At 48.2% G+C, this 72,089-nt stretch overlaps 1 protein-coding gene across 1 annotated transcript; it reads left to right on the top strand.

The window, feature by feature from the left end:
* Positions 1–2,435: 2,435 nt before the first annotated feature.
* FSIP2 (fibrous sheath interacting protein 2) lies at positions 2,436–54,810 on the top strand. Its single transcript, XM_036319551.1, has 15 exons — positions 2,436–2,516; positions 3,731–3,889; positions 4,435–4,574; positions 5,505–5,646; positions 7,832–7,942; positions 9,490–9,616; positions 18,473–18,624; positions 22,894–23,299; positions 23,393–29,373; positions 29,434–31,849; positions 34,112–43,521; positions 46,025–46,411; positions 48,766–48,863; positions 51,142–51,188; positions 54,674–54,810. The coding sequence occupies exons 1-15, from the start codon at positions 2,436–2,438 to the stop codon at positions 54,808–54,810; spliced, it is 19,794 nt and encodes a 6,597-aa protein (XP_036175444.1).
* The last annotated feature ends 17,279 nt before the right edge of the window (positions 54,811–72,089 follow it).

Genomic DNA, 72,089 nt, shown 5'->3' on the forward strand with positions numbered 1-72,089 from the left:
CTTCCTCAGCCGCCACACCTCCCGCCTGAGACACAGAAACGGAAGCCTGGCCAATCTACGCAGGAATCGGAGGCCCGAGAGCTGGGACAGAGGGGACACTAGCACCATGCAGGCGCCCCACCACCAGAGCCAGGGACAGGCAGAGAGCCCCCTGTGGGTTTCAGAGATCCGGCCTGCAGGCTCGATCTCACACCACCCGCCTTCAGAATGACAGGACAAAGGATGATGCTGGTTTAGGCGGCTTGCTCTGAGCTACTGCGTTAGGCAGTGCTGGAACTAATACCATGTTTGTGGAAACTTTCTGTATTCTTTTTAAATGTATTTTATGTTATTGTTGACACTATTACAGATATCTCTCATTTTCTCCCTTTTTGGCCCCCACCACCTAACCTACCCCCACCAGGCCTTCACCACTGGGCATCTAGGGCAGGTGTGTCTTAGGAAGGGAATGGCAGGAGGATGACACCCCCCAGAGTTGTCTACATCCTCATTGCCAAGACCTGTGACTGTTCTGTCCCATCGCACTGGACAGTCAAGGCTGCTGATGGCATGGAGGCTGCCAATCACCTGACCTCGGAACCAGGACATCTTCTGGGCCCTGGCGACGAGCCCAGCATCATCCAAAGACTCTTCATGGCAGGAGAGGGAAGCAGAGGTCTGAGGCGGAGGGCGGTCTGAGGGTGCGATGTGCTGGATCTGAGGTGGGAGCAAAGGGAAGCTTCTAGAAGCCAGAAGGAACAAGGATGTAGACTGTGCCCTACAGACTCCAGAAAGAGGCAGACTTGCTGGCACCTTGATTTCATCACCGTGGACTCATTTCAGACCGCTGACCTCACCTATGCCACGGTCACACCTCGGTGCTATGTAAGCCACTAAGATTGGGGCCAGGTGTTCCGGCAGCAATGAGAAACCAACACGGGACCGAGTCACAGAGGCTGCTATGTGCTGTGTGTTCAGTCTTCCTGGGAGGAATCAGGAATCTAATGCGGGTAGAGAAACGGCAGCAAAGACGAACTTGATAAGAGATGATGGATTGTTGGGAATAAAGGTTTGTTCTGAGGCTGTGGAAATCAGACCAAAAAAAACCAGAGATAAGCTGATGGCCTGGGGAGTGCTGTAGAGATGGGTGAGAGAGGACCAATAATTTCAGTGATGAAATCAGTAGGACTGAGATCACATGACTGTGGGGAGGAGTGGAGGGAAAGTACCGAGGAGCACTTTGCAGCTGTGAAGGGTGGATACTGATATCCCCACAGAGATGGGAAATGCAGGAAGAATGGGCCCTTTGTGTTGTCTGTTGAGGTGGAGAGTGTGGGTTGAGATTTGAGGACACCGAGTTTCAGAGGGTTGTGGCCCATCCATGTGGGGAGCGAGGGTGGACTCTATCCCCAGGTTAGATTTCCAACTTAGGTGTCCTAAGCGTGTGAGCAGCATCACAACAAAGCAGGACACTGCCTCTGGGGGCTCCACACCATAGTGACTACGATTCGTCTTTAATCTTTGAATAGAAAAGGGTGATTATCCGCAAGGCTGTGACCAAGATTCAATGTGGTGCTTAGCCCAGTGTCTGGAGTTAGTAGTATATTCTCAAGAAATGGTGGGTATCATTACTAAATGGCCCAGGAATCACAGGGAACAGCAAGGCTATGGAATCCAAGAGGCTAAATCCAAATTCCTGAATCAGGAACAGCCGCTATCCTCAATGTCCTTACTGCCTACATAGCTCCTAGGAGAAAAGGGTCGTATTTCAGTCCCTGCCCAACTCAATGACTGGCCAAGGGAGTCAGGCCTTGTGTAAGTTCTGGCCGAGTGGCTGAGAGGAGAAAGAAAGGGGGCCGAGAGCGGGGAGTAGAAGAGAGAAGAGAGCTAGAAGGAAAAGAGGGAAACTACCGGGAGGAGGGGGGCGGAAGGCAACATTCCCACAAGGGAGCCCAAGTATGTTATGAAGATCTGCATGGGGGGCTGGGGGAGCCCGGGGTGGGGTGTGCTCATCGTCTGTGGGGCGCAGGGGGCAGCCAGGCCTCTAGCCTTGGCACAGGCAGTACAATCACTCCTGGGGTTTTTGTTTTGTTTTGTTTTGTTTGTTTTCTGGACTCACAGCTCTTTGGAGGCCAGAAGAAACTAGCCAGCTATGCACCAGCAAAGCCATGTATGTCGTGATTCGGGGTTTGTTTGGGCTGTTGGTTTGGTGTTGGTTTCAGAGAGAAAGGCTATTTCGACTGTGGGACCCTTAGACCAGGCTCTGGAACTGACCAATTTCCCCAACTCTGGGAGCTCAGGCCTCAAGCTAGAGGGCGCCAACCCCTGAGGGTTCTGCCCGTCAGGGCCCCCACATTCTCACTTGGAACTCTGCCACAGTGAGGTCTTGGAGACGGGGGTCCTGCCACTCCTGGTCCCATCGGGACAAGGGACGGGAGGCGAAGGGTCGGGCGACGATGGAGCTGTACTTCAGCTCCTGCTCCAAGGCGGCCAGGGCTACCTCCACCAGGACGGCTGCCAGCAGCCTGGGTGACGAGGTGAGGGCAGGGCCAGGGTCCTGGTCTTTGGTGGACAGGGCAGGGAGAACCCCCCACAGGCCCCACGTGGTAACCAGGCACTTGGGGCGCCCTGGGGGGCTCAGTGTCAGCTGCCACTGGCTGGTGGGGGACCGCAGGTCCTCTATGCTGTCTGCAGGGGGCGCCCTTCAACCCTGGCTGTGTGGCTCTTCACTTCCTTTGTTTACAGCCGAGGTAGACAGTTCTCACCCAAGGAAATACAGCCCAACAATACAGTGTTGTTCACTCAGAATGTGTTAAACAACCAGCTCTCTCAGTGTTCTTACTGCAAAATGAAAAATAAAAAGAAACCCAAAAAAGTCTGGGAGACGTTAGCTATGTATCGTCCCCTTGATTGTGGTGATGGATCAGAGGTGCTTGCCTATGGCCAATCCCATAGGGATTATACACATTACGTGCGTGCAGGTCTTAAATGCCTACTGCACCTCAAGAAAGCGGGTAGACGGTAAGAGACACCGTCCTAACATGATGAAGTGAATCTAAGAACATCCACAGCCTGGATCTTCCTCGTGAAGGGAGCCTGGCTCTTTGCCTTGTAATCAGGAAAAGGGTAGTGACTCCCACTCCCAGCTCTCCTCCCGGGCGTCGGCCCAGCCTTTGCAGAAATACAAAATCTAACAGACAGAGACAGGAAAGCAAGGAGGAAACCTTTTATAGAGAGTAGAGTTGTTTCAACAAAAACTTCCATGGAATCTAAAAGAAATTATTAAAATTTGTAAATGAGTATGGCAAAGTTCAAGAATAAAAGGATAAAATAGCAAAATCAGGTCGTTCCTATTTTTAACAACTGGTGTTTAATTGCCATTATTATACACAAAATGTAAAACGCCCAGGGAAAAATCTAGCAGAAGATGCTCACTCTCTCTGCGATGTAAACTGTGAGTCATTAATGACAGAAAACAATGAAGATGTAACTATATGGAAGGGAAAAGGAAGAGATGGGGGTCCATGTAAGTGGAGCATCCCTTGTTTCTGACAAAGAGGCCAAAGCAATTAAGTTTCATCTGCCTGGTGTTGGTTTCAGAAAGAAATGATATTTCAACTCTGGGCCTCTCAGACCAGGCCTAGGACTGATTTCCCCAACTCTGGGTGCTCAGCCTCAAGCCAGAGGGGCCAGCCCGCTCAGGGCTCTGCCCTCTGGGGCCCCCACATTCCGACTTGGAACTCTGCAACAGTGGGGTCTTGGAGACGGGGGCCCTGGCCATTTCAGGTCCCGTCAGGACCAGGGACTAGGAGGGGAGGTGCCAGCTACGATGGAGCTGTACCTCAACTTCTGCTCCAAGAAGGCCAAGGCTGACTCTATCAAGACGGCCACCAGTAGCCTGGGGGAGGAGGTGAGGGGCCAGGCCAGGTTCTGGTCTTTGGTGGGCGGGGCAGGGAGAGCCCCCACAGGCCCCACTGGTAACCAGTGCCCTGGTGGTGCTCAGCGTTAGTGTGAGCGGCGGGCGAGGCCCCAGGTCCCCTGGCTGCCCTTCCCCCTGACTGTGAGCCTCCTGGCTTCTTTGGTAACAGCAGGAGCAGGGAGGTCTCACCCCCGGAAATAGAGCCTAAAGGAAAGACGAACACTCCCCAACTGGCCCTGACAGGGAGGCTACGAGCCCGCTCCCCAGGCATCGAGCGAGCGGCTGGAAAGGGATGATCTTTGTCTCCCCTTCTCAGGGAGAAACGCTTCCTTTGGTTCAGTTTCCCGCGTCTGTAATGGACGCAAAATACACTTGGATGGCGTTCAACAGAATTAGCTCTTCAGAAAGTACAGGGGGGTTACTGAACACTAAATAGAAAAAGGCGTATCAATGGGACGTCCTATTTCTGGTAAACTTTACACTGTATATGCACAGAGATAAGCGTATGTGCATGATGCACACTTTTATTTTAATAGAAAATGCTTACAAGGCAAGTCAATCAACTACAAGACAACAACCAGCTACCTGGACGTCCTGAAGTTACCCAGTTCCAAAACTGGATGCTAATGGACCGCGTCCCATCTTTCAGGGACCAGGAGCGACTCATACGGCACAGGTAGGGCTCGAGGGGAGGCCCGGTGTGTGTGTGCGCCCTGCACGCCAATAAGCAGGGAAAATACTAGAAAGAACTGGAGCTGGGCATGTTTTAACACAGTCGACACGATTTAACGCCACTATTGCCCTCAGTATAGAGAGGCAGGGAGACCAAGCGGCACAGAAATCGGGAACGTGGATGCCCAGGGAAGGAAGCGCAATTTCCAGCAGAAACCCTAGGGCTTCTGGGAATCCAAGAGGTAGTCCACACTGAGGGCAGGAGAAAGACTCCGACTCAGAGTCCTTGCTGCAGCTGGAGGGAAAGACCTCTTAGCACACTTAGCCGCTAGCAGCAGCTTTTTATGACTCATCTTTAAGGGTCGACGGCACGAAGCTGAGGAAGTTAGTGCAAAGTCAAAAATGGAGGTGGATTAAACTGTCCTTAATGCTGATGTGGAGATGCACTGTCCCCAAAAGAGACGGTGTGAGCACTCAGGTCCCTCCTCGTGTCCCACCGTTGCTGTTCTGCGGCCCGTTTGTGGGTTCCTCCCTCCTCCTGTCTCCTCCTCCGTGAAGGTGAGGGGTTGGGCGGCACAGCCTGACTTTCATGTCCGCTGGATTTATTTTGTGGTGGTTCTGTAAGCATATGACATACCCGAGACCGGACTCCAGATGTTCAAGGCTTTGTAAGTCCCTGGGGACCTGGGATACAACTTTTTCTTAGGAAACACTGGTCTTTTTTCTCTGTTTGAAATCAAGTTCTCGGTTATTTCAATCTTCTTTGCAAACGCAGCCCCTTCGAGCCGCTGAGTTGGGAATAACATGGTGCCCCATGGTTTCACCGTGTCTGCTCCCCCTCTAACCATGGTCCTGTCCGCAGCAGACACTGGTGCCCACGTGGGGGGGGGGGGGGGGTAGGGATGGGAGCCGCTCACCCGCGCCTGCGCTGCAGGTACCTGGACATGATCAACCGGGAGCTGGAGTACCGGGAGCGCCGGGCAGAGGAGCAGCGCCGGCTCTGGATGGACCGGGAGGACCGGCGGCACTGGGACCACATGCGCAGGAAACTGGGGCTGCGCAGGAAGATCGAGGAGGTGAGACGCGGGTGTGGGGTTTCATTCACAAGTGACTTAGCTGTCAGCCTCCTGATGCCATGCCAGGCCTGGGTCCCGTGCCCACACGCATCCTCTCCTGGCTCCCCCAGGCAGCAGCTGCACCCACTGGCAGCTCACATCGCAGCTCCATGGGCCTCCACAGGCCTGTCTGACCCAAGAGCCATGACTGTGAACGTCACAGACATCATTTATTTCTATGTATTTATCATATATATATATATATATATACACACACACGAGAGGCCTGGTGCACAAAAATTTGTGCACTTGGGGGGATCCCTCAGCCCGGCCTGTGCCCTCTCGCAGTCTGGGACCCCTCGGAGGATGTGCACCTGCTGGGTTAGGCCCACTCCCCGGGGGATTGGGCCCAAGCTGGCAGTCAGACATCCCTCTGGCAGCCCGAGAGCCCTCGGGAGATGTCCACTTGCCAGCAGGGAGCAGGCCTAAGCTGCAGTCAGACATCCTTAGCGCTGCTGAGGAGGCGGGAGAGGCCCCCGCCACCACCGCTGTGCTGGCAGCCATCAGGCTGGCTCGTAGCTGAGAGAGCTCCCCCTGTGGGAGCGCACTGACCACTAGGGGATAGCTCCTGCATTGAGCATCTGCCCCCTGGTGGTCAATGTGTGTCATAGTGACCAGTCTTTCTCAGTTGTTCTGCTGTTAGGGTCAATTTGCATATTACCCTTTTATTATATAGGATAGATGTCTGGTGCACGGGTGGGGGCCAGCTGGTTTGCCCTGAAGGGTGTCCCGGATCAGGGTGGGGGTCCCGCTGGGATGCCTGGCCAGCCTGGGTGAGGGGCTGATGGCTGTTTGCAGGCTGGTCAAGCCCGCCAGTGGGGACCCTCACCCCATGGGGGTTTGGCCAGCCTGGGTGAAGGGCTAATGGCTGTTTTCAGGCTGCCCAAAATCCCTTCAGGGTGGGGGTCCCCACTGGGGTGCCTGGCCAGCCTGGGTGAGGGGCTGATGGCTATTTGCAGGCTGGTCACACCCCCTTCAGGGTTGGGGTCCCCACTGGGGTGCCTGGCCAGCCTGGGTGAGGGGCTGATGGATGTTTGCAGGCTGGTCAAGGCCTCCCCCCAGTGGGGACCCTCACCCCATGGAGGTTTGGCCAGCCTGGGTGAGGGGCCGATGGCTGTTTTCAGGCTGGCCACACCCCCTTTAGGGTGAGGGGTCCCCACTGGGGTGCCTGGCCAGTCTGGGTGAGGGGCTGAGGGCCGTTTTCAGGCTGGTCAAGCCCCCCCAGCGACGGAAGCTCCCAGCCTCTCCTTTTTTTCTTTTTTTTTTATTCTGAGATTTATTTACCTCCTATAATTGAAACTTTGTAGCCTTGAGAGGAGCTCAGAGCTGGCCAGGATGGGCAGGAGGGAAGCTTGGCTTCCTCCATCGCCAGGGGCAACCTAAGCCCCCTGCTCGCTCCAGCTCTGTGGCCACGGCCGGCTGAAAGCAGGTATCTGGGGGTTATTTACCTTCTATGATTGAAACTTTGTTGCTTTGAGTGGAGCTCAGAGCCACTGCGGCAGGCGGGAAGCTGGGCTTCCTCCATCATTGGGGTAACCAAGCCTCCTGCTTGCTCCAGCTCCATGGCTGCCGGCCGCTATCTTGGTTGGGTTAATTTGCATATAGTCGCTCTGATTGGCTGGTGGGCATGGCTTAAGGCATAGCAAAGGTAAGGTCAATTTGCATGTTTGTCTTTTATTAGTGTAAATTATTATTGTAAGTATTACAGATTTTTTAAAATATATTTTTATTGACTTCAGAGAGGAAGGGAGGGAGAGAGATGACACATCAATGATGAGAGAGAATCATGGGTCGGCTGCCTCCTGCACGCCCCACATTGGGAATGGAGCCCGCAACCCGGGCATATGCCCTGACCGGGAATCGAACCTTGACCTCCTGGTTCCTAGGTCAATGCTCAACTGGCTGGGCAACTAGACACTAACTGGTCTGGAGACCTCAGTGTGAGGAGGGAGCTTTGGGGGGAAAATGCCAACTTCTCCGCCTGCCTTCCCCTGGGGCCGGAGGAAGGAGCCCCCTTTGGGACCAGTGCCCACGCTCACTGCTCAGGGCCTGCTTTCGGGGTCCTGACTTGGTCGCATCTGCCGGGTGTTGGTGGACAAGAGACAAAGGCTTGGGGTGCACACTAACAGCAACTCTGCGCCTCCAGGAATGGAAGACAAAGGAGATGCTGCTGCTCACGAGAATCGTAGAAGACGTGAAGCGAGAAGCACGAATAGAGGAGCAGCGGCGGCGGAACCGGGAGGAGAACGACAGGAAGGTAGACATGGCATCCCCTCTGCCACATCGGGGGTACAGGCAAGGGCTAGTGTGGGCTCCCCTCTGCGGGGTACAGGTGGGGCTAGTGTGGGCTCCCCTCTGCGGGGTACAGGAAGGTAGCTGTGGCCTCCCTCTGCGGGGTACAGGTGGGGGCTAGTGTGGGCTCCCCTCTGCGGGGTACAGGAAGGTAGCTGTGATCTCCCTCTGCAGGGTACAGGCGGGGGCTAGTGTGGGCTCTGAGGGACACGTGCACTGCAGTGTGTCGCCCCGAATGGGGTCGGCGGCAGCTCCGAGCGATGAACACGGTTCCCACCTTGGGCCACACTGGGTTCTGACTACAGTACAGAAAGCACCACCCCAGGGTTTGACAGTCCCACACCATGAACCACACTTGAAATTCCTACAGGAAACAAGTGATGGGACTGATTTTTTCTTAGAATCAAAATTTCTTGGGAAAAGTTCTCCATTTTCACCCATCAGTTAATTTCAGAGTAAATGCTTTTAATTTTAAATCAGATATAATATTTTAAGATTTTGAGTCTCAATCTGTTTTAAAAAAGAGCGAGAAAGGATTGGCAATCCCAGCACCACGCCATGAACTACTGGCACACGCCCTCCCAGAGGCACACCTCGCACATAGTATTTCTGGGAGCGTCTGGGATTGACTTATTTCCTTGTCTTATGGCTCATTTTTCCCTGATGCTTTGTATGCTTAGCTGCCTTTGAGTGGATGCTCGATATACCATGAACTTGACCTTTGGGGTGCTGAATCTTTTTCTTATAAATACTATTAATTGTTGTTGTTTTTCTTGGATGGAGATGATTTATTTAGAAACCCTTTGATCAGTGTGGTCTTGCTTTATAAAATGTGTTAGATGGAGCCAGACCGTGTCTAACCTGAGACTAGTTATCCCCCATCCTGCTTCCCCACCCAGCGCACCGTGAGTGCAAGTTCCCAGAGTAGCTGCGGGGCAGGCGTGACAGGCGGCCCGGAGCGCGCTGCTCCCGACCCTTCGGGGTGGTCCTGGCCGTGGTCCGGGGCCGCTGGCCACGTGCAGGTGCAGCTCCACTCTCTGCTAGGGAACCGTCTGAGGAGGGCGGGGGCTCGCTCTGGGCAGCTACCCCCTTTCTGGCACCTCCAGGGCCACTCTTAGCCTGGAGGTTCACAAAAGGAAGTCGCATGTCATGGTTCTATCATGTTTCCCTCTGGTAGGCCTGAGTGACTGTGGGTGAGTCCCTCGGAAACCCCCCCGATGGAAGGTGATTAAAACGCCCTCAGCTTCCCGGATGCTAGGCAGTCAGAGCCCCTTCCGACCGGACTCTGGACCAGGTCCCCGAACACCTACGGGGAGTGAACTGTGTGTGCCCATCGCGTCTGAGCACAAGTGGAAGAGCACCCGGCTCCCCTCCTGGCAGCGCCCCAACAACCTGACTGGCCACCCGCCAGGAGGAAGCTTGTGTCCAGGACGCCCTCGCACCGTTCGTGTTTGTTCTGCGTTTCTCAATGGCCAGGTGATGCTAACCGATGCATTTTCTTTAACGTTTCAGAAACAAGTTCTTTTAGAGAAGAAAATGGCTTATCACTTACAAAAAATGCAACAAAATGGCCTCAGAAGAGAAGACACAGGGAAGAATACACCAGATTACAGAGGACAGGAGGGCGCGTGCTCTGAATGTAAGCACTCGCGGCAGAGGTGCTTCTGTGGAGAGCATGTTGCTGTGTGCAGAGATGGAAGTGCTTCTGTAAAACGGGGCTTGCTCTCCTTGCTTTGTACCAGGCGCAGCTCTAGACGTTCCCCTATTCCGTTCAAGGTGAAGAGTAGACATGTATGTAAAAACACACCAAAATAACCTTACAACGTGGTTCAGTAGACGAGGCTGCCTACGCTGCAATTCTAACCAATTTCTCTAGATGTAAAGTCCTGTCTTCTTTGCTGCTACAGTGGTTCTCAACCTTCCTAATGCCACGACCCTTTAATACAGTTCCTCATGTTGTGGTGACCCCCAACCATAAAATTATTTTTGTTGCTACTTCATAACTGTAATGTTGCTACTGTTATGAATCGTAATGTAAATATCTGATATGCAGGATGGTCTTAGGCGACCCCTGTGAAAGGGTTGTTCGACCCCCAAAGGGGTAGCGACCCACAGGTTGAGAACCGCGGCTAACCGCTAAAAAAGTTGCGTGAAAGATAATGGCCAGGATATGCTAACCGAGTTTTCTGCAATGTTGCCGGCCAGGAAGAATAGCAGTCAGTTCCAGGACAAAGCAAGGGAAGGAGGGGGGCTGAGGACTTAGAGAGGGAAGGGGAGTGAGGAAATTGGAAAGGAAAAAGGACATGAAGAAAGTTTAAGGAAGGAACATCAGGCCACGACTTGGCCAGGCCCGATCTCTACTGGATTCCTTCCATATATAACGTTATAAAACTATTGAGGACTTTATCGCATCAATTTAATTCATAACATGAATATTTCATGGCCAGAACACAAAGATGTAGACTCATTTTAATGATCTGTGACTCTATAGTAACGGGAACACACGGTCACCCCCCATGCAGCCATCAGCACAGCATCCCAGCCAACCAGCCTCTGCCCCCTGGTCCTCTGTCCAGGTGAGAGCCTACCTGTGTCACCCCCATAAATCCCTAACTGGTCCCCACCAGCTCTCCATGTAACCCACTTCAAACCCATTTTTAAACAATGACCTAATGATGTTTTAAACTCTCCTGATTGTTTCTGTTCCTGGCCCCACAACTTAAGGAGCCCAGGACCTCTCAAATGGACCTCTGCCTTCGTAGGCAGCCGGTCATCTCATTGATCGCCGTCTAGAGTCCTCACCAAGTCTAATGTTTTACTGTATTTCCTGTGTCTCCTTGAAGGCAGCTGCGATCTAGTCGCTAACATGTCCAGGCTCTTGAGCCAGATGCGAGAGTCCAGGCCCCGCTTTACCGCGTCCCTACCATGCAAATAGCTGGGAAGGTCACTTCCCTCCTCTGAGCCTCAGTGCCATCATTTGGAGACAAAGCGCATACTCCTGTTTAAAAGTTCTGGCCCACAGTAAGCACTCAAGTCAGTTCATTGTCCAATCAAATGAGATGAAAGGCCGCTCCTAAAACACACATCACCTTCCATATTCCCAGGCCTCCCCTTCCCGGTCTCCTCAGCCTGGTCTGCATGCTCACTGACCAGCTCTCCAAACCCAGCTGTAAAGTCAGCTCCAGAAAGCCGTCCTGAATAGACCCAGCTGGAGCGTCCCTCTCCTTGGAGTCCCTGTAGTACCTTGGGTCATTCTTTTTCCTTTTTGATGCATTCAAGCCGCATTGTTATTTTATTTTTTAATTCATCCTAGAAAGAGGAAGGAGGGGAGAGAAGGAGGGGGGAGGGAGTAAGGGAAAGAGAAACATCGATGTAAGAAAGATCAATTGGGTGCTTCCCGTACAATGCCCGACTGGGAATCGAACCCACAACCTGGGCATGTGCCCTGACCGGGAATCCAACCCACCATCTTTTGGTGCACAGAACGATGGTCCAACCAACCAAGCCACATGAGGCAGGGCTGCTTTGTGCCATTCTTGACCCACGTGTTACTGACTCCCAGCCACCCTCACCAGCCCTCATATTGCAACCTCGGTGTTTCTCGGGCACCTAGCACTCTGCGCATGTATGTACGTATAGACTACATATATGTTTGCTGAATGAGCTAATTCGATCGATTCAGCTCATTGGGATAATGACAGCAATGCCCCACTTCAGAAATCACTTCAGTAACTATACATATTCCTTTCTCATCAACTGGGAACTTTCTCACTTAGTAAGAAAAGGAGTTTCAAGTGGGCATTTTAAACCCTTGTTACCTCAAATCCCCCTTTTGTGAAGAAGTAGGTTAGAGGTGAATATATGCTATGGAGGCAACAGAGGACAGAACATGTTTCTCAGATGACATGAAAGCATAGCTCGGTAGTAATGTCATCCCCCACCAAGCACACGGCTCCAGGGGCACAGAGAGAGGCCAGGAAGGGCCTATTGAGGGGATCTGTTCTGGTGGGGACAGATGGCTCTGCTGTCATCTCTCTAACGAACCCCCTGAGTGCACCATGAGGACCCTCCCCTTACATGGTGAGGACCAGGAGCTAGTAGAATCTTCTCTGTCACAAACAAGGGGTAAGTATGGATGTGGCTGCCTACGCTGGGCTATGGGCACGTCTCAGGACTGCAGTGGCCATGCTGGGCTGCTGGTGCGCTCCCCACAGAGAGGAAACTACACTGTCCACTCGAGCTAGGGTAGCCTCTCCTCTCGTCCAGGAGAAAACACTGGCTCCCATTTATTTATTTTTTCTTTTTTTATTTAAACTAAAAAAAATAATAATTCATGCATATCTCCCTCCCCCCACCCCTGCCTCTGGCAACCACCAACCTGTTCTCTGTATCTATGAACTTGGCTTACTTACTTTTAGATTGCACACAGAAGAGAGATGATCTGATATTTGCCTTTCTCTGTCTGTCTTATCTTACATAGTGTAATGCCCTCAAGGTCCATCCATGTGGTTGCAAGTAGCAAGAGTTCATTCTTTTTTATGGCTAAATAATAGTCCATATTTTATATATATCACATCTTCTTTTTTATTATATATATATATATACATATATATATATATATGTGTGTGTGTGTGTGTGTGTGTGTGTGTGTGTATTATTGTTGAAATTATTATAGATGTTTCCCATTTACCTGCCTCCACCCGCCCCGTACCCAACCCCCAGGTCTTCACCACCCTATTGTCTGGGTCCATGGGCTCTGTCCCTCATTTGATCAGAAGGGATACTCTTTCAAGAGCTGTTGTCTGTCTTCCATTCCACATCTCCCAAGCTCCTCATTGCCTCCCCACTGGCCCACTGGAAATTAGCATAGAATTTAATTCCTCAGGCCAGGAAAAGGGGGTCTATCTTGGGTAATTCTGTCATCACCATTATTAAAAATAAGTGTTTTCTTACATTTCTTTAAGCTTATATTCCAATGAGGAAAAAGAAGGCTTCTGAAGACATAAAGACAATTTACACTGTTGGCGACCAAAAACCACATAAAGGAGGCTATGGTAATTGATTAGTGAGATAAGAAATACTAAAGAGTAATTTGGGAAAAGGCTGGCTTTAGACGCCCCTTTTGCTTCAATGCAGATACATCCTCTATTCTCTGTTGTCCAATGACTGGTTGAGAGGATTTCTTACCAGAATTTGATCTCTAATTACTGATTTAGTGTTTCAAACTTAACACGATAGCATCATTTTAGAAAAATTCAGTGAAGGTTCAGCGCCATTAAACAAACGGTACAGGAAACCTAACAAATTGAAAAATAATTTTATAATACTCAAAACGATTTTAGGAAACTCTGAAGTGAGTCATAAATTAAGTACGTGAACTGCAAAGCCACTGTGAAGTTATTTATCTCATATCGTACTATGTCACGTGTCTGTCAGAGCTCACCCAAACCCAGCAGGAGGCAGCAACATCCTCCAAATCAGCTGTTGCCAACCTTTGGGGCCTCACGGACCACCAGTTGGTGGCCACTGCTCCAAATGATACATGATCAAAAGCACAAGACTATTCAAAATGGAACACTGATCTCCTCCCACAATTAAATTTCTGGGGGAAAGTAACATGTGACAGTTAAGTCCCTGTGTGCTTATCAGTTAGCATCTAAAGAATAAAATCCAAACTCTTTCCTCCCTGAGCCTGTAATTCGATGAGTCTCATCAGGATTCAGAAACCTGGGAAGAGACAGGGCTGCCTTGGGGGCAGCCTAGTGTCACTCAGAACCACTGAAGTCGAGGTCATACATCTTGAAGCCCCATGGATCCCATTTTTATTTTTTTAAATATATTTTTAATTGATTTCAGAGAGGAAGGAAGAGGGAGAGAGAGAGAGAGAAACATCAACGATGAGAGAGAATCATTGATGGGCTACCTCCTGCACACCCCCTCCTGGGGATTGAGCCCGCAACCCTGGCATGTGCTCTTGACCTGAATCGAACCTGGGACCCTTCAGTCCACAGGTAGACGCTCTATCCACTGAGCCAACCCAGCTAGGGCAGATCCCACTTTTAAATTCCAAAGACTTTTGTATAAAACACCAAAGGGGTCTTACAACACACACAATGATGACACCACTGGCCCCACGTCTACTAAAATGTAGACCCTGAATCTAAATTCTCAATGTCTAAAGCAATTATCTCACCCACAGTGATCTTCTCAAACTCAGGGGTTTAATGCAGCCCAGGCTGGTCTTACTGATATTTATAAAAACAAACTCAGTGGTATTGAACGAAAAGATGCTAGATGTAAAATCTTGTTTTCAGCCTCACCAGGCTGCCAGTCTAGCTGGGACAACTGTCAGGGGATCGGACCTATAAATTTAAGTCTAGTTGGGAGGAATTTTCCACGAAAAGATGAATTCTGAAAGTGCAGTGGTTCCTATCGGGCACGGGGGAGAGAAATAGGAACATCAATGAGAGGGAAAAGGCTGCTGCTTGGGTACATGGTATGTAAAATGGTAAAACCACTTTGGAAGACACTTTGGCATTTCTTAAAAGTTACATACACATACACACACACACACACACACATACACACACACAAAGGAACAAATTTTAATACATGTGACATTGTGTTAAGTGAAAGAAGCCAGGCAAAAAATAAGAGTACATCCTCTAGGATTCCATTCATGTAAAATTCTAGAAATGTGAAATAACATTGTATGAGAGGCACAGAGCAGTAGTGTTCAGGGATGGTAAGAGCAAGATGGGTGGACTACAAATGTGGGTGAAATCTTTTGAGGGTATTGGGAGTGTTATTTTGATTTCAGTGATGGTTTCACAGCTATAGACATTTTAAAATTGATAAAATCATTTAACTTAAATAAGTACAGTTTTTTATACTTCAATCACACTTCAATAAGTTGTTGGGTTTTGTTGTGTTGTGGGTTTTAAAAAAAAAACCTAGTGTTTTTTTTTTCTTTCATTTACATTTAGAACAGACAATAGGTGATCGTCAATCTCCAAGTACATCCAAGAATATTACCAGAAACTCATCAAATCCAGCTATGTTTCGCGATAACAGTACTGAACAAAAGGTATGAAATGATGTCCCCAACTTTTGTATGGTGAACATTAATTTACCTAGCGAACTTTCACCTCTATGAACTATCTCTTTCACTACTCGCAGGGCACTGACTATTTGGGAATATTAGGGTCTGTTCTTGAGATCTGACCCTTTTCCTTGGCACTGCTGAGTTACCTTTGTGTAAACTCATTCTATAATTTAGGAGAAACTAACCTAATTAAACATTTAGCAATTATAATCATAGCTAATATTTACTGAGCATCTACTGTTGGCAAAGCTCTGTGCTAAGCCAGAGGGAAGGGAGGATGAGAAAATGGGATCACACAGGATACAAAGATAAGCGAGACAGGCACTTGAGAACTCCTTGTCTGGCAGGCCAGAGACACAGTAAAATGTTTTTACAATAAAATGAGATTCTGTGATGATGAATTTTATTTTGATTCTAAGCAATGTGTTCATTAAGCATTAGATTAGATTAGAGCAGATTGGATTATCTTTCCCTGAAACAAACTGAGTGACTCTAAACTTTTAGAACCGACCATTGAATGGACTCCATGCTTTAAATAAAACATGGGATATTAGAAGAGGAACAAATTTGTACATTGCTATATGCCGAACTCAATTTCAAAATAGTTAGATTTGAGATTCCCGTGAAAGGTGTCCGAGAAAGTTGGTAAGACCTATTGTTCCTGAAACAATTTTCATGAGAGAATTAGGAGATAAAGGGGTGAAAACAAATCTGTATTTGGTTCATAGAAGGCAAATTCTTTTCGAGTACAGTCACCAATAAATGTTTTTTTCTCTTTAATGTTGTATCACATAGAAAGATGGATTGCTAACTAAAAAATCAAGTATTACCAATGGCAAAGGTAAGAAAATGAAAAAAATATAATTGTTTTGTTGTTTATTAAGAATATAATTATGGTTTCATCATAGTTTTTCAAGCTATTTGTTTTACCTTATTATAAAAATGGTGGTTATCTTAGAAAATAAAGCATGGTGTAAGATTGTTAATGATTATAGATGTTATAATTAGCCCAAATACCTGAGTGATTGCTTTGTGAGTGTGGCTTTTGAAATTGGCCAAGTGTGGAAATGAGGGTCCCAGTATGGCTGTGTATCATAACAGGCAGAGTAAGTTACTGACACTTTATGGCTCAGCAGGTTACAGTAAAGAACTGTGTCCCCAGGAAGCAGTGCCAGCAACCCCCGCCAGACAGCACCTCCGATTTCCCATACCCCCTTGAGTGGAATGTACATTAAAGAAATAATTAGGCCCTAACCAGTTTGGCTTAGTGGATAGAGCGTCGGCCTGGGGACTCAGGGGTCCCAGGTTCGATTCCGGTCAAGGGCATGTACCTAGGTTGCAGGCACATCCCCCGTGGGGAGTGTACAGGAGGCAGCTGATTTATGTTTCTCTCTCATCAATGTTTCTAGCTCTCTATCCCTCTCCCTTCCTCTCTGTGAAAAATCAATAAAATATATTTTTTTAAAAAAAGAAATATTTAGAGGGAAGGCAGGGCAGGAGGAGATTAACCAAAGAACATATGCATGTATGCATTACCTCTGACACAAAAAATAGGGTGGTGAAGGCCTGGGGTGGGGTGGGAACTGGGTAGAGGGAAGTAATGGGGGTGGGGGATATCTGTAATACTCTCAACAATAAAGGTTTTGGTGTGTTTTTTAAAAAATACATTTTTATTGCCTTCAGAGTGGAAGGGTAAGGGAGAGAGAGAGAGAGAGAGAGAGAGAGAGAGAGAGAGAGAGAGAGAGAGAGAGAAATATCAATGATGAGAGAGATTCATTGATTAGCTGTCTCCTGCACGACCCCTACTGGGCATGTGCCCTTGACCAGATTCGAAGCTGGGACCCTTCAGTCCAGAGGCCAATGCTCTATCCACTGAGCCAAACCAGCTAGGGCAAAATAATAATAATAATAATAATAATAATAATAATAATAAAAGTTTTTATGTGTCTTGTTAGATTTCTGGAAGTCCCTAAAAAGTTCCTTCCTTACACATATCTAAATATACAAGCCGAAAATATCACACATCTCCATCCAGTGGCCAATGATGACCTCAAATTCAATACAGTCAAATGCATCATCTTCCTGACCCAGTTTCACCCAGGAACAAAACCGAGTTATCTTGGACTCTTCCTCTTTCTTGTAGTTTGCATCCCAAAGCTGTCTCTCTCTGTCCAATCTGCCCTCTTTATTTCCCTGGCCCTCTCCTCTGCTCCATTCTTACAGCTCCTGCCCAATGCTAGTCCCCTTCCTCCCGCTCTTCCTCCTCCTCCTCATGCACCATGCATTTGCAGTGAAAGCGTTCTTCCTAAGAAAACAGCCTTGGGCCCAGCTGGCGTGGTTCAGTGGTTGAGTGTCGACCTATGAACCAGGAGGTTATGGTTCGATTCCGAGTCAGGGCACATGCCCAGTGTGGGGCGTGCAGGAGACAGCTGATCCATGATTTTCACTCATCATGGAAGTTTCTATCTCTCTCTCTCTCCCTCTCCCTTCCTCTCTTAAATCAATGAAAATGTATTTTTGAAAAAACACAAGAACAACAACAACAAAAACCCAACAGCTTTGGTCATTCAAGTTGTTAGAAGTTTTTCATTGCAGACTGAATGAAGTGAAAAGTGTTCCAGGCCATGGTCTGTGGTTAGTTATAGGGATTAAGCTGGTCATAATATTAAATAAATTAGGAACAGAAGTTAAAGATTTGAGACTTTTCCTTGGAACCGATGGTGAACCACTGGAAATCTGTAGTCAGTGAACATCAAAAAAGGCCATGCTATCATTTCACTGTATTTTATTTTATTTTGCATACTATTTATTTTAGATACTTCCTTAACTCAGACAAATCCCCCATATGGTAATCCAGTGACTGTAATAGCTCAGCAGGGAGAACACTGGATCAATTCTACTCATGAATATTCACCCAGGCCTAGTGGTCGGCAAACTGCGGCTCGCGAGCCACGTGCGGCTCTTTGGCCCCTTGAGTGTGGCTCTTCCACAAAATACTGACTTCTGTGCATGGGCCACGAAGTTTCAATCACACTGTATGTGCGCGCCCACACGTGGTATTTTGTGGAAGAGCCACACTCGAGGGGCCAAAGAGCCACATGTGGCTCACGAGCCACAGTTTGCTGACCACTGGCTTAGTGGATAGAGTGTTCACCAGCAGGGGTTCAATTCCGGTCAAGGGCACATGCCTAGGTGGGGATGGCGAATGTGGGGGGTCACCAATCGATATGTCTCTCTCACATGGATGTTTCTCTCGCTCTGGCTCTTCCCTTCCACTCTCTCTAAAAACCAGCGGGAAAATACTCTCAGGTGAGGATTAACACCAGTCCACTCACCCCTGCTCCAGCAGTCTGGCCTGCTCTGTGTAAAAGCATCGCTTTTTCTTTCTAGGTGCCGCGTACACCTCAGCTCCAGACACTCTTCTTTCCGCTCAGAATTCACCCACAAGAAATTTTCACAAATCTTCACAGTCTTACTTGGGGCCTACAAAAGTTGACGAATACAACATTTCTTTTGCCCCACGTACAAACGTATTGAATGAGGTACCATTTTAAGACCATCCTTTGTATAAAAGCATGTCGTTCGCAAAGGGACCATGCAGAGGGGAGCTGCCAGAGCCAGCTGCAGGCAGTTACCTCAGCTGGCAGGGCCGGCCTCGGGCGGGTGCTGGGGAACGGGCTTTCTAACATCCCTGCTGGACACAGCGCTTCCTCCTGGCGAGGGCGGCATTGGGGCAGTCTCGCCTCTGGAAAGAATGGCATTTTTGCTGAGCACCTGACTGCCTTCGGGGAAGTGGGAATTTGCTCTGCACGAAGGCAGGGGGTCTTCAATCAGAGCCCTGAGCGCTGAATTTCTCATGGATTACCCCAGAACACTGACTCGGTTCGGCGTTTTTCATTGCTGGAGAAGAGAACAGGTTCAAGCCAGGTCCTCCCGCAGGAGAGAGAGCACGAGGGCCACTGTGCGTGGAGTTCCCCAGACCCGCCCGTGTCTTCCCCCTGACTGGTCCTACAGGGGGTCTTTTTGTAATAAATCTTAGATGTGAGTACACACACATTCTGAGTCCCAGTGGCTTAACAGGTCACCAAGTGGGTGAGTGCTCTTGTGGCCCTCCTATGATGCAACTGTGCTGTTTCAAACTCTGTCTAAGTGACAGATGTGATTGCAACAGCACACAATGGCACACATCTTAAAAACTGACATGTAAGGGATGTTCTCCAAATCCTAGATTTCTGCAGGGAAGTATATAGATTTAGCTGATGCTCCAATCCTGGGGAACCCTCTGAGGATATCTGTTTGTTTTGCTGGTTGGTTACACAGAAGGACATAAACGCTGCTTGGAATAAAAGACAAAACAGGAGAGCGAGCTATGGCTACGACGCAGGTAAACACCAGCCCAGCCACTGGGTAAACACGCAGTTTTTTCACTCATCCTTTCCACCAACACTTACTGGGCTCCAATTCGTGCCGGGTCTGGGGCTGAATGAAGAAAACCCAGGGTTCTCACCCAGGGCTGTGCCCGTGAAGTGGGGGGACAGGCCTGCCGATAACGGCGCACGATACAATAAGTGCGGTAAAGACGGTGCGTGTGCACACACATCAGGGCAAGTAGAGAAACAGCCGGAGATTTACTGACGCCGCAGATGGTGAGCAAGGCTTCCCGGGAGGCCAACGCAGGCTGAGTGAGACCTGAGACACGTTACAGGAAGGCAGAGGGTCTTCCCGGCAAAGGACGCAGCACAACCAGGACTCGGAGGCACGGAGAGGGAGTCCATGAGGGAGTTATAAGCGTTTCTGTGTGTTTGGACCACAGTCTATACCGGAAAGACCAGCCAAGGGCACACTGCCCAGGGAGGTCAGAACAGCAGAGTGTGGGGTGCATGCTATGCCTTGCTAAAGGAGGGTTGGCGCTTCATGGCAGTGAATTTCTGCAGACTTTAAAACTAGGCCAGGACAACAGAGAATAAACACCCACTGCAGGGGCATAATTGTAGTGTGTAAGTTGCTAGGGAAGGGTACCAACTATAATTCTCTTTTTCTGATAAACAGGACTACAGGATCCTGACCCAGTCCCAAATGCTTTCCCTCCACAATTTTTCACAGACATGTAAGTATCTAAGGACATTCGTGTGTCATTGTAAATTAATATTTTCATAATGACACAAGCTCCAGTCCACAGTGAATGGTGCTGTGCCACCGGGATGCAGTGAAGGTTCTGTCTTCGGGTTCCGCTCAGCACTAAGCTCAAATGCTGGAGTAGACAAGGGGGATGTTCTTCCTTCCCCGTCCGCCTTTCCTCTCCGTGGCCCCACACTCTCCCTGTGGGATTTTCAGGCAGACGTGTGTTTTATGCAGTTTATACAGGTATGTTCTATTACTCCTCTGAGTAATAAAGCATGTGGGTCAGTACAGGAGGAGGAGGAGAAATGGGTGGGTCTTGGAGGTGGGTTGACAAAAGTAAAGTTTATTCTTCCTTTTGAGTTTCTGTAGAAAAGCTCTCAGATATAATGGGGAGACACTGATCAGAAATGATCAGAAATTTTAGAAAAGTTTCCATAGATTTTTGGCCTTAAGTAATAACTCAATGATCCCCTTTCTTGACTTTACAGACGACAGAATCATCTACAAAAAAAAGTACGTATCATAAAATCCATTGATAAAGTAACAAATTAATAATACTTTCTACTGTGTCATAATAGGAAAAGAGCTGTGAATCAAATGATGAGTAATCCTCTATGGCTATCCGTCTCTCTCTTTGCCCTTATTTTCTTCTTTAATGCTTTCTTTTGGTTAATTCTTGGATTTTGCAGGGGTCCAGAGTTCTCACCAAAGGGGATGCTGGCCTTGCAGGAGGGGGTCTCATGGGGACAGAAGGGACCTGCCATTATAAGGACATCATCAGACACACACACCCCCTCTCCCGTGGGAAACCATTAGTGCAGACTTGACTGATAGGCTGGGATGGGTCTGTCCCTCGCCATTTTCATAGGAAGAGGGCTAGTCACCCATGAAAGTCACATAAAAAGGCAGCTGGTCACCCACGAACTGAGGCGTGCAGCAGACAGATAGGAGGGTAGGTTTGTAAGTCACAACCAGGTAGGAAAGAACAACACATATTCTGGCATGCTTTTACCACCTGGACACCTGCGCAGTCGATAGTAAGTGGAGCAAATACAAAAGCTTTGATTCCAGGGAATATTTCGCAGCTTAATATCGTAATGGAATAGAATGCAACTGAAAACTAGAGTCTATTTTCCATAGTTCACCACACAGAAAACTTTAGGGATATCTCTTTTTCGCATCTCAAGGTTGGAAACACTTCCTCCCACCTAGCCAAAGAATGACACTGCAGATCTGTGGCCTATTACCTCTGATTATAAGAAACACAATATACACGTATATTGAATGTCTTAGTTTGTATGTGTTAGTGGATTAGGACAATTACTTCCTCTGTGAAAATTTAGATTTTATTCTTAATGTAGTTGATTTAGGATACGATTATATGAGACAAGTATTATGCAACATATGCTGTCATCCAACAGATGTTGTACAATCAGCGAAAAAGTATCTCTAGGAAATTAAAATGATTAGAGCAGGAAAAAAAATGGCCGTCCCTGGGGTGCCTCCAAACACTCTCAAATGCATCAGGAGAGAGTATGCTATGTATGTGTTACCTTTTCGTTGAATGTTGGCCTGAAACATGGAGAATGCCATGCTAACGTCAGGCAATGTTGGGGACGTGAACAGCCTCATTACAAGAATCCTATTGTTCACCTTGTACCTGTACAAAGCCTTGCATGCTTTGCTGCCAATTCCTGTTTGCAGCCTTTATGTCTTAAAAGTAACAACAATTTAAAAACAGTCTACTAGTTTACGACAGGCAACACATCGAGATTTTGCAAGCCCAAAGGAGATTCTCAGTAATCAGAGGCACGTAGAGTGTTCTGCTTCTACTCTTGGTCCTGACCTCTGAGGAAATGGCCATCCTTTGGTTTATATTTCCAGCTCAAAAGGAGAAGTTCTCCAACTCCCGACCCTGGCTCAGCCCTCCTGACTCTTACAGACCCAGTTCTAGCTCGGCCCTTGTGATCTATCTAAGCTAATAGTGCCTCCATTGCATCATCTTTGCTCAGCCTTCCTACCCAAGACACACTGCACTGATACTCTCTTGTTGGGTACAAAGGCATTCAATCTCCACAAAGCATTAACTCTAGGTTTTCTACCAAATAACCCTTGACAACGAGCTGTAGTCACTCACAGATCACAGGCTCATCCCTGCATCAAGGAATGGGGCAGAGAGACGAAATATTTTCCATCCTCTCATGTTAGCTAGGCAGGTGCTTCTACAGGCACCCACGTGTTTTGACAACATCAGTTTTGAAAATACTGTGTTAGAAATAATCTGGTGTCCTTTTAGAAATCTGCTGGGTCGTAGACACGATGCTCTTCTTGCTAAAATACTTGCATGTTAGGATTCTAGAGAGCAATTTGGTGACTTTCTTTCTTTCTTCCTTTCTTTTTAATCAAAAAGTCATCTATCGCAGCAAAATAAAATGTTGGGGTCAGGGAGAGTTCAGCAGGAATGTGAATCAAATGGAAACATATATAAAAGTATTTTATGGTAGAACAGATGGAACCAACTAGAAATTAATCAGAAGGTTTCAAAAGATTCTGTACCTATTCTCTTTATGACCACGATGACATGCAGCGATGCACGGCTTGTTATAAAAACGGGTAAACACTACCCTCTCTCCCAGAAGGGAGAGAGTGGCTCCATGACTTTCCTTTCCTTCCTGCCTGCTCCCTCCCAGGTGACTTCCGACGAGCTGAACAGTATACTTCAGAACATAATGGCCTGGGTGGTGGCCACAGTGACCAGCATCCTGTACCCAGCCATCACCAGGTATGAGGAGAGGCTGCAAAGCCAGGTGTACCCCAGGGGCGCGGAGTCCACCCTGTCTTCGGAGAGCTCCAGCTTCTGCAGCACCTGCAGCGAGGGCTTCGCCTACGGCAGCTACACCACGGCCACCACCAAGACCTTCCCCGGGGAGCCCCGTGCCTTCGCCGTGGACATCGCGGTCCGGCACCCGCCCACGCCGCTGGAGCCGCTCTCTGCCCACGTGGAGCGGACGGTGGTCGAGAAGACCTACCACACGGAAGGCCCCCCTTCCGCCCACATAGAGCGGACGGTGGTCGAGAAGACCTACCACGCGGAAGGCCCGCCTTCTGCGCACGTGGAGAGAACGGTGGTCGAGAAGACCTACAGCACGGACGGCCCACCCGTGACCACGACCCTCACATATAAGACAGCCACCGGGGTCTATGTCCGCCCCAAGCTCAGAAGCTGCAAGTCTGACAGCCACCTCCTGGCCTTTATCCAGGGAGGCGCACAGAAGTCCAAGGATGCCACCACGGAGACGGACGGCCTGGAGGGCCCGCTGCTTCCGAAGCAAAAAGCCAGAGCTGAAATCAAGAACTTGGAGAAGATCTTTGTGAACTTTAAGTGCCACCTGAAAGGGGAAACGGAGCTGATTTTAGAGAGCGTCTTCCAGGAAATCATGTCCGACCTAACGCAGGCCATTCCCGCCATTTCTTCCGTCACCGCCGAGGTTTTCATTGAACCAAGTGAGCCCGAACTAGGAGACGTTCTCTCCAACGTGGACATCAGCTCCGTGGCTTCCGAGATCGTGGAAAACATGCTCGAGACGCTCCAGTCCGCCGTCGAGAAAAAGTGCGTGGAGATGTTTTCGCAGGAAGATTGGCCGGCTGACATGACGCCAAGCTTCCTGCCCATCGGAGAAGGCCCCCGCCCGCCGAGCTGGAGACCCCCGTCGGCCCCCCTGCCGCAGCCCGGGGAGCCCATGTGCGACGTGGCCGAGGACATGGTGCAGGACATCCTGAAGAAGCTGATGGCTCTGGCATCGGGTAAGCAGGACGAGCCTCCCCACCTGGCGTCCGTGGCGAAGCCCCCCTCTCAGCAGCGCATGCCCGGCCCCGTGGGCACGTCCCTGCAGAGAGCCGACGCCAAGAGAGGGGGCCCCGAGCCCGACAGGGCCAACTTCCTGGTTAAGGAGGAAATACAGAGTTTGATCTCCAGCATCTTTGCCCAGTCCTCGCTGGTGGGCTACATCGAGGAAGCCATCAGCACCATCCTCGGCTACGTCCAAACCGAACTGAACAACGAGCGGCTGGTGGCGTCTGAGGAAACGGTGGTCTTTCTCCGGCTGCTGGACGACATCTTCACGCAGCTGCACCAGGAGCCGGTCAAGGCTGAGGCGCCGAAGGGCAGACGCCCCCGGCCCAGACACCCTCCTGACACGGAGGAGAAGTACCGGCTGGCCGGCACCACGCTGGCCAGTGGCTCCCGGCCGCGGAAGCCGCTGCCGCCCATCAATGTGCCGGGCATGGTCCTGTACTCCGATGACGACAGCGAGGAGATAGACAGGATCGTGGAGAACGCGCTGGACTCCTCTTTGAGGAACGAGAAGGCGAGATCGCAGGAGCAGGACCCCGAGTGCTGGTTCACAGGGAGGAGCGCGCGTTTGGACAGAAACAGCAAACTGCCCCCACGGCCCGCTTCTCTCAGAAGCAAAGTCGTGTTTTGCGAGGGATCCAAGACCGAGGGGTCAAGTGTTCACAAGAAAGAAGTTTTAAAGGGAAAAATCTGCTCGAATAAAGACACGCTGACCTTCAGCCAAGACCAAAGGCACCAAATACAAGAGGCGTCAGCAAACGTGATCAAAGGCATTTTGACGGAGATGCTCAAGGAGCAGCCTCCTCCTCCGCGCCCCTCAGGCAGGAGAGCTGGCAAGGACACCACAGTTCTCCTCTCCGGGAAGCCTCGAGGGCTGCCGGCTCAGGGCCAGTGGGACCAGCTGTTCTCCGTGGGAGAAGTTAACACGGTGGCTCAGGACATAACAGAGGCCGTGATCAACATCCTCCACGAGGCACTGAACCGCATCCCCGGCACCCCCAAAAGTTCCATCCTACCCGCGAGGCGTCAGACTCCACTGGGCCGTTCTCACACTCCTGACGTGGCCAAAGAGGCGCCACATAAAAAACCTCTGAAAATATGGTTTGACAGTGAGAAGAAAGTGAAGTATTTGTCTTCACTTGATGTAGGCCCTGGAACCCCTTCCCCGTTTGGGTCTGAGACATGTGAGCCGAAGGCTGTAGATGACATCTCGGAGGACATCATTGACACGGTGTTCAAGAAGCTGAAGGGACTCATTTACCCAAAACTGCAAGTGGGCTCCACACCGCCCTGCACAGAGCCGTCCTCGCTGCACCACCAGCTGAGCGCCTACACGACCAAGGTGGTGGGCATCGTTCTGCAAGCGATCCAGAACGAGCTGGAACTCGATCAGAAAAGCCAGAGCCCGCGGGAAGCCGACGACAGCAAGCCCCTCCCAGGCAGAGAGTTCTCGGCTGACACTGACGACGCGGATCTCAACAAGGACATCAAGGCCTCCCCATTGCTGACTTGCATTTGCGAGATGTTGTCAAGCGCACATTCCGACCGGAGCAGCGTCTCCCTCCCTCCCAAAGAGCCAAGGCCTTCGGTGGCGTGTGGGCCGGACGGTGTTGGCAAACCATCCATGCTTCCAAGTCGGCAGGAGAAACAAGCTTTTTACCAATACCTGGCGACTCCATGTGCCATCCACAGTGACCCCCGTGGAAAAGACCTCAAAGACAAGGGCAAACTGCAAGTGCTGGACAGCATTGGGGAAACCCTGTACGAGATGCTGTGCAAGCTCCTGGGAGCCCGCCCGGAGGGCCAGCCGCCCCGAGAGAAGACGAGTGAGAACCGGGGAGTGGCCACGAAGCTGCAGCCTAACCTCCAGCTCCTCTCCCAGACCATCCTGGACGGCATCCTCGCGAAGCTGTGCAGGGTCGACGCGGACACCAGCTGCGCGGGTTCTGGGATGACAGCTGCCTCCGAGTGCCCGGATATCGATAACCTATCGTTCAAGTCGATCATTGAGGAAATGGCCAAGTGCACCGACATCATCTCCGGCATCGTGTCCAGGATGCTGCGGGAGAGTAACAGAGAGGAGACGGACAGGGACGCGAAAACCGCTGCTCCTGGGCCTTGCAAAACAGGGAGCACGAGAGAAACGCATCCAAACAGACTGACGGCCATGGCCACCGACATCCTCAACGGGGTGTTTGCGAAGCTGGAAGGGTTTGCCAGTGGCAACCTAGGAGCCCTGGACCCCATCAGCAAGGGACACAAGACCCGCGCCCAGGTGGACCTGCAGTGCGAGGGCGCCAGCGAGGCCGTGGACGCCTGCGAGGAGCTGCTGCGCTCGGCGCTGTACATGCACGCTAAGAAGGCGTCCGGCACCATCCTGAAGGCCATCCAGACGGAGCTCGGTGGGAGCCCCGGGGACCTGCGGGCCAGCGCCAAGAGCCCTTCCCCGGAGAAACAGCTTCTGAAGAATGTGATCAACTTGATTTTAGATGTGGTGTCCTCAGATGTGCTGGACGACACCGAATCCGAAGAGAGAACCATGGAATCCTGCGGGTACCGGCCGACCTACGGGAACTTCCTGCCCGGAGGGGCCGAGCCAGACCCGTGTCTAGAAGACGATGCACCTGCGGAGAAGGAATTCGGAGCTGAGGGAACCCTCCCGAGGGGAGAAACGCAACCGGGTTCTCTAAAACAGTGGGTTCTGGAAAGGACCCTAAACAAAATTGAAGGGAAACTGAAGGAGCCACAGAAATCTCCCATCGTGCCCATCATCAGGAACATTTTGAACGAGATTTTCCAAGGGGCTCTGGTCAACCAATTAAACGTGCTTTCTCTCTCCTGCCCTCCGCTGGGGGGCGCCCCGCATGATGTGGATGGCGAGCCCCTGGCGCCGACGTGGGTCCCCTTCATCGACCAAAGGACGGGCCCCTTGGTGTCCGAGGCCGACGTCACCATCGTGGTGGGTGACGTGGTCACAACTGTGCTGCATAAGCTTTACGCAGCGGCCATGACACAGAGAAACGCCGGTGAAAACAGGTACAAAACCATCACCTTTTCAGCGAATGTTTCTTTTCACGTCCCCGCCTGCGCGGAACAGTCTTCAGTCACTGTGCTGGATGGAAATCCATGTCCTGTCCCGCCCAGACTCAACGCCAAAGGAAACGTGGCTGAAGACATCATCCAGGAGATACTAACAAACCTAGAAACCTTTGCTACTTACAAAGTAAAATCTCTCTTTTGTCCCCAAATCAAGTTCACGGTCCCAGTGGCTTTCCCTGTGCAGCAAGGTAAGAGCATTTTGAGCAAAGCGTTGTCCGCCAAGGGCCTGTATCCGGACGATGGGTTTTCTCCCTGCTCCGTGGATCATTTTCTGGAAAAGACCAACTCGTGCCAACTTTCTTTAAACAAACTAAACACACACGCAACAGAAGTGGCCAGAAAAATTTTACAAGGCATCAAACACGAGTTAGATAAAGAAAGGGAAAGTCCTTTCTTAACGCACAACATCGTGGTTTCTGAAGGGATCGCGAGTCAGATCGTGAACACGGTGTTAGAGATCGTCTCGTCCAAAGGCAAGTTTGACAAACACGATTCTGACGAAGAGCTTCACTCGGGTCTGCAGGAAGGCGTCATTGAAAGGATGTTCAACAGGACTGAGTATCGCAAAGGGCTTCAGTTCCAAATACAGGATGTCATGGAAGGCATCCTGTGCGACATTTATGAAAAAACGCTGCATCAAAACAACCTGGCCTTCGCCACGCCCACGCCGAGAGGCCTCGCCGCCGGGCTGTCCATGGAGGGTGACAACGCGATCGTCCCACCACTTCCTGTCCCCAAGTCGGACGTCATGCTGATCTCCAACGACATCGTGGACCTTGTCCTTCATAACCTCAGCTCCGCCGTCACGTTCGGCACAAAACCAGAGCACGCTCCTCCGGCACGGCTGCCCCTTCCCTCCTGTGATGTGTTCCCACAAATAGGGTGCCAGCTGCCCCCGCTCACGGGCTCACAGAGTGGAGGAGACACAGAGCGTTTTTCATCGTCAAACCATGTGAGGCCCGCGTACGCTGTGGCGAGTCAGATAACTGTGGTAGGGAGGGAAGACCCCACAAGGCCCGCCCCTGACCCCTGTGAGGAAAACGCTCACTTCATCACCAAAACTATCGTCAACCAGCTGGAATCTTTCGCCACCAAAAGAATAGACTCATTAATTACTCTTGCTTCCCAGCCCACAGAGAAGTCCTTTGCTAGCCCTGGCCTGGAGCCCGGTGAGCCCGAGGACGGCGTTTTTCGTGAGCCCAGCCAAAGGGCGTCCAATGTGAACGTCCTGAAACTATCAACAGAAACTGCTCTCAGCCACAAACTTGCAGATCCCGCGTTTCTGAGTTACGGACAAAAACGGGGATCCACCAGTCACCTCTCCCAAGCCAGCCTTAAGGAATACGCGGATGTCATCGCCAGTGTCATTCTGAAGCTTATTAAAAACGACTTGGACCTGGAAATCCAAAGGGCATATCTATATCCAAACAATATTTCCTTCCAGGAAAACGTCATTGTGAGTGAGATTGTCAACAACACCTTAAAGGTTTTGAACGCTAAGAGGTCTGTAAATGAAGTTCAGTTTTACGCAAAAGACCATCCTGGCGCATTTGCACCGTTAGCTGTACCCAAGGAAATGCTGTTAGGACAAAGAGAGCTGGACCAAAACACCAAGTTATCTCTGTTTTCACGGTACCCATTCGAACAAAACCAACGGACAGTGGGGAAGGAGAGCCAGAGCGTTGTTTTGGAAGAAATATTTATGAGACACGGGGACTCCAAACACAAAGAAAGGGCTGCCTTGCTCGCTCCAGTGAGAGAGGTTTTAAGGAAAGTGCACCAACAAGTAACGAAAAGCAAAGGCCACCTGCCTCCATTCAATGAAACCCCCCAGGTGGCATCTAACTCTAAAGCTAGAACATCAGACGTAGCGCACAGAAACTTCGTCCAGTCCCACATTAACGGCGTAGCCAACGACATAGTTGAGAGTGTGTTGGGGGAAATGTACGCTGTGGTTGTGACCTCCTTACGTGAGAGTCACCAAAAGGAAGCCGTCGAAGACAATGGCCCCTTCCCTCAGCCACCGTCGTGCGTGGGAGAAGCGAAACAAGCCGGGAGAGGAAGTAATTCCACGGGGTACGTGACGCCACAGGCCTATCCTTCCCCAGGCGACCCAAACACCCCCCTGTTCGAAAGCAGTTTCCAGCAGCACTCGCCGCTGCAGGTGGGGAAGGAGTTGGTCCAAACGGTGCTAGATAAGATCACACATTTTGCCTCAGTTTACCTGGAAGAGGCCCCTGAAAGATGTGCTGATGAGCTGCAGCCTCAAAGGCTCCAGAGCCTTAAAGTGAACCTGAAGGGCAGCCTCCAGCCAGGTTTTAAAACAAGTGTAAAAGCAAAGGCAAAAGTGACTTCTCTGCCTAATTTGAAGACAAAGCTGCCCCTGGGCCCTGGCGGTGCTAAGGCCAGAAGCAAGACCAAGGTGGGGCCCGGGGAGAGGACTCTGAGGAGCAGCCAGTCCAAGACCTGCCTGGGGCTGCCGCACACGCTCACCGCCGGGGACGCCAAGGGCACGCGGGGCGCCAGGCTGCCCGCCGCAGACCTGAGGGCGCACGCCACGCACGTGACCAGCATGATCCTGGAGGCGACCGTGACCGAGTTTGAAAAGGCCACGCAAACGAGAGCCATGGTCAGTGCGAAGGCGTTGCCGTTTGACCAAATCGGGGCAGCAAACAGGATCGTTCGCGCCGTCCTGCAAGGGGTGTGCGCGCCGGGCACCCACAGCCTGGCCGCTCCGAGCACGTTCTCGGCTCCGGCCGACCTCCAGCCTTCCCCGGGGCGCCCGGGCGCGGGGGGCTTCGCTGAGACGCAGGCCTGCTTCTACTTGGAAAATGTCTCTTCCCAACTCGAGCAGATCTTTCCCAAGGACGGGATATTTAAAAGAATGTTTGACAAATGGCAGGCAGAAGCAAATGACATGGAAAGTGAAAAATGTAACTTGCTGGTAGTGGCTGAAAATGTTTTGACTGTCATTTCAATGAAATCGAAGGAATTAGAATATTATCTTTCCCTCTTAAATCTGACGTACCCCGAGGACTGGGAAAGCAGGCTCCATAACCGCCTTAAAGGAACATCGGTGCGAGCGGAGGCCACCAAGGCACAAATCAACATGTTCTCGAGGGAGATCGTTGAAATGCTCCTTGAGAAACTACAGCTGTGCTTTCTGTCCCAGATGCCCACCCCGGACAGTAAGGAAACTCCAGCAAGTAGGAAGGTACACGCCGCTCAGAGCAAACACGGCCTTCCAGCCAAGGACGTCCTCAGCGGTGCGCCCATCTACTACATGGACGCGAAGGACCACATGTCTCTGGGCTCCACCAAGCAGGTTGTCCTAGACATTGTGGAAAGGGTGCTGGGCATGCTGGAGGCGTTTGTAGACCTGCAGTTCAAACACACCTGCATGTACGAATTTTCCGAAATAGTGAAGATGCCGGTAGAAAACCTGTTTCCGGCCCAGCAGAGACTGCTAAGCAAAAAGATGTTGCCCAAACTGCAGTCGCTGAAAAAGCTTGCTGATGACTGCAGGTCCAGTGCTATGATTTCCAAGGAAAATGTACAGAACGTTTTTCTGCAGGTCCACTCATTCCATTCAGAATTGCTTACCTGCGCTGTGACCATCACCAGCGACATGCTGGGTGTCCTCAAGGACAAGCTGGACAAGGAAATAGGCCAAGCGGAGCCGCCGGGCAGCACGCTGCAGGAGAATGTGGCGGCGAGCGAGATCATCGGCGCACTGATGGACCAGTGCACGCACGTCAGCGAGTCTCTGATCAAAAACCTCCCCAGTCTGTTCCCAGGAGTGGAAAATACCTACATTGTTAATCATCTTGCATTCACCACTGATATGAAAATCCCCAAGTCAAAGGAAGTTCATTTTGGGAATGGGCCTCCTCCACGGGTTAGCATTCCTGGTTTGGTGTTTGATCCTGAAGACGACACGAAGAAAAGGTGCAGGGGCCCACCCAACGTACCTTCATATGCCAGAGCCCCCGGAGAAGGCCCGGTCAGAAGCTCGGAGCCCAGGGGAAGGCCTGACTCAGGGAATGCGCCATCCTCCTCTAGAAACAAGGTCCCAGGCCACGGCCCCAGGGAATGGTCATGTGATCAAGCCACGCCCGAAGGCAGTATCTTACAAAAACTGGCTAACCGGGTGACTGAGTCCACAGAAGAAGCACTGAAGCAAGGCCTGTCCTTCATAGAAATGCGAAAAGCTAAAAACCCAAAAGTGTTTCATTATGGGACCCCAAAGCCCGTTGGTGGGCCTAACCAAACTCAGACAACTGTTTCTCCACTCAAGATATGTTTAGCGGCAGAGAATATTGTCAATACTGTGTTGTCAAGCTATGGGTTTCCTAGTCAACCACCCATTAACGAAAGCACAGAGACAATGAAGCCATTTTTCATATCCACACCAAGCCCTGCAGGACAAAAGGAGGAGAAGAAAAGTGTGTTTGCCACGTGGGGTGACAGGACCCGCTGCGTCCCCAGAGGAAGAAGCAAAAACCCAGAAGCCAGCAGGGGAGACTTTTCTTTATTGCAAAAGTGGGAGAAGAGCGACCCAAAGGTAAAGACTGTGAAAGAATTTGAAGTCATTGCTTTTGCTGATCATGAACTGGGTCCAAATGAAATCAATTTGGTAGCAAGACATGTAACCACATGTGTGGTCACATATTTCCAGAACTTCAAAACCAGAGGTAAGCAAAAGAGAGAACTTCCTTTAAACGTTGACGTAATTTAGAAAAAGAACAGTCAGATATGTTTAAAGGTCTCTAGACCAGTGATGGCGAACCTTTTGAGCTCGGCGTGTCAGCATTTTGAAAAACCCTAACTTAACTCTGGGGCCATGTCACATAGAGAAATTTTTTGATATTTGCAACCATAGTAAAACAAAGACTTATATTTTTGATATTTATTTTATATATTTAAATGCCATTTAGCAAAGAAAAATCCACCAAAAAAATGAGTTCGCGTGTCACCTCTGACACACGTGTCATAGGTTCGCCATCACTGCTCTAGATGGAGCTGCATGGGCCATCTTTCTGAAAACAGCCTTGGAGGTGGGGACTTGGTACTTCTTACTGTGTCAGGACCCTGACAAAGAATCCAGCATTCACGTGGTTGGAACCTGAAAGGGTGTGGTGTTCAGTTTCCCGCATCCTAGATGAGAGATCATGGGACTATGTGAGAGCCGGTGGAGCACAAGGCATGAGCTCCAAAGAGTTTTTAAGATTCTCGTGCATGGCTCCTTCATGCCAAAGCCACAGTTAGCGGATTGCAGGTTAGCAACTCATCTTTTCATGGTGTACAGTTGACGTCTTTGCCATTATTAGTCACAGTTTGTAAGAGCAGTGGCATTCAACATCTGGGTTTTTTTTGGTTTTGTGTTTAATATATCTTTATTGATTTTAGAGAGGAAGGGAGAGGGAGCGAGAGATAGAAACGTCAATGATGAGAGAGAATCACTGATCGGCTGCCTCCTTCACGCCCCACACTGGGGATCCAGCCTGCAACCCAGGCATGTGCCCTGACCAGGAATCGAACCACGACCTCCTGATTCATAGGTTGATGCTCAACCACTGAGCCACACCCGCTTGGCTAAACACCTGGTTTTGTTTACATTCCAGTATTCTTAAATTCCTTTTAGGTGCAGTACCATAAACATATTCTTACAAAGGTATTTTCACTCCCTTTATAAGAATGTTTGCCTGCATATGTTAGGTTGAACCACATGTAATAGCCATTCTTGCATGTCCAAACCTGTTGATTATTGGCAATTTCATAAAATGGAATCTAATAATACTGTAATAGCTCTGAACTTGATCAATAATTCCAGTTACCAGTAAGCTACACCGCCAGTCCAGATACATCACTTGCCCGACATTCAAATATGAGAGCACATACTACCAGACCCGCCACCTGCAGGCAGAGGTCATTCTCCAGCCTTAGAACTGGCCTTTCTTCTGAGGTGAGCAGTGTGTAACTGCAGCTTCAGGCTCCTAAACGGCCTGTCCCTGAGCAGGGCCTGACTGAACTTAATAAAGGAAAACAAAGCCAACAGAAGCAGATAGATGACTACATCCCGTTGGTGTCTGGTGCCTCCCAGGGAGCGCACTCATGGTCCTTCTTTCATGTGGAATATTCCTTCCTCACTCCCTCCATCTCCACATGGGACCCTCTTTCAAGCAGTCAAAGCTCAGCTAAACCCCTCCCACCTCCAGAGACCTGCCTCCTCCCACACCTGGGGGGTAGATAGAGGACTGTGTCCTGAGGGGGCTCTGAGAACCAAGGCTGGCGCTCTGATCAGCCCTCCAAGAAGTTGGCCACCCCAACCAGGTGTATGGTTTGCAGTAAATAGCTTGTTGAGTGGGAGGAAGAAGGGACTCCTACGCCTGGCTGGGACGGCCTTCCGTTTTTGTGACAACCTACAATCCAGGGGTTAGAAAACTACTGCCATGGCCACAGAGCCCCTACACTTCTGCAGTGAGCACAATCCTACTTCATTGTGTTCTTATGGCCACTCAACTCCTTCGTTTCCTGAGTGACACACAGCATACCATGAAATGTTGTGACTCAAAACATGTCCTCAGTAATCATACGAGGTCCCCATATATCACTGTGCACATGCTAGGATATAAAACTCAACTCGAAACCCATTTTTCTGCCCCAGAATTTCCAACTTCTTAAAGCCCGTAACTATCTAAGCAAGTCAGACATCAGCACTTGACTTAGAGTTTTAATTCTTCATGGTTAATTTTCTCAACTTTCTGGCTAAAATTATGATTCCACAAGATGGGAAGTAAGTATCAGAAGAAAACCCAATTTCTTTCTTGACTAAATTTTTCTTTTTCTTTAGTGAAGTGTTCCAAAGGTGAAATTCATATGTAAATAATTACCGATATATTGAATTTTCCGTATTTCTCTTAATGCATGCTACAAATTATGTTTTCTCTTTGAAGTGTCCAGTGAGAAGATGTCTATTGTTTCTGCACTGTCAAAGAAAACATACGAGTCAGAACAGCGTCTAAGAAGCATATATAATGATTCTTCGCTTTGCCAACTTTGTGAGCATCTCACTGAGTCTGTCATTTGCCATTTAATTTCGAGGATTTCTGATGGCATCCGAGGTGGCAGAGAAAGTGCGAAGGCATGGGAAAGCCAAAATTCAGGATGTAACAAGATTATTTCCATTGATTCTCAAGTATTTGAAAACAGGTCGATTTCTATCGGAGAACTTGCTTTAAGTATTTCTGAAATCATTACTAAAATCCTTTGCAATAGTAACATTATAGAACCTGACATTGAACAGCAAATGTTTTCTTTAAAAACAAAGTACATTTATTGCCCAGGAGTCACTGCTACTGACTTTGACCATATTTTCCAGGATCTCTTAATAGGAGTGATTCACGTACTGTCCAAAGTGATAGGAATAACTCATCACCTTGAAAGCAATGGAAGAAGTAAACCATTGTCCATGCTTAGAAGCAATAGTGTGTCCATGGGCAACAAAACAAATACCATGAAAAGACAGATAAGTTGCAGAAACTGGGAATCATCTACTCACCCAAATGAACAACCCATTCAAAATGAGAAATTAAATTATCTGGCATACAAGTTAGACAGTATCATTAGTAGCCTGAAAACTCGTGAATCCAAAGAAGTAGTCAATAAGGTCTTCAATATTGTTTTAGATTTATTTTTACCAGATGAACGCAGAGGTGAGGCTATGGATTCTTATGAAAAAGCAAGAAAATCTTTATCGTCATCGAGTAATAACTTAGGGCTCACCCCCAAATCCGTTTTTCTTCTCAATGTCGTGTGTGAGAAACTTATCAGAACGCTTTTGGAAAAATGCACAAACACTGCCTTTCTTGATCACGGCCCTCTTTCTGATGAAATGTCTGCAGAAGAATGTCAGCTTTTAAAAATGCTTCAAAGTGTAGAAGACGAGGGCTTTGGTGACTGTAAGGGGGCAATGGGCTGTGAACAGTCCCAAGGAGATTATATGTCAGATCTTTTGGAAAATCTGGCAGAAATGGATACAGATGTGTCGTCATCTGACACTATGCTCACCCTCGTTTCCCACACCTTGGTGAAGTCCCTGATGGACAAACTCTGTCACAATATTGAACTCCCTCACAGCTCGCCCAGTGCAAGCCAGCACCTGAAGGGTAGAACACAAGAAAGGCAGTCGGGTCTTATAAAAGCAAAAGGGCCAGAATTAGCAGGATTCGGACAAGGTAAAGGTTCTGCCGGCTTCACCAGCTGTGACAGTCGCGCTCTGACCGGATCCCTAAATCTCTCCAGCATGGTCCGCTCCAAAACACAGTCACCTTTCGGCAGGAAGTGTTCAGTAAGCTCCTCTTCTGTGACACCTCGTAGGAGGCAGGAAACAGCCATCCATAGCAAGCTACACCTGGGGAGTAGGAGCACAGGTGTTTATTCGGCCACATTTTTGGAGGAAATCATTTCAGAACTGTTTTTCGATCTCTCCACTTCCCTGTGGGGCAAAAATGAAAGCATCCCGGAGGCCCAGCTCAGTGAGATGAACACACTACTTGTCAACAACGTGGTGAGGGAGTTTGCGCGCGCGCACATCGCCGTTCTGCGGAATGTGGAGGAGAGACTGTGCTTCCCGCCGGTCCAAAAGGAAAGGGTACGTAGGGTTGTTGACTCGGTTTACCCTGACGTTTTGCAGAAATATCAATTGAAGGTGACCTGTGGTGTGAATCTGGCACATGACAACAACTCACTAGCAGGACAAATAGCGAACGGCATACTGTTAGAGATCGTGGACTACCAACTCCCACCCTGCTTCCGGGAGAAGCTCAGCCCCAACTCCTGCTGCCCTCTCGAAGCAGAAATCATCCTGCAGAAACTACAAAGGACCCTGAGAGAATGCGCTTCCAGATCCAGGTCTGCGGGAGGCTACAGCACCAGGGTGTCGCACTCCTTTTTAGAGGATATCATCAGGAGGCTTCTCGCCCAACTCACTGCTCCACCCAGTAAGGCTTCCTCTCTGGGGAGAAAAGAGTTCATGAGTTCAGATTTCAGTGAAATGTCTAACTGTATCATAAATAAGGTTCTATCAGCCATTTCAAAACACAAAATTTGGCTCACTATATGTGACAATCCACAGCTATGTGCAGGGAAAAACACCCAGAAGATGGTGGATTCTGTGTATCGGAACATCATGCAAATGCCTGACTCTCTCGTCTCAATCCAGAACAGCCTGGTGAGCCGAAGCCCAGTTATGGTGGACCGAATAGCCAGTTTTATTATCCAAGAGATTATTGAAAACCATCTTCAACCATTTTTGTGTGAAGAAGGTTTGCACCGTCCAAATACTCCACTGGATGCAGTATCGAACATGGTTAAACGGGTCCTCAGTGAGGTCACAGAGTCGCACAGACCCAAGAGGCCCTCACCCTCAGGCGTTCCCCCTGACACATTCATAGGGGAAATTGTGGCCAGACTTGTATCAAAGATATTCAGCTCCAAGCAGAACACTGACAATGAGCTGGAAAACATGACACAAAAAATAGTGAACTCGATAACCACCCACTTCGACAAAGCTACAACTCACGTCCTCAGTGGCGGCAAGGAGGGCGTCTGCCCCTCTGTAGGCACAGACATCGTGGATGAGCTCGTGTCCTCTGTTTACAGAAACGTGTTACAGCAGCACAGGCTAGACCCTGAGGCTAACAAGGAGTCTGAAGACAGCGAGACTTTTGTGGAAAACATCACCAATTTAACTGTAGCGGCCATTTCTGATTACCTTCTTCACCCGCTGTTCTCTGGCGATTTGTCATCTTCCTGTTCTATTTCCACAGCTGAGAACATCATCCAGGACATCATTAGTAACATCAGCAAACCCACCACGCCAAGCCCGAGTTTATCTCCGTATAATACCTTGCTGCCATACACGTTTTTAGAAGATATGATCAGAGTACTATTATCTAGAATCTTTTCTTCTGCATCCGACTTTGTTCCAAACACAGGAACTCTAAAAGACAGGTCAAGAGTGAATTTTAATAAAATTGCTTCAAATATAATCAGTGATATTAGGATGAAAATTTCTCAACATGACATCCAATTCTCAAAAGATGATGAAGAAACCAAGTTTGTTTATTCAGAAGATGATGTCCAGCACCTTGTGGACTCTGTCTTCGAAAACATTTTACAAAACTCCGAGTCTCAGGAATCGGTTGAACAAAACATCAAAGGCAGCAACGACGCTCTCATCGATAGAATAGCAGGTTTCATCATCAAACATATTTGTCAACAACATCTTCAGCCGTTTGTGGACCAAAAGGCATTGCCTTCCCCCACAGACACTCACCCTGACGGTGAGTGGAGGCCATGGCCTCCTGCCAATGTTTACTCGGCAGCATTTTTGGAAGATGTGATCTTTGGAGTTTTAAGGAAAATATTCCACAGGGTGTTGGGCATTGTGCAAACAAAGTCAGCAAGAGACTCGGAAGATGAGCTTTTGGATAAAGCTGGGAAACTCATACATCTGATAGCAGAAGAGCTGTCAAGAGCCCCGGTCCGCATTCTGGAGAACGCCGAGGAGCAGTGCCGTTTGCCTCCAGTGGAGAGCGATGTCCTCAACAACGTTGTGGACATGGTGTTCAGCAAAGTGCTGCAAGAATATGAAATGGACATCCTGCCCGATTACGATTTCCTCAATGACACAAAAACCTTGGCAGCAAGGGTGACTAAGAGCATCCTGGCCCACACGTTTGATTTCCAAATCCACCCAAAGCTGATCGGAAAGCTTCGTTTTAAGTCGTACGCCAAACTGAACGTCGATGTTTTGATAAAGAGAGTCCAAGGTTACATCACTAAATCAAGATTCCAAAGACAGGCGTCAACTATCTACACCACCATGTTATCGCACACCCACCTGGAAAAGGTGGTCACCCAGCTGATCTCTCAGGTGAGCCCACTGGCCTCCAGCGCAGAATGCAAGGGCACTTCCAAGTCGGAGCTAAGTGATAACGTCATAAGGCTGATAAACGAAATTATGTCAATCATTTCCAAACATGCAATCTGCATTGTCAAACATGGCAGTGAGAAACAGAGCATGATCTCCGAGAAAGATATCCAGTCCATGGTGGGTTCCATCTACGCCGACCTTTCACACTCAAAGCTCTACCAGTCTCTCACAAAGGATAAGAAAGGGATAAGTAAGATGCCTGTTTCGAAAATAGCGAGTTTTATCATAAAAGAAATATTTAACCATCATCTCCAGTCATTTTTACCTGGAGATAAAACATGCCTCTCAGCTGCGGTTGATCATGTCGATAAACAGAGAGCAGCCGACTCTCAGCAAGGAAACTTGGCTTTTGTGGTGAACTCGGCTGCCTTCCTGGAGGAGGTCATCGCAGAGCTGCTATGTAAACTCCTGTACGCGTTCTCACACAACGTCTTGGCTGCTGAGCACCCAGACATAGTGAAAGTGAAAATTACTGACATTGTGACAACGTTAGTAAAATCAATTGTTCTGGAGTTCACCACGTCGGAGATTGTAGTTTCGAATTATTTCGATAATGATATGTGTTCTTCGGCAAGATACAAAGAAATGGTTCAAAAAACAACCAACCTGGTTTATGAAAAGATATTAGGTGAATACAAATCTCTGATTCAAGTCTACAAGGTTATGCAAAGTGACACGACTTCTTTCGGCAGGAAAATTTATCACTTACTATTGGAAGAAATTTATGATCATCAGATGCAGTCGTTAGTGTCAGGAGAATTGGTGTCTTCTTCCTGTTCTTCCCTTCAAACCGAAAACATCATCAGAAATGTGCTGAATGTCATCACGAAGGCCGGCCCCGCCAGCCCGTGCGTGACGGTGCTGCCGCGCGCGCTGTTGGAAGACATCATTTACAAGCTCATAGCGAGCATCTTCCCTCCCACCCACACGGAGGGCGAGCTCAGGGAGGAAGGCGCTTCACCTGATGACGAGTTTGTGGCTGCAGCTTCAAAACTGACGGATGAAATCATCAAAGAAATTACGGAACATGAAATCCGTCTCGCCAGGGCAGAAGAGAATGCCGACAGTACCCAACTAGACATGATTGAGAACTTGGTTGACTCGATATGTAATAATATCTTGAAAAAATCTGAATTTCAAGCGGAAGTGCAAAGAGATGCAGACAAAAAAGCAGGCTCGTTCCTCAGCAAAGTCGCAAGTTTCGTTATGAAGGAAATTATGGACCATCATCTGAGGCCATTTTTACAGGGTGACGGGGGCTCTGCACTCACCAAACCTGGGAAAGAAAAGACTCAGACTTCCCTCTACTCAGCTACATTTTTGGAAGATGTAGTGGTTGACCTTGTTCGCAAATTTTCTTCCCTTCTAAGTATTACCGAAGAACCTAAGAAAAAAGGGATGTCGGAGACAGAACTTGTGGGTTTGGCTATAAAATTTGCAAATTCTCTGATAGGAGAATTCAGGAAAAGTGAAATTAAAGTTCTACCGAATGCTGAAGAAGTCTTTGCTTTCCCACCAATTGATAAAGAGACAGTGGATAAGATATCCAACTTTGTGTACGATCAGTTCATAGGGAAGTATGACTCCGGTGACATGCAGAAGGATGATAAAGGTCACGTGCTAATAGAAACGATTGCTGCATTAGCCCAAAAGGCAATCTCTGCCTTCAAAATTCAACCCCTGTTTTCAGGAGACTGGTCTTCCACCTTCTTTTCATTTCTAAATCCAGATCACATCACCCAAAGGGTTCAACACCTGCCACAGAAAACCACGGCACCGAGTAGCACAGGCCTCAAAGGAAACCAACTTACGTTTTCAGAGCAATCATATAAATACACTTCTCCAACCTCAGTCCGGAAACACGTGTTGGGAACTTTGGAACTAGACAAAGGAACAGCAAGTAGAAAGAAAAGTGTCCAGAGTGAGGAGGCGCCCGTGAAAAAGGGCGAGACCCAAGAACAGAAAGTCACCTCTCTAACTAGAACCATGAAGTGCAACCTGCTTAACCTGCTGCCAGGGGCAGCTGCAGGGGTGGCAACTAAAAAGAAAGAGAATGAAAATAAAATGACAATTTCAATTAAAAATTATACTGAGAATGTATCAACAGTTACATCTCCAACTACTAGTGTGAAAAGTAAAGATAGTCAGAAGTCAGATTTGAAGGGAGCACGTAAAAATAATGACACTGAGAAGAAAAGCAAATTGGTGTCAACAGATGAAAAGAAGCAACGTAATGAGGCATACACACAGACTCCAGGAGCTCCCGGTGAGACAGAGCGGAAGGAGAAAATGGTTGGACCAGATTTGGACACAAACAAACAGAAGATTGACAAAACAAGAGGAAATGCATTGAGAAAAGAAGACGAGCCCTGTCCGTTACCTTTGACACCCAAAGTGACAAATGCAGCGACCAACACAGAAGACACATTAACTCTAAAGCCAAACACTGAGTGGAGAAAAAGCACTCTCCCTCTAGTCGATATAAACAAACAATATGCAGGCTACGAACGTGTTCAAAATATCACTGAAAATATTTATGACAATATCTTAGAGACATGTTTTGCCCCAGAATCAGATTATTCAAGTTTCCAAAGAACCCCAAGTGATACAGTTCATGTCACCCAAGAGGTCCGCAAGGATTCTGCCCAGTCTGTTTCAATAAAGGACTTACCCCTCTCGGTTGACAAAGATCTCCCGGCCCCGGAGAAGGAAGAAGAAAAGGATAACGAGAAAGCGAGAGAAAAAGAGAAGCAACAAGAGGGAGGAAAAGAGAAAGTGGGAGTGAAGGAGATCAAAAATGAACCCAGGAAACCGCACAGTGCTCAGTGCCCACTGAAAAGTAAGCCTGGGATTTTCCCTGCTAAACTTTTAGAGGATGTTATCATCGAAATGGTTAACAAGTTGATCTTTTGTGCCTCACCAGAAGCACAAACATCTGATAGACGCCAAAATGTCAGTGATGGCCAACATCAAGCTGACCTCTATGACACAGCCATGAAGCTCATTGATTCGCTGCTGAAGGAGCTGTCCAAGGCTCAGATTAAGGTATTTAGGCCTGAAAAGGAAGGCCCGCTAGTCCCTCCCGGAGGTAAAGGGTCATCCGTTCCTAAAGGGCCTCCTGAGCAGAAAGAGCCAACGGCAGATGGAGCCTCACCGCCCACTAAGAAAGCAGCGGGGGCGGAAATGTCCCAAACGCAGAAAGTGATTAAAGAAATCCCTCTAAATAAGGTGTCGTTCCTAGAGAGAATCCCGGCCATCGATAAAACATTGGTTAACAAAGTTGTTCACTCTTCTGTATGCAATATTTTGAAGGAATATAGGTCTCAAGACTCCCTTTGTCAGAATATAAAGAGCAACGGGGGAAATTTAGCGAGAAAACTGACCAGGACAGTGATCAATGAAATTTTTCGGCAGCAGCTGAACTTGGAGCCCAGCGATGAGGTCCCATCTTGGGCATGTCTGCCTCTGGAATGTAAGGATGTTGTCAAAAAGGTCCAGAAGGTGGTGCGGACAGCCAGTAAAGAGTGTCAGACGTTCTCGCCGTACGCCATCCTGCTGCCTCGCGAGTTCTTACAGAACGTGATTTCTGCTCTTTTCCAGAAGGTTTTCTCAGTCGCACCCAAAACCAAAGCAGTCGCCTCGGAGGGCAGGTGGCTCACAGAACTGGATTTCCTGAAAATGAAGTTACTGGGCACCATCATGACCGAGATCTCCAAGGACAAAGACGTGACCATTCAGTATGTGCAGTCCCTACACCCCAACGACGACGAGGTCATCCAGCTGGTGGCCCTTTCTATTTATGAGAACCTCTTGTCCCAGTTTGGCTCGAAGGAGATTATACGAAACTGTGTAGCCAGCGGCTGCAGAATCCTCTCCGAGACCATCGTGGAGCTGGTGCTGCGAGAGGTGTCCGGGAACCAGCTGCAGAGCTACTTCTCGGGAGAGCTGACCCCATGTCAGTGCGCAGAAGTGGACAGCATCATTGAGAACATCCTCAAGGACGTCATCCGCAACACGGACACGCCCCGGCCCCAGTCCGCGCCTGCCCACAGGCTGCCTTACAACGTCATAGAAGAAATCGCCGTCCAGTTTCTATCCAAGCTTCTATCTGTGTTTCCCACGGTGGACAAGAAAAGAAACAAATCCCTAGAAACTGAAATGCAAAACATCATGTCCAAAATATTAACTTCCCTGCAAGAATTTATCTCAAAAAGTAAGATCAAACTCATACCACCAGCCAAGGCACTGGCGACTGTACCGTTATCTGACAATGAAACGATCAAAAAGGTCGTCAATTCTGTCTACACCCGGGTGTTAAAGCACTCTGGCTCCCACGTGTCCATCTTCAAGGACTTAATGGGGAAGAGCAATGTCCTCTCTGACATAATAGGCTTCTTGATGGTAAAGGAAATTTCCAATTCTAAATTCCAACCGCAAGGAGAGGAAGAAGTATCGAGCTCAGAACTGGTGCTGGAAGCTGTCAAAATCATGGAAAAGGTGGTCAAAATTGTTGAACTGAAGTCCCAGGACAGGTCTTCCTCCAAAAAAGGTTCCATGTTGGATGTCACGTGTTTAGAGGAAGCGCTGGCCTTGTTCTTAGCCAAACTGGTGAAGTTGCCCAGTGAGTCAAGCAAAGATGCCAAGAACTTATCAAGGCCCGAGTTAAATAGAATTGCATCTCAGCTGACCAAATCTGTGTCGGCGGAGATTTCCAAAAGTAACATTAGTCTTGTTGCTGCTGACCCTGAGGGGCAGCTTTTAAACCCGGAAAGTGTCGAAATGATCTCTCAGATTATCGACTCTATTTACAGCAATGTGCTGATACAATCCGGGACCTACAAGGACCTTCACTACGACATCAAAGGCACCAACAGAGTCTTCCCCCAAAAAGTGGCCAATTTAATCATCGATGGCGTCTCCAGCGTTTCCTTAGATACAGACACCGACTGCCCCAAGGCTCCCCATGCGGACCACTTTGGAGATCTAGACGTGAACAGGATCGTCCAGAAGGCGCAAGAACATGCTTTCAAAATGAACCCTGACATGAAGACTGGAGCGCCCGATCCAAACACATGGGGAGAGGAAACGCAAATTAAAATCGTCCCCCACATTGGGAACAAGCCCATCAAAATAGATCCCGGCATTCTTTCCCAACACTTAGCAGTCATTTCGGTAAAAACTGAACCCCTTGAGAAGCTTCAGATGGAGTGCTTAAGAAACACCGGGCACAGCATAGCAGAAGTGAGAAGGGCATCGATGCAGGGGAGAAGTTATTCCTCCACAGACACATCTAATGAGGAAAAGCTAAAGAAAGAGAGACGCACCTCGCTGAACAGGACGGGGCGTCTGGACATGAGGCCCTTAGAGGTAAGTGTGAACGCAGCCGCAGGCAAACAGGTGAAGAGTGAGACGAGGTGGCCGTGTGACTCTCCTCCTCGAATGGGTATTTGGGGTGCTTTCTGGTGGCGCTGCTGCGGCCCAGCCCAATGGGGCATCGGTTGGGCTGGTTCAGCCCCAGTCATCTGACTTCCTGGGACTTGGCACATGGGTGGCTCCCTCTAACGGTCTCAGGCCAGTGTTCCTAAGACAATCCGTTTAGCTGGTGTTGCTTTGTTTGTAAACAGAATGGGAACACAGGGGCATACCCTTCACAGTAAAAGCAGGCTGACTACGGCTGTGATCTTCATGTGAAGATTCAGAAGAAACACAATCTCGTGCGGCTCCTGCAGTTCTTACCGTGGGGGCCGAAAGACGCCTCGAAGGGACAGCTAGGCTATCAGGACATAGGAAGGTTCAAAAACTACCTAAAGTAGCTGTAATTGCTCAGACTTGAAGCTCTCCTGCAGCAGCAACCTGCTGGCTTTTAGCAACATGTCCACCAACATTAGGCGACAAACTCTTAGATTACACTTGTTTCTTCCTATACGACTTTCATTAGCCTTTTCCAATTTCTTCTATCCTGCAAAGAAGTACACAGTTCTTCCCTCTCCCCCGCTTTTCCTGGACCCAGCAGCCCTGATGCTACCACACTGACGACCCCGTGTCCTCTTTCTGTAGACCTGGCCCTGCCCTGCCGCTCACATTCAAGCCCCACATACACTCAACTGCCTGGGACTTTAAAATGCCAACCTGATGCCCTTGTTACAAGGAAATAATGCCCCTGAGGACAGGGGGGGTCTGGACAGTAGGGTGACCCTGATCCGCTGCACATTTTTCTTCGTTATCAAAGCCCCTGGTCTCATGGTGCTCGTTCAGAGGACGACTAGGTGTGTCCAGGTATATAGTCTGTGGCCTGGAAAACGAGAAAAAAAATGTATAGGACTGTGCTCCCTGCCCTGCCGCCCACAGAACTCAGTCTCAGGGTTGGTAAATATGTTACCGAGGGCTTTCTGTTTTCATACCCAAATAACTGAGTTTCTCGTGGGCTGGGACACTAATTTCATCTCCTTTGTCCTAAACTTTTTGGACCAATCCTTTCTGGCTCAAAACGTTCCTGTTCCATGTGGGTTCTCATCATGGCCCTAGCATGTGACTTGGTAGTCTTCACTTATGTACAAGGACTCTCTCAGGAGTAAAAGAGTGTGAGCAGACTGTGGTGTAACACTACTCAAAATCAGTTTTTAATTATCAGTAGAATTTTCTGTCACAAATATTACCCTTAGTTGCCAGCTCTCTTTGCTGAAGTCATTTATAGACCAAAGAAAGCAGGTAAAGGCTATGTCAACCAAACAATTACCCCATCCTCTATCCTCTAAGGGGGAGAAAAGCCATCCTAAACATAAAACTTACAAATAAAGAAGCAGACATAGTGAGCTCTGCTAAGACATGTCACCTGTACCAATCTGGGTACCAATACAGTCTCTCTCCACACAGAGGACAGAAAGGCAGAAGACAGTGAATTAGATCAGAAAACCAGGCGACTGTCAGCCACACTCCGGGCTTTACTTTCTGCTCTGAGGTGACAAATTCCCAGCACTCGAGGCCACACACAGTAACAAATCTCACAGCCACACAGAATGACTTCGGATTTTCTCAACCACCGGTTCCCTCCACTAACACAGAAAATCAAAATGGACTGTTTTAATTTCCTAAGAAGGCAGTTTCTATATATCATTACATATTCCTTTAGGGCACTATTTTCTGGAAACGGACTTCCACGTTGCAAAGGCATGTTGAGGCCAACGATGATTAACTTGTCAGTTTAGAGGCTCTGTGGCATCATCAAAGGCTACAAGCGTGGGGAACTCTAATTTAACCATCGATGTCTTTGGACTGTCTTTCGATGTGGAGAACGGAAAGTGGGGTTCGATGAGGGAGATGAGAGAAGAGTGGAGATGTATGTTCTAAACATTCTTTTGAAAAACATGTGTCCAAAGAACCAGGAGCAGAAGGATAAGGATCAAAATCAAAACGTTCACAATTTTGTATTAGTCTTTTAAAAATCAAAATTAGATAATAACAGGTTTTTATTGGGGAAAGAAAAGGTTACTCTATGGTTCCTTATCTGGAATTTTTGAAAAATAGATGATCACGGCTACTTCTGTTACAAAACTTTAGAAGTAAGTGGATAAAAAGTAAAATACCAAGTTTAAGAAAAAAGGACCTGTTATAGACCTTCTATACTTTGAAGTAAGTTATGGTAGATTAATATGACCTCTGAGTGTAAAAGAAGTTATGATAGACACCAAGTATTTCTCAAAATTTCCATTTGGTCCTTAAAATGCTGCTAACATACAAGTGAGTGATAGGGAAGGAAACAGTATTTAAATTGAAAACTATAAATCCTATTAACATGGCTCTAAGACCACAGAACCATAGAAAAAGGGATGGAGGCACTTGTTTTTAATATTCTTTGTCACTTCAATTGCAGCCTGTTGGCCGAAATTCCTTTCAGAACATAAGAAAGCCTGATATCACCAAGGTGGAGCTTTTAAAAGACGTTCAGAACAAACAAGATCTTCTCATCCGATTAGTAGTTCATGATATTGAAGGTGAGTCAGAAAGTCACATGGGAGAGGAGCCGACCACTGATGACTATGAATTTGTTCTGAGAGAGGACATCAGAGAAGCAAGCTGTGATCTATTTGAGGACGAAGCTACGGAGGCAGATATGGAAAGCCCGGAGGCCACTGGGAAGCCTCCAGGAGGACCGACGGGGAAGGAAGTGAAGTGGCCCGCCGCCGAGCTGGACCAGCCCACCGGCTCCTCCATCCTGGCTGTCACCGACTCCTTCTGGGGGAATGAGCCGCAGTGTGAGGTGAGTGAGAACCAGGGCTGCCGGTGACCTGACATGTATGGGAAAGGGAGAGATCTTCAGAAATTCTGTCCAGAATACTCCTTCATTAGGCAGAGGAGAACACTAAAGTGGTTCCTGTCACTCGGGAGCCTGGTGATGTTCATAGGATAAGAGCAATGATGAACATAAAACCAGCGAAGCCATAAAACTCAACCGAGGGAACGCAGGTCACAGAAGGAGACCTGGGTTAGTTAGAGGCCCCGGGAGGACATAAAATGGAAACCATGTGGGAGAAATGAAAGCTAATTATTTATATCTATTACTTAATAGACTCCAGCCTTTATTGTATTTTAGCTAATACCCATTGAAGATTCTATGTAGAAAAGCCTTATGCAGGTAGGATATAACCAGAGGAAGGGCCAAGGTAGGAAGAAAATAAAAGATCCACACAAATTCAGATGATCTAGGTTTGAATTGAAAATTATTTGAGGAAATAATGGCTCAAAACATCCCTAATTTGGGAAATTAAATAGACATGCAGGTCTAGGAAGCCCAGAGAGCTGAATGGAAGACCTGAAACAATAAAATTCCTTGACACCTCCTTGACATCAGCCTAGATGTTATTGTGGATCTGACTACAAATGCAAAGGAAACAAAGTAAAAAAAAAAAGGAAAAAATAAACAAAAGGGACTACAACAAAATAAAAGACTTCTGTACAGTGAAGGAAACCATTGCTAAAACAAAAAGACAGCCCAGCCAGCATGGCTCAGTGGTTGAGCATGGACCTATGAACCAGGAGGTCATAGTTCGATTCTCGGTCAGGGCACATGCCCAGGTTGTGGGCTCAATCCCCAGTAGGAGGTGTGCAGAAGGCAGCTGATCAATGATTCTCTCTCATCATTGATGTTTCTATCTCTCCCTCTCCTTCTCCCTGCCTCTCTGAAATCAATAAAAAGGAAGACAACCCACTGAATGGGAAAAGATATTTGCAAATCATACATCCAACAAGGGGTTAATATTCAAACATATATAAAGAACTCATGCAACAATAAGAAAATAACCCAACTGAAAATGGACAGAGGATCAGAATAGACATTTTTCAAAAGAAGATATGCAAACGGGCAATAGGTACATGAAAAGATGTTCAACATCACTATTTATTAGGGAATTTCAAATCTAAACCACACACCTGTAGAATGGCTATTATAAAAAAGATAAGAAATAATAAATGTTGGGGAGAACGTGGAGAAAATATAACCCTTTGTATACTGTCGATAGGACTGTAAGTTGATGCAGCCACATGGAAAACAGTATGGAGGTTCCTCAAAATATTAAGAATAGAACAACCACATAACCCAGCTGTTGTTCCACTTCTGGATATTTATCTGAAGAATATGAAAACACTAATTTGAAAAGATAGACGCACCCCCTATATTCATGCAGCTCTGTTTACAGTAGCCAAGATACAGAAGCAACCCAAGTGCCCAACCATGAATGCAGAGAGAAGTTGTGGCTACATATATATGGATACTATTCAGTAATAAAAAATAATGAAATCTTGCCATTTTGACAAAATGGATGGACCTTAAAGGTGTAATGTGAAATGAAATAAGTCAGAAAGAGAAAGATAAATAACATGTGATTTCACACATGTGAAAATTTAAAAAAAAAATTAAAAGCAAAAGAAAAAACATAAAGAAACCTAATAGATGCAGAGAACAGATAGGTGGTGACCAGAAGTTAAGAGGGTAGGACTGGGGACAGGGGTCAAAGGGGTCAATTGGATGGTAATGGAGAGTAACTAGACTTTTGGGGGTGATCACTTTTTAGTGTATACACATGTTGAATTACAATGTTGTATACGTGAAACTTGCATAATAATATTTTTAAAGACATGTTATTGTATAACATTAGCAAAAGTCAAAATATATTGTGAGTAATGTTCCCAGTCATAATAGCCTTTTTGGAGATTCAGAATAAAGGTACTCTCATAAAAGGGATGGCCATGAAACTCACATATGACTTCCCAGCAAGCAGATGAGAGTGCCACTCACAGTGACTGACCTGGTAGCTTCTGAGTTGACCGGGATTATATCTACTCCCTTTATTTTTGAAGCCAGTAAAACCTGATTAAAATACTAGTGAAGTGCAGAAGTGGAAAGCTAATATTCTTCAAACATCGTGCAAGGTTTACCTTTAAAACCCATTCAAACTCCTACATTAAAATACCGTCTTCCCTGAGCCACTGCCCACGGATTCCATTGGAAAGAGACATTTTAATCAGAAAGATGGGTTCGTCCATCTTCCAATAATCCCTCAGGCGCGCCCTCACGCTGTGCATGTGAGTGCCTGACGCCTGGGTTCCTCTTTGCAGAAAGGAGACAGGGAGTCCACGGAGCCGATCCATCACCTCATACACAGGATTATGAGCACGTCGTCCTACAACCAGGAGGACCTGGGCTCACCTGCCAGGTACGTGGCCGCAAAGCAGCACGGGAGGAGCCATCGGAGGGGAAGGGCTGGGTCGGGAGAACGGGCCCTGGTAGAGCCACCATGGCGCCATGGCTCAGTCCCAGGCCTTCCCTCGGCCTCCTTCCCTCCAGGAGCCCCCACGGTGGCTGCTCCCAAAGGCCGCCCCTTCCCACATGACCCCCATGTTGATTCCCCGGGGCCTCTACGTGTCTGGGATCACGATGTCCGAGTGTCTTGTTTCCCTTCGTTACTTGTTCTCACCGGGGAGATAGGCGCCTGGTCCCAGGGGCTCTGCGGCGCCTGCCGAGGGTTCCCGCTCAGTCCCCAAGTGACCGCACGCCCCTGCGACCGCCTGTAAGAACCGCCCGGGGGAGAGGGCCGTGCGGGCTGGAGGCGCCGAGGTAACGGCTAGGAGCACGGGAGTTGGCTGAGCGACGGGCAGGATGGGCAGCAGCTGCACGAGGAGGAGACGCCCACGTCAGGCTGACCACGGAGGACAGAGCACAGCTGTTATGAGTTAGACCTGCCATCTAACCGATAGCCTGGCCTGAAGCGGTTCGAGTTTATCTAAAACAGTTCTAGGTGCACACACGGGCGTGCGCTGCAAGAGGCTGCGTTCTCCGTTGTGGGAGCGCAGTGGGTAGGAGGAGAGAGAGATTCCTGTTGCATTTCCCACCCCCAGCACGAGGGAACCGTTTCCTCCTGACACTGACACCCAGGCCACCTGGGGAGGTTTGCTCCTGGACCACGCTTGCCTTTTATTCCCACACGATGATTCCTTAAACACACATACTTAGTCACACAAGCACCTCTCTCCTGCTGGTAGCCAAGAGGAGGACCCGGGCACGGAGCGAACCAAATCAAAGCCAAGTTAGGGCAGGATGGGAGCGGGAAACTGCGGGCCTTTGTTTGCCAGGCAGACAGCTGCCGACACAGCGACGTCACAGGAGTCCGGAGCCCTGCCCAGGGCCAGCAGCGACCAAGTGAAAGCCCAGTGAGCGAGGGAGCGAGAGCCACATTCACCCTGGAGGGAGATCCCACAGGGTGCACGCGCCCTTCCCCGGCGCGCTCTGCACCAGGCGTGGCCCATGGCCCGGTTGGGTAGAAAGAGCCCAAATCCCAGTTCCTCCCTTGGGGTGGGAAGGGTAGGTTTCCACTTGTCGGCAATATCCCGGCCTATCCATAGACGTTCTGAGGGACGGAAGGTGCTCCCCCGTCTCCCCTGAACAGAAGCACAGCCGGGGGTGGTGGCTGGATGGTCTAGGCCTGGACACCCCAAATCAGTGGATGGGGGCCCCAGGCAGGAACATCCCGGGGGCAGCCGGTGCCTGCCCACCTGAGAGCAAGGGGCGGGCCATCGGCCGAGGAACACACTAGCATTCCTAAGGTCCTGTGTGAGGGACACACTAGCACTCCTAAGGTCCTGCGAAGAGATACGATAACAACTCTTGGGAAAGAAAACATTTAAAAGTCGATCAGCGAGGTGGAGGGAGGGAGCACAAAAAATAGGCCCTTGCACGTTGCTGTTGGGAATTTAAAATGGTACAGTCGCTGTGAAAAACAGTATGACAGTTTCGCAAAAAAACTAAATGTGGAGCTACTGTACGACCCAGAGAGCCCACGTCTGGGTGTGCACCCCACAGGACTGAAAACAGGGGCGCCCAGAGTTCTTGCCCAGCAGCGTTGTGCACAATCCAGATCTAGGAGCCACCCCATTGGGGGACGGTGGAGACAGAAAACGTGGTGCACGCAGGCACGAGGCTCGGATTCAGCCTGTAACAGGGAGGAGGTCGGGGCACGCTACAACACGTGTGACCTGAAGACACTGCCAAGTCCGTCACGAGAGGACAGACCCCACATGATTCCACGTCCATGAGACACTTCATGGTCACACTGGAAGTGGAAGAGCAGCTCCAGGGGGTGAGGCGAGAGGAAAGTGGGTGTTAGTAGCTGAAGGGTGTGGGGTACCAGCTGGGGAAGATGAAAACGTCCTGGAGAGGATGGTGGTGACGTCTGCCCGGCAACGTGAACGGGCTCAGGCACGAACCGTCCCTCACGGCAGGTCTCAGTGTTACACGGTGTGTGGGGTGGACTTCACCAACATTAGTAAAGTGGGGGGAGTCCGTTGAGAAATCACGGCTACCCGTTCGGAAACGCAGGGATCTGGTATGTCGCGTTCTCTTCACGGGAAGAACGGCTGACAGCTGTCCTTTCGCTGAGTAATCCCTCCCCCGGTCGATACCCAGACCATGAAATTCTCCTTTTCCTTTCCTTTCAGTGAGACCAAGGACTGTGCCCCAGACCCGCCTGCTAAAGTATCAGACGGTGAGATTTATTTTTTTAACTTAAATTAGAAAGTATTCAAAAGAGGACTTTGTCTACTGCTTTGATCAATAGTTTAGTTATCAAATCTGCAATTGATCCTTTTTTCTTAATTTCTCTTTATTGTTGAAAGTATTCCAGATGCCCCATTTTTCCCCATTGACTGCCGTCCACCCCACACGGGCCCCTCCCGGGCCTCCGCCGCCCTGCTGCCTGGGCCGTGGGCTGTGCGCATATGCATAGAAGCTCCCGAGTTTGGTTTTGGTGTGGTTTTTGTTTTTTGCTGTGAGCCTGAACTACTTCTGGAAATATGATCCTACATCCCTCAGGTGTCCAAATGAGCCAGTCAGCTTGTCTTGTCTGAACTGCTATCACATTTTCTTAATGATTTCGATGAGGATTATGATGCTGTGAATCGACATTTACCGTGGGAGACCTAGCCTCAAAATGAGGGTATATCACACCATAGTTTCTATCCGACCCAGAACCCAGGACACTAGGATTTAACAATTTTTTGAGAGGTTATTTTTCCTGTGGCTTAGCACTACAAAAATGGACACCCCCCCCAAAAAAAAGAGGGGTGAGAGGATTTTAGAGCTAAGTTTATTTGCTGACATCATAATCTAACTAGAATGGAACTCTCTTTTTTTTTCAAAACACACTTTTATTGATTTCAGAGGAAGGGAAAGGGAGAGAGAGAAACATTAATGATGAGAGAGAATCATGGATCAGCTGCTTCCTGCATGCCCCACACTGGGGATCGAGCCCACAATCTGAACATATGCCCTGACCAGGAATCCAACTGTGACCTCCTGGTTCATAGGTCAATGCTCAACCACTGAGCAACACCAGCCAGGCATCACTTTTTCTTTTTTTCAATCTCTCAGTACCAACTCCTTAGAACATCTGTGACGATGTTTTGGTTCTCTGTTTATTGAATTCTCAGAGAATCAATATAGTTCTAACAGCCCTGCCTGGTGCTGCTCAATGGTTAGAGCGCCCAAGGGTCAGGGATTTGATTCCTGGTCAAGGGCATGCACCGTGGCTGCAGGTTCAATCCCCAGCCCTGGTTGGGGCAAGTGTGGGAGGCAAGGAATCATGTGTGTGTGTGTCTCTCTCTCTGCCTCCCCCCTACCCTTTCCACTCTCTCTAGAAACCAATAGAAAAAGTATCCTCGAGTGAGGATTAACAAAAATTATATATACATTTCTAACGGGGGTAGCAGGTGCAAGAGACAAAGCACTATGCTTACTGCTATGCGGCCTTGACACTCGCCACAGGTTCCCCGGGCTTTTCACACATGCAACCGCTCAGGGAGTTGGAGAAATCTGCCCTCGTGGCAAGGGAAGTGGGAATCACGTGCATAGGATGGCCCACAGCGTGGCAGTTAGTGGCCAGAAGCCCATGAACACACCATAAGCGGCAGGCGTGGCCACAATCACTGGCACAGGCCCTTTCGGGGAGTCAGAGGCTGCAGAGCCAGACGGGAACACTTAAGGCAACGCCGTCCTGCTCTCATGAGGACTCTCAGGTGCAGGGGGGATGGCGCGGCCAAGGGCACTTCTAGCCGGAGGCAGCATGCAGTCTAGACCCCGCCATCTTGTGTGTGTGTGTGTGGCTTCCTTCCTGTGCTGTTGCAATGCTCACGCTTACAATCTTACGCCCTTAGCAGTGCTGCAGCCGCCCAGCTCAATCACGCACTCACTCACTCATCACGGACTGACCACGCATCCCCCCGTGTCACACCCCGTGTGCGAGCAAACCTGACAGGTCGCTGCACTCACAGACTTTCCATTGCAACACGGGGCAGGGTCTCAAAGGCTAAGAACATTGAATGAGCCCTTCCCATCTCATCAGGGACAAACACCAAAGACACTGCAATGGCTTGCAAATCCCGACTTCATCCGGACATGACCCCAAACCCCCTGCTACCTCCGCCTCCTCTGACTCCCCTCACGGCACCCTCGCTCCAGCCTCACAGCATCGCCCAATCCTCACCTTCAACCGCACTCACAAGCCACCTCAGTGAGGCTGTGGACGAAACCCTTGGAAACGGTAGCCTCATCGCCACCATGGCACTCCCTGCCCCACTCTGCTCGTCCCTCTCCCTGGCGTCCCTCTCCCTGGCGCTGGTGACTACCTGGCTGGCAACTGAGCTTTTCACTGTCTCCTTGTAGAACGTGAGCTCACAGCTGTTTTCCCAACAGCCCAAGACAGGCACGTAGGAGGAGGAGGAGGCCTTTGGTACAACAGGGAGGCGATGGGAGTAACGGGGGGGGGGGGGGGGGGGGGGGGCGCGAGCATTCTGGCTCGGGGAAGCGGAGACTGAGGGCCTGGTAGATACTCAAGCTGAGCTGTCACCACAGGAACAGGATATTTAGGTCTGGAGTTCAACGGGCGGTCAGGGCTGAAGACACGCATGCTTAGTTTGTAGGAGGTACACAAGGAAACCTCAAACCATTTAACTCTGAACACTGAGGTCCTGCACCTCTTTATCGAAGAGTAAGACGTGTACAAAGCTTTAAGGGAAAGGGCAAGAGATGTCCACCACCCAGGTAGCCAAGATTTTGCCATTTTCAGACAAAAATGTTAAAGCTGTGCTTATAGAAACACCCGTGAAGTAACAGCACATACACTAGAATCGCATGGGAAGCAGCTGCTCTCCACAGTCTGCAGTCTGCTCGCTCCGCTCAGACCCAGGGAGCACCCGCTCCCTGCTGCGGGCTCAGGATTCTCCGCTCTGCTTCTCGCACCTTAGAGATACGCGGCATTTACCTTTTGATCTGTTTTTATTGATTTTGGGAGAGGGAGAGAGAGGGAGAGAGAGGGGGGGGAGAGGGAGGGAGGGAGAGAGAGAGAGAGAGAGAGAGAGAGAGAGAGAGAGAGAGAGAGAGAGACATGGGGGTGAGAGAGAATCATGGACCGGCTGCCTCCTGCACGCCCCACACTGGGGATGGAGCCCGCAACCCACGCCTGTGCCCTGACCGGGAATCGAACCCTGACCTCCCGGTTCATAGGTCGATGCTCAACGGCTGAGCCACGCTGGCAGGCTTAATGCTCGCCTGCTTCCCTGGGACCACTCTGAGTTAGGCAGCCTCCCTGCACACACTGAACGCTGGCTGACCAGGGGAGCTCAGCTCACCAGGCTTTTCGGGGAGTTTTCTGCTGGAAGAAGAAAGGCACTCTTTGCATCCCTGACGGGTTCAGGAGGGAGAATGCTGCCACAAGAGTCCGGGGGCTGGACCCGAGCCCACCGTGGCCACTCTCTGCTCCTGGGAGCCCAGCAGGGCCTCTGACCTCGTCAATAGTCACGGAGTCCAAAGTGGAGACCTCCTCCTCCTCGTTCCCTTCGCAGAAAAAGCACCTCTGAGGGTGACCGTCAGCCCCTAGAGTGTGTCCGCGTCAAGGCCTGACCTCTAACAGTGCAGCCGGTGGGCAGCGTGAGGATGTCTGAGAAATGCCACGTTGCTTTTCTGCTTTGTCCACAGAAGCCACCAGGCCCAGAGCTTCCAAGCAGGGGTCCAAGATGCTGGCCCGGGTCACGTCGGTTCTGTCCAAGGTGTTTTCTCGCACCAGCAGCAGCGCGTCCAAAGCTGCGTCGTCCCCGCCCCAGGCTGAGCGCTGAGACTTTTATACCCGAGACTTCTAGACTCACCTCCCGTTGAAAATAAAGTGATTTTTGCAGCAAAACCCCGTGTGAGCGTAGATGCTTTGTAGAGCATGGAGCCAAGGTGAAGGGCAAGAGAAAGGAAGCGGGCGTGGCTGAGGGAGGGTCGGGGAGCTTCTCTGAGGGCCCCTTGGGCCCAGGAGGGGCTGGCGCTGCGATCCCCTGGAGCCTGGAGAGGAGACCGGACGTGGCCGGAGGGCCCCCTCAGCCCCGGGCACAACAGCACGTGAACCTGAAGGTTTTCCTGTAAATGTGTAGAGGTATTTGTATCAAAATAGTTAACAAACTGAGGTGAAACTGGAGCGGAGTCTGCGACCCTGCTATGAAACTGCCTGTTCACCGTTAAAGTGGATGTGGATGTGCAAATCAGAGTATTTCCACCATACAGAAGAAACCGGCTTTCCACCTGAAGATAGAACTTCGTCCCTTCATACTAGTGATACACCTCCTAGGCAACAAGACCCAAATGTGGCTAAAGCACCACAGAGAAGTAAGTAATCACTCTGCATAAACTACTAGAGATGCATAAAATGACCCCTGGGACTGACAAATACCCTTTCAGACACAATATCTTTGTGGATAAAATACCATCAAAAAGTCATGGGTCAGTAAAGTTATTAAAACCTTATGTAAATATTTTAACATGAAAATAGATAGCAAGGCTCTATTTATAAAAATAATAAAAAGTAAAGAGAAAATTTAACAAGATGGAGAGCTAATACAGTGATAAAAGAGCCCTGGCCGGTGTTGCTCAGTGGCTAGAGCATCAGCCTGCGGACTGAAGGGTCCCGGGTTCGATACTGGTCAAGGGTGTGTACCTTGGTTGTGGGCTCCATCCCCAGTAGGGGGAAGAAATTTTTCAAAATCAGTTAACATGGTACTTTGTGATTTTAGACCGTTTGCCCCTAAAATCTAAGGATCTTGTTTAAAAGATCCAAAAAGGCGAACAAAACAGAAAGAGTCCACCACATCACTGCCAGCCCAACACCGACTCAGGAATTTTAAGAAATGTGGTATCTTCTTTTGGATCTAAAATTTTCTTGGTAGGAGCCAGCGCTAAAAATTGAAGCATCTGAGAAAATTCTGTTTTGCCAAATTGCATTTTCTTTAACAAAATCAGTGAGGTTGGGACAGGACGCTCCAGAGAAAAAGATGTGACTATAGAGTAAAATGCTTACATTCCAATGAGAATGAAGTTATTCAATTAGTAATTTAGTCAATTCGTAATAATCCCAAACATTATTTAACATTGACTCCTAATCAGATAACCACCAATCCTCTTCTTAAAAACTAAATTATCTAAATCAACTGCTTAGTCATTTTTTTCTTCTTTGTTCGTTATTGTTGTTGTTAATCTTTACCTGAGGGTATTTTTCCATTGATTTTTAGAGAGAGTGAGAGGGGGAAAGACAGAGGGAGAGAGAGACATTAATGTGAGAGAGACACATTGATTGGTTGCCTCCCACAGGAGCCCGGACCAGAGCCTGCAACCGAGGTACATGCCCTTGACTGGAATTGAACCCGGGACCTTTCAGTGCGCAGGCCGACACTCTAGCCACAGAACCAAACCAACTAGGGCCTGTTGAGTCACTTAATAAATATATTTTATCTTTCACTTTATGCCCAGAATTGTTCCATAAAATATAAATTCAGAAATATACATTCAAAGGCCCTGCCTTTAGAACTTGTAAAATAATGTCTATAATTCAGAGTGCTGCGGGCACTCGCAGGGCAGGAGGGAAGGACTGCCGTCAGCCTCGCTGGACATCTGGGTGAAACGTCACCAGCAGCAGATGTGCAAACACACAGGATGTTTTCCATTAATGAACGGCGCAGCACACAGTCAGTCTACACGGGATTCGTGCAGAATTGCTGTGCCCTGTTTGTCACTAACTGCATAGTAATGTTGGCGAGACGCAATATTTTCACATAACATGTGGTAATGGGAGGGTTTTTTTAAAGGGGAAGTAATACTTTGGGGGAAATAATTGACCAACCATCTGTAGAACCAATACCAGCTGACTATGTCTTTCCTGGGCTGGTGGCTCAGCTGGTTGGCGGGTCGTCCTGTACAGGAAAGGATGCAGGTTAGAGTTCCCGTCAGGGCACATGCCTGGGCTCTGGGTGGGCGGGACACATACAGAAGGCAACCGATCAATGTTGCTTCTCTCTCTCTCTCTCTCTCTCTCTCTCTCTCTCTCTCTCTCTCCCGCCCCACCACCACCCTTGCCTCTCCCTCCCTCATTTTTCTCTCTAAAATCAATGAAAACATATCCTCAGGTGAGGATTAAATAAAAATTAGTATGCCCTTTAAATATTTTGTTTGAATACTTTGTTTCAGTGTTTTATTTATTCTGTATCTGGCCTTATTTTTTATAAATCCAGTTTACTTAAATCCTCTTTAAGCCTTATTCTTTTCCATTTTTGCTTTTAACTTAGTATTTGAAGACATTGTAACTTCAAATAAAAAATCAAAAAAGTAAAAAAAAAAAAAAAAAAAAAAAAAAGTCCTAATTGCGGCATAGAAACTGAAGCTCTGAAACAAAAGTGAATTCCGCCCTCGAATGACAGTGACTTCAGATGCGCCCATGTGACGGGTGCCCCCCACCTCCTTCTGGAGCCGTTAGTACCAAAGGGCTGCAGCCAGACCCCAGAGCATCAGACCCGTTTCCGGTGAGACGGTGAGACAGTGAGATGGTGAGACGGGGGCAGAGGAAGCCCCCTCCCTCCTGCCGCTCCCCCGAGGTCAGGCCTGGCCTCAGCTGCCATCACTTGAGGTCCCCAGCCATGGAGGCACCGAGGTGGGTGGTGGTCACCTTCCCTTTCCATCACCTGGTGCTGCACAGCTTCGGCCACGGACAGTGAGGACAATCCCCCTGCCAGCGCCGCCGGGGGGATAGTCAGTCATGAAAGGGACGCACCAGGGAAGCCGGCTGATGGGTCCACCCCGCTCTACCCTCCAGCCGCAACCTGCTGCTTTCTGACCAGTCGCCTTGGAAACGCTCCGGGAGGTGTTGTCAGAGCTGAACCGGTTCCCTCTGAAGCGATGGAGCAGGACAGGGTGCGGTCAGCTCCCCGGCGAACCCCCCGAGGTGACACACAGAGGTCCTGTGCGCGATGCCGCCCCAAGGCGGGTAGTGTAGGGAGAATTCCTCCTTTGCTCCAGCAGAAGCGTGGAGCGCGGTGTTGCTGTGACTGTTGATTCCCGGTTTCATTACAAAATCACCGCCTGGTAATTCAGCCAGGAGCCCACCGAGAGGGTCTGGACCACAGGGCAGGGGGCGTCCCCGCGCTGCCATTCTTGGGGAGGTGCTCATGGAGAAATTTTTTAAACTATTTGCGTTTTTTGTTTGTTTTTAATTTATCTCTATTGTTGAAAGAATTACAGATGTCCCGGTTTTTCCCCCATTGACCCCCTCCAGCCCACCCCCACCCCAGGCCTCCCACCCTACTGTCTGTGTCCTTGGGTGATGCACACATCATGCAAGGTCTTTGGCTGATCTCTCCCCTCCCCTCGTCCCACCCGTCCCTCTGAGATGCCTCAGTCTGTCTGCTCCTGCTCCCTTGCCCCTGGATCTATTTTGTCTTTGGGCTCTAGTTCCTGCGTCTGCAGAACTCCGTCTTGTCCTGCTTCAGGTGCACATGGTCGCAGCTCAGCAACCGCTAGCTGGTCACCCCTGACAGAGACACTGACAACGGGCTTCCCGACAGTTGGGAACACCGTCCGGGGAGGCGTCCACTGCCACTCTCCAGGTTTCATACGAGAGCAGACCAGCGGCACAGTCAGACCCTGGAGGACTGGGTTCTCACTGAGTCTTCTGGCTGCCCGGGAACCACCCTCCTCCCATCTTGGTTCCTGTCCTGATCAGCATCTTCCTCCGCTTGTCCTCCTCCCCTGCTCCTCGACGCGCCTCAGCCATCTTCCTCATCATCACCTCCCCCCGCAGAAAGGAGTCAGCGGTTATGAATTTCTAGGCATGTGCCAGGTCTGTTATTTTACAGTCATTCTCTAAGCATTTCTCACAATAACTCAGGAAATGTGGTATAATTTTATCCCATCTTACAGAGGAGGACACTAAAGCTTTCAAGGGGCTAGGTACGTTTTCCAAAGTCTTTGAGCTAAGCAATAAAAACAGAGCTGACTGATTTTTTTTACATGCTAACTGTTAAAAAAAACAAAAACAAAATTAGCTTTGTTGTGACATAATTTTCAGACCATAATACAATTCACCCATTTAGGGTGTACAATTCAATGGTTTGTGTATATTATATTATTTTTTACTATTTTAATGTTTTTATTGATGAGAGAGAGAGAGAGAGAGAGAGAGAGAGAGAGAAGGATAACCATCAGTTGGCTGCCTGCTGCATGTGCCCTGACAGCGAATAGAACCGGCGGCCAATGGGTGCATGGGATGACGCTCAACCACTGACCCACACTGGCCAGGGCTACGTTATTTTTAATTGTGGTAAAATATAACAAAATTTACCATTCTGGCCACTTTTTTAATGTATAATTCAGTGACATTTATTATACTTACAGTGTTATACAACCATCAATACTCTCTACTTATAAAACACTCTTATGGCCCCAAGTAGAAACTCTGAAACCATGAAATAGACTTCACATGCCTCGGCCCTGGCAGTGGCAACCTCTAATTTACTATGAATTCTGTCAGTGGATGTGCCTCGTCCAGACGTTTCCCGTGAACGAGGCCGCGCAGCCTTTGTGCTTTGCGTGGGGCTCCTCTCATGCAGCAGAATGGGTTCGAGGCTCCTCCACGGGGAGCATGTGATCAAACTGCATCCTTTCCGTGGCTGAAAATCCTCCCATTTAGTGTGCGTGCTGTGCTGTGTCTCACTCATCTATTCATATTCTGATGGGCACTTGGGGTGCTTCCACCCCGAGACTATACGAATAATGTTGCAGTGAACACCGATGAACAAATGTTTGTTCAAGCACCTGCTCTCAGCGCTTTGGGAACACTCGGAGAGTGGCCGGGTTCTGTGGTAAGTCTGTGCTGTTCACTGGGAATCCCCAGAGCATTTTCCATAGCAGCTGCATCGTCTGGCATTCCCTCAGCACAGGAGCGAGGGCGCCCGCTCCACAGCACTGAAAGCACTTAATCTTTCTCTCTCCCTTTTTATAATGATAACCATTCTCCTGGGTGTGACGTGGAATCTCACTGTGGTTTTGATTTGAATTTCCCTAATGAGCAATGGCACTGCACCTCATTTCATGGTCTTCTTAGACATTCGTATATCTCCTTTGGCAAAATGTATATTCAAGCTCTTTGTTCATGTTTCAATTGTATTGCTTGTCTTTTGTTGTTAATTTATATTAGTTCTTTTATATTCTAGGTATTATGTCCTTTTCAGATATATGATTTGAAAATATTTCCTCCTATCCTATAGGTTGTCTTCACACTTTTCTGATAATGTCTTTTGATGCACTAATTTTAAAATGTTGATGTAGTACAATTCTTCTTTGTTGTTGCTGTTCATACTTCTGGTATGATATCTAAGAATCCATTGCCAAATCCAAGGCATGAAGATTTACTCCTATGTTTTCTACAAAGAACTTTGTGGTTTTAGCTCTATATTTAGGTCGTGGATCATTCTGAATTATTTTCTGCATAGAGTGTGACTCAGTGGCCCAACTTTATTCTTTTGTACGTGAAAATCCCAGCACCATCTTTTGAAGAGACTTTATTTTGCTAATTCAGTGAAATTGGTGCCCTTGTCAAAAATTAATTGGCATGAATATATGACTCATTTCTGACCTTTCAATGATATTCTACTATTTATATGCCTGTTCCCATGCCTGTATCACAGAGTTTTGATTACATCGCTTTGTGGTAAGTTCTGAAATCAGGACGTGTATATCCTCCAACAGTGTCCTTTCTCAAGAGTGCTTGGCAATTTGGGGCTTCTTGCCATGTCATTTAAACTTGAGGATCAGCTTTTTTCATTTCGGGGGGGGGGGGGGCATTGGTATTATGATGTGGATTGTGTTAATTCCGTAGATCATTGTGTAGAAATGACATCTTGACAATATTGTCTTCCTCTCCAAGCAAGTTACTTTGTGGATGTCAACAGAATGATTCTCGAGTTTATATGGAAAAGATAAAGGTCCAAAATGGCCAACGCAACATTGAAGAAGAAAGTCAGAGAACAGAAATTACATTCTCTAAAGCTATGGAGCAATCAAGGCCATGCAGGACTGTTGAAAATACAAATAGATCAATGGGACGGAATAGATAACCCAGAGGAGACCCAGACAGACACAGTCAGCTGACCTCTGACCGAGGGACGCAGACAATGGAAAAGGCACCACCTTTTCAACAAATGCTGGAGAGCAAGTGAGTGTCTGTGCGAACCCATGGATCTCGACCGTGACCTGGGACCCCTCACAAAAATCGACTCAAAATGGATCGCAGACCTCAACGCAAAACCCAAAACTATAAAATTCTAAAAAAACACACAGGAGGAAAATCCAGGTTACTGTGGATCTGGACAATATTTTTGAAAGTGGATTTCATTACATTTAAAACTCTCTGCAAAAGACACTGCTCAGACTGGACGGAAATAGTGGCAAAACAAATATCTGATAGAGGACATGAATCAAAATATAAAAATAACTCTCAAAAGTCAACAAGAAGCCACCCAATTAAAAAGTGGGGAGATTACAAAAGACTCCTCACCTGAAGATACACAGGTGACAGATGCACATGTTAAAACGCTTCACATCGTATGTCATGAATTGTGAATTAAGCAAAAATGAGGTCCCACCCACCACACAAGCTGCTGCATACTTTGTTTAATTCTTGAAGCCACCTGGCGGTGGTATTCTGTTGTGGCAGCACACACAGACTCACACAGACCCCGATTAAATATTGGGATGTGTGGGGAGCACATGGGAATACATACGTACAAAAGGAAGAGGGGCTCCCCTACCGGACTGACAGTGAATAAAAGAGGGTGAGATCACTGTGTGCTTACAAAGAGGGCCCCGCCTGCCAATGCCTTAACGCCCCCCCTAAACGTCTGTTTTTCACCAAGGTCTTCAGCGACTCAATCTATAATGAACACCATTATCCAAGACATCACCGAGAATTAAACAGAACTTGAGCATCGTGTGCACAGGACCACAGCCATCCTGCTGCAGTTTGGGTTCCCAGCCCAGGGGGACACCTGTGATGAGCACAAAAAGGTTTTTTGTCCAAACACATTGTGCAGTGACCTCCAGCCCTGGCCTGACCTTCCCAAGGCCCTGCAGGTAGGTGTCCTCCATGTCTCTGTGGGAGCAGCCGTGGCTGCGTGGGAGGGTCCGGGCCAAGATGTGGAACCTGATTCAGATCAGCCAGTGAACGCTTCCTCGGAGTAACTTAGGGTCAGAACTCAGAGTCCAAGAACCCGTCTGAGTGCTTCTTGAAAAGCAAAAAAGGAAACTCAAAAGCTGGGAAAGAGTGGGCGCTCACGGTGGGTGATTGCAGGTGAAGCTGATGCTCAGAGGTAAAGGGCAGCGGGCAGCCTGCAAAGAAGCCCCCTGACACACACACACACACCACACACACACCCCTACACACACACACACACCACACACATACCTACACACACACACCACACACACACCCCTACACACACACACCACACACACACCCCTACACACACACCCCTACACACACACCACACACATACACCCCTACACACACACACACACACACACTCCACACACACACACACACCCGCCATGCTCCAGCCCTGTCTCAATTCCCTGGCCTCCACTTCCCTCTGTTTCGGGGAGAGCTTTATGTCAGGGTCCTTAAACAAGGTCCCGTTTTACAAGGCACCGCAGAGGTTCTTTTGAATGTATAGCCTAAGCAGTCTTACTTCGCCCAGTCCCACTGTTACCTGTGAAGAGTTTTCCAAATAACAATGGCAGGGCCCCAGGGGACCCAGCTTGAGGGCCAGTGGGGAGAATGAGGATGCTAGCCTTTTTGCCACCTTGTGCAGGGCCTCGCATGTGATTCTGACGTGCAGCCAGGGTGGAACCACCCTGTGCTATAGGTAAACATGGAACAAAAGGCGGCCCGTAACCCATGCTGCAGGGGTGTTGGGTTTCATTCATACATTGGCCATGAGTCTCTAAACGAGACATCAGCGTGCTTGCAAAGGACATGTCCAATGCTTGCGCTATGCAAAAGTCATGAATGAAGAGCAAGGGGGACTGTTTCTTTACGGAACGTGCACTGACCTCAACCTTCAGGTGCCTTTCAGCATGACAGTTTAGAAAACGTTAACCTCTTCCTCTTATTGGTGATCGCTTAGGTAAAGATGACATAATTTGAGGTTAAATGAAAGGCTCAAACTGTTCAAGTCATGCAAATAAATTGTAAATTAGGATTAGCTTCTTGAAATATTAAGACCTTATGACTGAAATTTTCATTTGATTTATTGCCAGATAAATCCATCCTGTGTAAGTTCCGTGTATCTGCTCTGGGCCATTCTCTGAATTATATGCCATCCCTCATCCTGATGTTACTAAAACAGCATAAACCTCTACTGATAAAGACAATGCATTTTAAATGCTGCTGCTGATATTCTGTTTATATTTCCATGCACATCAGAAGAGAGTCCTAAAAATTAGCAATATTTAAGCAACATATTGACCACTGTACACTGTGATCCCCGGGAGGGGGGGGGGGGACAGAAATGGGTGATGAGTTTTCTCCACTAATTTACTTATCACTCATAACAACCGTCTTAATATGAGGAAACATGTAGAGACGTTATGTACAAGCCTAGACCCGTACCAGCTCTCAATCCAAGGCCACCCACTTCCATTTGCGCCTGTAGTTGAGCCTCACGGAGGTCTGTACGGCATAAAAGCCAACATCTGTTCTGGTTGGTAAGAACAGGAGACACTGTTGCTTTTCCTTCCTTGCACTTCATAACCCTGAATTCCAATCCCATTTTCCATGCTCTTGTAGAAATTCAATAATTTTTTTGAAATGTTAAGATCCCTCAAAAATTTTCCTCTATCAGACAGATATAATCACTGTTTATAAGTTTCAATCAACTTACAAGACTTGAATGCACAGTTCACCAACTAGCACTGATTTGGGAGCCAGAAGGTAGGAGTGTATCTTCCCGATGAGAGGAGTCACCACCTCCCAGGGCCAGCCTTCAGCCTGCAGGCTCAGAAATAAGATGTTCAGCCCAGCCAGCGTGGCTCAGTGGTTGAGCATCAACCTATGAACCAGGAGGTCACGGTTCGATTCCCAGTCAGGGTACTTGCCCCATTGCCAGCTTCATCCCCAGTGTGGGGCGTGCAGGAGGCAGCTGATCCATGATTCCCTCTCATCATTGATGCTTCTATCTCTCTCTCCTTCTCCCTTCCTCTCTGAAATCAATAAAAATGTATTTAAAAAGAAAACGAAATAAGATGATCACTTGCTGGGTACTCTTTTCAAGTTTATCAATCATAAGCATTTCTATGTTTATCAACTGCTTATTCAATTTTTGTCCCATTTTTTGCAGTGTCAGCATTTTCTCATTGATTTGTAATAATACTGTATCATAAATCTTTACCACATAACTTGCCAATATTTTTCTCAATTTTTTATTTTTCTTTGATTTGCTATTTACTTTCACAGCTGCAAGGACTGTGTAACTGACTTCAGGCAGGTCACTTAACCTCTCTTTTTATTTTAAATATCAAAGAGAGGACGAGAGAGGGAGAGAGAGAAACATCAATGATGAGAGAATCAGTGATCGGCTGCCTCATGCACACCCCACTCTGGGGAGCGAGTCCATAGCTCGGGCATGCGCCCTTGTTCTTCCCGTCGTTCTCCTCAGCTGTTCTCAGTGTTTTCTCTGCTGCTCCCCCTGTGGCCACAAACAGCTTCCCTGGGCTGGGACCTTCCATGCTGACAGGACAACATGTGGGGAATAAACACGTCTATTCTCATGTTTTTTACTAAGAGTAAGGATCTTATTGTCCACAAATCATGCCACATGCCTGTTCAGGAGAGCATAGCAGAGGGAATGGGGGGGCCTCCGGGGGCCTGAGAAGGAGAGGGGCTCCCTGCACACCGTGAGGGCTCTGCGTGAAAGAAACGGGGAGGAGGAGAGTCTGCTGAATGCCATGCGAACGTTGAACAATGTCCATCACGTCAACCACTATTTTATTTAAGGAAACATTTATCGAATACCTATCATGTTCCAGGCTCTATGTATTAGGCATCGGAAATAAAACCAAAAACAGGAAAAGTGAGGTCTCTGCTCTCATAGCAACAATTTGTTAATGAAAAAAAAAAAGCAAATGTTAATTTAAAAGTATGAAAAATAATATTAAATACAGTGGACACTATAAAGAAAAGTACGTAGATATAAGATATATTTTAAACAGATCATAGTATCTGCTGACAGACAGATGTGGATGGTGAGAGCAAGGTAGGAAGCGGGCATGACTGTGCTGACTGAGGCGGTAAAGCGTGGGGGGCCCGTGTGGGGGTAGAAGTGGGGGCGGATGAGAGTTCTGCTTTGGCCACTGTGCTCGGAGGTGGGCGGGAGAAAGAGGAGATACTGGACACATGAACCCGGAGTCCCAGGGAGCATCTGTAATGGATGATCACATAGTCAGTCCATAGAATAACCTCTGATTCTCCGGGTATTTATTTTTAAAAATAGAGATGATGGGAATGCCAAGTAGTACAGCCATCTTGGAAGCCGTGTGGGCCACTTCTTACAAAGCTAAACACACTCTCGCCAAACACTCCAGCAACAGTGCTCGCTGGCATTTACCAGGAGGCACTGGACACTGGACCGTACACACGCCTGCACGGGGGTGGCCACGGGAGTGTTATTCACAATCGCCAGAACTTGGGAGCAACCAAGATGTCCTTCCGTAGGCGAGTGGGTGAGCCGAGGGGGATGCCGCATCCAGACAATGAGATGTTCTCCAACACGAAGAAGAAATGAGCTGTTTGTCCGTGCGATGCTCGGGAGGAAACCTCAATGCGCCTCACGGGGTGAAAGAAGCAATGCAGAAAGGCTGTGTGCCGCCTGGTTCCAACCATACGACACTTTGGAAAAGGCAAACTATGGAGACCTTCAAAATCACGGTGGTGGCCAGGGCTTTGGGGTGGAGCGGGAGGATGAATAGCGGGGCAGAGGATTGAGGGCAGTGAAACTGTTCTGTGTGATGCAATAATGGCGGGTACATGTCATTGTATGTCTTCCAAAGTCCACAGAATGTGCAGCACCAAGAGCACGCCCTGTGTCTGCTCTAGGCTTTGGATTGTACTGGGGTCAAGGCTCATCATCGCAGCGGAGGCACCGCTGATGGGCAGGTCAGTGGTTGAGGAGGCTGTGGATGTGGGGGCAGGGGGACGGGGACATTGTGAGACTTTCTGTGCAATTCTTCTGGGAGACAAAAACTGCTCTAAAAGTACATCTTCTTTTAAAAGTTGCCGGAAGATATTTTAAAAAATAGACTTGGCAGACAGAGCTGTGATAATCCCAAATCATACAGAGGAAGCCCTACCTCTCCATCGTGCTTCGCTGAGGTAAGCGAGAACTCCACAGAAAACTGATGGCAGGAAGGGAAACCACGGAGCGCCGGCTGAAATGTTATCTCCCAAATGGAGTTATCAGTAGATGTGCTCTCCCTTTAAAAATTACAAGCATCGTAGGTTCATCAGCCCTGTTTCCAGCAAATGTGCTCTTTCTTTTTCTCATTTCCAAGGAGCCTTGGGGGCTTCATATGAATGGCTTTTGCAGAATGTGCCCAGCTAATTCCTTTCTTACTGACACGCAATGACCCAAAATGTGACCCGGTGTGCTTCCGAAGAGGCTGCCCTTTTCCTTGCAATGATGCATAACGCTGGCTAATTATGTTGCTGTATCAGGTTTCTCATAAGGAGACAACTTAATGGGAAATTATAATTCTTTCCAATAACTCGAGATTTAAAAATTAAATTTTAAAAATGCCTAAGAACTTAACTCCATGAAGCTGACTACAAATCAAACATACAGTCTGGTGGACAGGGCGCCATACTAGATGTCTTTTGAAATATTCTAGCATGCAAAGGCATAAGCTGTATGAAGACCATGCATATAAAGAAGAAGCAACATTTAAGAAATTTACTAGGAATTTAGACAAGGGGGCCCAGCCAGCGTGGCTCAGTGGTTGAGCATCAACCTATGAAACACAGGCCATGGTTCAATTCTTGGTGAGGGCACATGCCCAGGTTGCAGACTGGATCCCCATTGTGGGGCGTGCAGGAGGCAACCAATCCATGCTTCTCTCTCATCATTGATGTTTCTATCTCTCTCCCTCTCCCTTCCTCTCTGAAATCAATAAAAATATCTTTCAAAATTAAAAAAAAAAAAGAATTTAGAAAAGGGGGAGTGGGCTTTGCATCTGTAATCTCAATTACTGATAACATGACAACAAGAATGTGTATTTGTCTGCAAGTATGTAATAAAAGGAACCAGAGTGGGAAGGGAAAAACTTCAAGAAGATGATAAAGGACAGAGTGAGTGATTATTAATACGATTTTGGTAGATCTGGGTTTGTGCATTTAGATCACTATTTGTAACTTAATGGTTAAAACTATGTGGGTGTAAATATGTACATCAAGGTCAATCATTAAAGTCACAGCAAAGCTCTACGGTACTTGTGGTTTTCGTTACCTGGGACTAGAGGAAACAGATAAAGAATGTCCATAGCCAACGTGCGAATTTGATTTGCAATATCTACAAACCTGGGCGTTGTATATTTTGTAGCCATGCATCAGAATCTTAAATTGACCTTCTACCAAGATGGAAACTTAGGGAGCTTACTTTTCTTTACAGTCTTGGGAAATTTCTGTATCTTTATGAGCTTTCTCAGTGGAAATGTTTTGTTGTTGTCGTCAAATCATGTTGCTTGTGATGCTATTTGTTCCTTTTCTTTGACATACTCTTTCCCATCCTTCTTGATAAGTGAATTTGTTTCTCCCCAAGAGCTCAACAGAAACACGGTTGAGTTTAAATTTTAATTCTTATGTAGCAAAGTACTTCTATATGTTTATAGTGATAACTCTGTGTTTTATACTTAAAAAGTGACATCTCTAAATATTTAAATACACACCTGTATAACGTGTTAATATGTCATTCAGTTGAAAACAACCCATGAAACACATATAAGTAGAATGCTTGAACTAATGCATAAATATCAATGTGAATTTATATAAACACTGAGTTGAATTCAGATAGAAAATTATTTCTCACAAATAATAAAAAGTAATGTAAATCAATTTTCAGGGCATTTGATTCTGAAGAAATAAACTTTTTCCACAACATATAATGTAGTTACAATGGGTTATAAAATATATTGCATACACCCAAACATCATAAAAATGTGCCATTACTTCAAAACAAATTAAAAAATTATAGGTCGAAACCCTGGAAAGGCATTTGATTATAGTGATTTACTTGTAAAAGTACCAGGGAGGCAATTTCTAGACCATGAAACAAAGCTGGGTAGCCAAGTTGAACTGAGAAAGAGAAACTGCAATTTGACATGTTCAAGGAGACTTAAAAGGGTCCAGATGAAGTAGTATGGTTCAACTAATCCTAAAGGGATCCTACTCGGGCCTGGCTTCGCAGATCTTAAGAACTGGCTATCGTATATAATAAAAATTACCTACAATAACTTAAATACATGGTCAAACAAAGAAAAATACTTTTTAAAGGAAGACAACAAAATCCAGGCAAGACAACTCTCAATGTCCAACATACAGTAAAAATTATGTCCAAAAACAGAACAATATAAGCCATTTCCTAAAGAAAAGTCAGCAAGTAGGAAAACTCAGGAATGACAAAGGTGCTTATACTAGCAGAAAAGGGCTTTCAAAAAATTTTTTTAAATAGATTCCATATGTTCAAGAAGATAGAGAAATTAATAAATATAATAAGGAAAGAAATAAAAACTATAAAAACAATTGAAGGTCTACAGATGAAAGTACAATATATGAAATAAAATTGCCCCTGGGTGAGATGAACAGCAGATGAAACACTGAGAGAGAAAAGATCGTTGAACCTGAAGACATGACCATGCAGCAGAGAGAGGAAAAGCATTAGTGCCCTAGGCCCTGGTGCTTCTCATTTCCTGTTTCCTGACTCCCACACTCCCTGGTGCCCAGGTGTGAGGTCCTCCTCTTGTTTCGGTTTTGTATAATCCAGACCCTGTGTGACGTCTGATGTCAGACTCCCTGGGGGGGGGGGGGGGGACTTACTATCACCACTTCCTCTATCTTCTGTGGAAGGACAACCAACTATTTGTCGGGTGTCCTAACCCCCTCAAAGCCCTGACCCCTCCAGTCACCACAAGACGCTCCAGTTCTGGCTGCACTGCTGAGCCACGCCCTGATGCCGAGTGAACAAGGAAAGCAAGGGCTCCACCCCCAGGCTCTGGGTGGCCTGGTCTCTACAGTCACACTACTTATCAGTCTATCTCCATTTCTTTTCAGGCTTCTGTTTTTTCCTCCCTATTATTAGACCAACTTTCAGGAACGAGGCAGAGAAATAAAGAACACTGTCTTGTGTTTTCTGATCTTATCCCTCTCCTAAGTGGCCCTCCAGGGAACATTCTGGGCTCAGGGTTATCCTAATCACTCTTGGGAATAGATGCCTAGGGTATCATCAGCCTCGTAGGCAACACCAATTCATCATGCCGCTGGGAGTTAGGTTGCTCTTGGCTCAAAGTCAAGTTCAACCACTTATTTACTGACCTTGGGCACGTTCCTTCACTTTTCTGGGCTTCAATTCCTTCTCTCAAGTGCAATGAAAATATCATGTGTCCATAGATGAGGCTTTTTAGTGAAGTTTCACTAAGAGAATGCATGCATGTCATTGAGCTCCGCACCAGACACATGGGATGGTCACTGAAGATTACTTATTATTTACTCTGATATTGTCACCATACCCGCCTCCCCCCCAAAAAAAAAAATTCCTCTAGTGATTTCTTAACTCCCACAAAACAGTTTCACATGTTCGCAGGTACAATGCCTTGTTTCTGCATCCCTGATACCATACAATTCCCTAATTCTGAGCAAACTGAACTTCAGCTAGAACCGAGGAGAATGCTCAGTTTCTTAAAATCCAACCCAGGGGGTTGTTATTTCCGCCCCATTTAGGGAGAGAGTCCTACGCGCTGGGCATCACATTAGAGATAGACTCTGTGCTTCCCGGAGGCCTCCACGCTGTCAGTCATGGGCGAGGACATCAGCGAGACGGCCCTCTGGAGACGATGCACAAGGCGAACCGTTTAATATTTTATCAGCTGCTGTTGATAGCAGGCATTTCAGCTTAGTGAGTCTGTGACTACTTCCTCTCATTTATTCCTGAGATGCTTTTATCTCTGTTTATCAATTGCTACCTTTTAATTTTTTATTTCACACTAGTGAGCGGAGAGATATGATTAATAAACTTGATTAAATTTTTCAGTAGAAAATTATTGTCAACGGGCTTGCACAAATGTAACTGACTGATTTTTTCAAAGATACTTTCGTCTGTCTTTGTATTCGCTGCTTTGTTATGCTAGGTCTCTGAATGCTGATACTCATGTGAGGGGAAATGGGAAATTGTAACTAACTCTTGGGAGCGGGGAAGGTAGGCTATTTTCAAAAGAGCGATTCACCCAGGGCCACATGCCCAGGGTCAAGCCTAAACCTCAACAAGAAAAAAACAGAACAGCCACAGATATATACAAAGGCAATACTTATTCTCAAAAATGACCGAAATTGGCTTGTGCTCCTTCCCCTTAGCAGATAGCATGCAGTTGTCAGGAGAGATCCGGTAAGCGGGTGGGAACGTGTATTCGGAGCCTCCTTGAGCTTTACTCACAGTCAGAACCTGATGCCAACCTTTCCCGCTTCAGCAGCTGCAAAGGCGCAAAGTCGGGCACGGAGCGCTAACAGAGTCCATCAGCCCCAGCGGCCCCTGAGGCCCACGGGGAGGCCGCTGCGCTCGAGGCTGCTCCACAGGCTCCGGGCCCATTCCTCGCCCCTGCCCAGCTGCGGTCCTTAGACAAGGGGGATGGCCGTGCTCTGGCCAACTCTCACTCAGATCAAACATGATCTCCCCTATTTGTAGGATCTAAAGAACAAAATGAACCACCAACAAAATAAGACCCGAAGCAGGAAGGCATGGAGCAGACGGACATACCTCGATGTGGGGTTTGGGGGGAAGAGGAGCGAGAAACCAAAGAACTTACATGCTTACTAGAGGCCTGATGCACGAAATTCATGGAAGGGGCTCGGCCCTCGCAGCCCTGGCTTCATGCGGAAGGTCATCCAGAAGGACGTCTGGAAGGTCAGCTGTTGGGTCTAATTAGCATATTATGCTTTTATTATTATAGATATGCACAGCCCATGGACACGGACAATAGGGGAGTGAAGACCAAGGGGGTGGGGGTGGAGGAGGGGAGGACGGAAGAAAGGAGGAAAATGGGAGACATCTACAATACTATCAACAATAAAAAATATACTTAAAGATGAAAAAAATTAAAAAAAGAAGACAGTAACATGCAAGAAAGGGTGGTGAATGACTGGAGATGTATAGGGAGATTGTCTCACTCTCAGTCTGTCAGCCTTGGCTGTGGTTAGAAGGACCTAGAAAGATTTCAGCAAAGTCCTGGTGCCTGAGCCACGCCCCAGGACGACAGACCTGAGCTTGTTCTAAAGCCCCCGCCCCCCACCCCGCAGACGAGTAAAACGAGCCGCCAAGGATGAGAACTGCCCTAACCTAGGCTTCCCGCCAGGCGGGATGGATTTAGAGCCCTTGAAGGGTTACAGATCCGGCCGACAAATACAGATCCACTCCTGGTGCTGTCAGCTCTGTCTGAAGGCGCAGTTAGGCAGAATTCGCACACAACTTACATGCACACACGTGCACGTGCTCGGCGTGTTCACCCGCAGTCCACCGGGCAGGTGCGTGGGCCTGCAGTTATTGAACTTTCCAAAGACACAGAAGCGAAGCCAGTTCCAGTCAAGTGTCCCGGGTCCTCAGTCTGCTTTAAGCCGGGGCTGAGCCCTTCCGCACGCCCCTCACCGCAAACCCTCCCCGAGACGACATCCGGGTCAGATGCACAGAGCGGTCCAGGCCTTCCTCACCCCTGAGAAAGGGCCTCGCACTGGGGCTGTCCCCCGGGGGGTCCGGAAGCCTCCAGGGGCTGCTGGGGAGCTTGT

The sequence above is a fragment of the Myotis myotis genome, unplaced genomic scaffold (assembly GCF_014108235.1).
Source record: "Myotis myotis isolate mMyoMyo1 unplaced genomic scaffold, mMyoMyo1.p scaffold_m19_p_8, whole genome shotgun sequence".
Classification (NCBI taxonomy): Eukaryota; Metazoa; Chordata; class Mammalia; order Chiroptera; family Vespertilionidae; genus Myotis; species Myotis myotis.

Excerpts from the sequence above, each read along its gene's own strand:
- FSIP2 (XM_036319551.1), top strand. The coding sequence starts at position 2,436 with ATGGAGCTGTACTTCAGCTCCTGCTCCAAGGCGGCCAGGGCTACCTCC. Across the intron at positions 4,575-5,504 it reads GAGCGACTCATACGGCACAG|GTACCTGGACATGATCAACC; the intron begins GTAGGGCTCGAG and ends CCTGCGCTGCAG. Across the intron at positions 51,189-54,673 it reads GCCTGCTAAAGTATCAGACG|AAGCCACCAGGCCCAGAGCT; the intron begins GTGAGATTTATT and ends CTTTGTCCACAG.